Consider the following 72,089-nt stretch of genomic DNA (forward strand, 5'->3'; position numbering starts at 1 on the left):
TATAATGATGACCCTGATGAAGAAATTCGTATGTTTAGTGGGCATGGTAAGTATTACTGTACTTAATCGACAATATTACTTTTAAATATGATTTGTATTTCTAATCTAGCCTAATAAAAAATGCAGGTTTTGAATTTCAGTCGTATTTAGAAAATAATAATGCCCAAAGTTGCATTCAGGCAGATCCATATGATCATATATATCAAAATTTACCCACTGATTATCATCTTCTAGATCCATTTCCTGACTGTAGGCATTGCAATGCAAAAAGGTTCCAGTATGAGAAACCAACGTTTTGTTGCATGGGTGGAAAAGTTAAAATAGTAACTCCACCAGTCCCTGATGAATTACGTCGACTGTACAACAGCCAAGATCCAGATGCGAAGTATTTCCGGGATAACATACGTTACTTCAATTCTCACTTCTCCTTTACATCTCTTGGTGTTGTCTTGGATCAACGTTTTTGCAATAACAGATCTGGAGTTTACACATTCCGCGCACAAGGTCAAATTTATCATCGAATTGACCAATTAGTGCCAAAGGATGATGGGCCCAAGCATCTACAACTGTACTTTTATGACACTGATGCAGATTTACAGCAAAGATTTCATCATTCACCTAACCTTGATAAAGATCTCATCAGAAAATTGTTGGGCATACTCTCATCTAATCCTTATGTCCATATCTTTAGAAGTCTCGGCTCCATTCCAAACCTTTGCGAGTATAGGATTGAGCTCAACACAAATATTGCTTTAGACCAGAGAGTATATAATGCTCCGACAGCATCACAGGTGGCAGCAATTTGGGTCGAGGGAAGCGATCCTCGAGGTCATTTTGATAGAAGTATCATGATTTATGGTGTATAAGACCGTCCACAATATATAAAAGCATATCATGGTTGCTATGATCCACTATCATATCCGTTGTTTTTCCCAAACGGAGAGGTCGGATGGAACTTGGATCTGCCCAGATTAAGTCGACATGCTAGGAAAATAATAGACAATCAAGCAAATGGTTTTGATATAGAAGGTAAGTTTCCATCATACATTAATTGGTTACATGCTCAAAGTTTTAGTTTCTAGAACTATTTAATAATCATATATTATTTTGGATTCTATAGGAATGCTAGAGAATAGTTCTGGTTCTTGCATCTCACCAAGAGAATATTATTGTTTCAAGCTGCAAATTAGACCTGGGAAGTTTAACATCTTACTCTTTGGAAGGCGATTGACACAACAATATATAGTTGATATGTACATTAAGATTGAATCAATAAGATTCGCATTCTTGTCAAAGCCATCAACTCAGGTTCTCATCAGAGCAGATTTGTATCAAGGATTGGTCGATAGCATTGTTGCCGGTGAAACACGTGGGTGCATGACAGGTAGGCGCATTGTGCTTCCCCCATCATTTATCGGAGGACCAAGAGATATGCGTCGAAGATATCTGGATGCAATGGCTTTGGTCCAACGGTTTGGGAAACCAGACATATTCCTTACAATGACTTGCAACCCACATTGGGAAGAGATAACTAGAGAACTAGCAGAAGGTCAATCACCACAAGACAGGCCGGACTTGGTAGCACGAGTCTTCAAGGCAAAATTGGAGGATTTAAAGGATCTTTTGTTTAAGAAGAAATTCTTTGGTGAAGTTGCTGCACATGTGCACGTAATTGAATTTCAGAAAAGAGGTCTACTACATGCACATTTTTTAATAATTCTGAAATCAAACTACAAGATAACTAATCCGGACCAATATGATGAGATAATATCAGCTGAAATTCCTGATAATGATAAATATCCTATGCTGCATGATTTAGTTATTAAGCACATGATGCAAGGCCCATGTGGAGTTCTCAACATAAATAATCCTTGCATGGAAAATGGAAGTTGTCGGTATCATTATCCTCGACATTTCGCAGAGACTACACAACAAGGAGAGGACTCTTATCCAATTTATAGGCGCAGGAATGACGGCCGTCGAGTGCGCATCAGGGGTGCAGTTTTGGATAATAGATGGGTTGTCCCATACAATCCCTATTTACTTATTCGATACAATTGCCATATAAATATTGAAGTTTGCTCTAGCGTCAAGGCTGTGAAATATTTATTCAAATACATCTACAAAGGTCATGATCGTGCCTCCATTGTCAACGAAGCCGCAGAAGATGATGCAGTTATTAATGAAATTCGTGAGTATAGAGATGCAAGGTTTATTTCACCTCCGGAAGCAATCTGGAGGATTTACTCTTTCAACCTTAGTGAGATGTATCCATCAGTTATACAGCTACAAGTCCATCTGCCAAATATGCACCTTGTTCACTATAAAGATTCAGAAAAATTAGAGGATGTGGTCTGCAAAGGATCGTCTTCGAGAACAATGCTAACTGAATACTTCAGAATGAACTCTATTGATAGTTATGCCAGGAATTTCTTATACAAGGAATTTCCAGAATTTTTTGTATGGAATAATAGTACCAAGAGCTGGAAACGTCGCAAACAGAGAATACAAGTAGGGAGACTTGTCGTTGCACACCCAGCTGAAGGAGAACGCTATTACTTGAGGATACTGCTAAATCATGTGAGAGGGGCTACATCTTTTGAGGATTTACGGACTGTCGATGGTTTTGTTTTTGCCACTTTTAGAGAGGCCGCAGAAAGAAGGGGTCTGATTGAGGCTGATTGTAGTATTTCTGATTGTCCGAGCGAGGCTGCGACATTTGCAATGCCTTCTGCCTTTAGAAGGCTTTTTGCTACAATATTGGTTTTCTGTGAGGTAAAAAATGTCCGTGAATTATGGGAAAAGCATTTTGAGGCCATGGCTGATGATTTTCAGCAGGGCAGCGCAACTGATAAAGAATCTATAGAGCAGATGGTACTTAGAGATATTAGTGATATCCTATATTCAATGGGGAAGGACATCAGTTGCTTTGATCTTCCAGAAATGCTAGATGGCACTGAGTTGGCTGGCTCTAATTGTAGAGAAGTAATAGAAGAGATGTCTATTAATATTGATCCAGAGCATCTGGACCTTTATGCAACACTAAATTGTGAGCAAAGACTTGCCTTTGATGAGATAATGCATCACGTCCTACAGAAGAAGAGTAAGGTATTCTTTATTGATGGTCCAGGAGGTACAGGAAAGACACATCTCTATAAAGCTTTACTCGCTAAAGTGCGTTCCATGGGGCTAATAGCAATTGCAACTGCAACATCTGGAATTGCAGCGTCCATCATGCCGGGCGGTAGGACAGCACATTCGAGATTTAAAATACCAGTAAATATTCATGATGACAGTTTGTGCAGCTTCAGTAAACAGAGTGGGACTGCAGAGTTGCTTCGGAGAGCGTCCTTGATAATTTGGGACGAAGTAGCCATGACAAAACGTCAAGTTGTGGAGGCACTTGATAGATCCTTGCAAGATATTACTGGTGTTCTATCTCCATTTGGAGGAAAGGTCATAGTGTTAGGAGGAGATTTCAGACAAGTTCTCCCTGTAGTGAGGCGAGGCACAAGAGCACAAATTACAGATGCTACACTAAAAAAATCGTATCTTTGGCGGTGTATAAAACAAATAAAACTATGGCGTAATATGAGAGCACAATCTGATCCATGGTTCTCAGATTTTCTGTTAAGAATTGGTGATGGTACAGAAGAATCAATCGGCCAAGATTATGTGCGCCTACCAGATGAAATTGTTGTACCATACATAGATCCAAAACACTCTGTCAGTAAGTTAATTAATGATATCTTTCCTTCACTTGGCCAGAATGGAATATCACCATCTTATATTAGTACTCGCGCCATTCTCTCCACCAAGAATGAATATGTTGATGAACTAAACGAGAAGCTTATTGATCGCTTTCCTGGGGAAGAACAAATCTACTATAGTTTTGATTCAGCAGTGGATGATCCACATAACTACTACCCACCTGAATTTCTAAACTCACTCACACCTAATGGCCTGCCTCCACATGTCCTTCGACTGAAGATTAATTGTCATGTGATTTTACTTCGCAATCTAGATCCTTTTAACGGATTGTGCAATGGAACAAGACTTATTATCAGAGCATTTCAAGAGAACGCTATTGATACAGAAATAATTGGCGGGCAACATGCTGGGAAAAGAGTATTCCTTCCACGAATTCCTCTATATCCTTCAGAAGATGATGTACTCCCCTTCAAGTTTAAAAGAAAGCAATTTCCAATTCGACTCAGCTTTGCAATGACAATCAACAAAGCTCAAGGTCAAACTATTTCAAATGTTGGCATCTATCTTCCAGAGCCGGTGTTCTCTCATGGTCAACTCTATGTTGCTTTATCAAGAGGGATGTCAAGACAAACAACAAGAATACTTGCAAAGCCAAATAAGGAAATTGATCCATCGGGAAAAAGCACCAAAAATATCGTCTACAAAGATGTCTTGATGTAATTTACATACAGGTATTGGTGTATTAGTCATTGTTACTTCTAATACTGCAAGTTTCTTTATGTTTACAAGCATAAAAATTACACATGTGCATCCATGCTTGATTCCATGACATTAGAAACATGCAATCTTGTGCGTGTGAATGTAACATAAGGTGCTACCTGCAAGCATAGAATTGTCTCTGTTCCTCTTGCATTTTTTTGTCCAAGTGCATCCTTGTGGTATAATATTTTTTTCCCTTACAAATGTAATTACTGGGCAGGTTTGCAAAGCACCAAGTCCATGCGGATGCCTATTCTAGAAGAATGTCAAGAGCTGATCATGTCTACAATGGTGCAGTAGCAAATGGTTTTTGAAGGAAATGTCTCTGAAAATTGGGGAATGGAAATGTCTCTGAAAATTGGGGAATGTCAGCTGTCTAGGGAAATCTGTTTTGCGAAGAAGTTTAGCCTAATCAAAACTGAAACTTTTATGTTGCAATTTGTAAATATGTTGTTACACATTAGAGTATATTTTTTATGCTGTTCTGTAAAATCTGATAAGAAGGACAAAGCTTGAGCTTTGAAGTAGATGATATATGTACAAGTACCAAACACAAAGAGCACATATTTTTCCTCTGTTTTTTCTTTTTGTTTGAAGACAAGTGTGTCAAACTATGAATTTCAGGAAACTCAAAAAAAAAATCCTTGGGTGTTCCTACATTGATGGTTTGCTATGTTAAAGGCCAACCTCAGGAAGCCGTCTATCCGGTCTTAAAAAGAATATACTCCATCCAATACGAATTAACTGACGCAACCTATATACAATGTAAGTAAGACATTGCATAGAAGTCATGTCAATTAATTCGGATTGGAGCGAGTAACTATTTATTCCCTTTGTCCTATATTAGTTGTTGTTGATACATCCGTTGTAGCGATAACTAAAATATGCGACAGAGGGAGTATTTTACTTATTTTGAGTTGCAAAGTTCACTTGGTGATGTTGGTCTACATTCATAAAGCTACACGTGCAAAGCACGTGCCATTTACTAGTATAGTACTAATGTACTAGTCTTTTGGCTTGCAGGAAGAACTGCAAGAGCTAACAGAGAGATTGTGCCAACAGTGAACAATGGCACAGTCAGAAGGCCCTCTCCAGTGAATACCAGCAATGGCCAGAGTTCAGGGGGGAACAGCACTGCACAAGGAAACCTCCCGGTGGGAACTGAACTGGCGGCTATGAATTCGAGTGGACCAACCCAGCAGGAAGACAAGTCATCTGTGCTTGCGTTGGCGATCAGCACCTGATCGCTAGGTACATGTTTTCCTACCTGGCATCGTTCTCTATTCTGATTGATGCGTTTTACATATCTCAGATATCGTGTCTTCCCGTTGGCAGGCAAGCAGGAGAGCTAAGGCTGAATTGGGCACCGGATCAGAAGAGATACTATCATGAAGAGAAAGCTGTTATCCCTTATTTTTCTTATTAGAGTAGTAGCAGCGACAAACGTAATGTGTTTTTGCTCCAATGTGACTCCCCTTCGATCTGAATATTGAACTTCAACTGTAATTTCTTCTGTGAACCATTTGCAGTGTGAATTTGTTATAAAGCCTGCTATGATCTCCACTGTAATTTCCTTGTTTTACGGAATAGTCTGCCTGCTATGATTTTTTGTGACGCTTTTTTTCCAACTATGCCCATACCCTTGAGCTACGCTCCTTGCAGTAAGAGCGTCTCCAACGTTGACCCATCAATTGCCCGCCGGATGTGATTTGCCATCGAATGCGGCATCCAATCCGGACCGGTTTAGGTGTTGATTTTTCCATAAACCAGAGGCAAACAAAGGGGGATTTGCGGGCGTTCGGACTGTTGCCATGCACACTTTCGACAAATTGGTCTCACCCAAAACCCTCTCCTTCTCTCGCGCCCTTTCCTTTGTGAAGCGGTTGCCGCGCATTCAAGATGCTCCATAGTGCTAGGGCCGCATTCATGCCGGCCTAGAGTGGACGCGACCCCTCATTGATGCCGACATTGAAGCGGCGCATCGGCTGAGAGCGTCGCGTCCTGGTGTCTGCGCCTGTTCAATGTTGAAGAAACGTTATTAGATGGGATGGGATGTATATCTACCACATTAGAACGGGTTGCCCGTCCGTCCGCCTGCTATCATTAAAGAGGCACGTTGGTCGAGAAACCAACTCATGCGTTCGCATTGACACACCCCGCTGCTTGGCCTGGCGGGCATCCGCAATTTAAATGAAGTCATGCTTGGCACAAACCGCACCACAACACGTCCGCTTCACATCCTCCTTTGTACCCCACATCCGCTATGACCGCGGGCTCTAGTGCGTTGTGGGTGAGCCTCTCGACGGAGCAGAAGCACGAGTTGGCTGCCCTTGCGACTGACTACCAGGCCGTCATGCCAGGTGGATAAGATCCAATCATACATGCATACATTTCAAAGTGAATTGGAACAAACCGGACATTTTTCATACAAACCAAGTGATTTCCATTTAAACTGGACCAAATCCATTAGATTTTTGACATATTTCAACTAAACAAAAGCCGACGAGACTTTTTTTAATCTAGTCTAAATGATCGCCAGTCATGGCGGCGTTCGTGTCCCACGTCGTGTCTTCCCCATGTCATGCAAGTTGATCGGCCGTGACCCCCTGGAAGTGAAGCTGCGGGAGAGTGCCCACGTCCCATGTACTACTCTTCTTCGTTGGAGTTGCCGTGCAGACGGGTGGCCTCGTGGTAGTTGCAGCAAGGCACAAACAACTGTGGTGGCGCGACCGACGCAAAGCTGATGAAGTCCGCAGTCGTCTGTGCCTCCTCTTCATCCGCCTCTTTGCCGAGCTCTGTAAACAGGGCGTCTCTCTCCACCACAGGTTTTGGAAGTCTAACTTGAAGACTTACCACGAGTGATTGGACGAGGTTTAAGTGAGCTTAGCTCAAGAGGAATACAGTGAAGACTGCGTGTCTTCGGAGTTCATCTCAGCCGCCTCAACCAGACATACAGTTGATACAACAACTAGAACTGGTCTACCAAATCGTTGTGTCTTCACCGAGTCTACCTAGTTTCAAATTCTTCACCCCTTAACTTTATGTTATTCCGCTGCTGAAGAATATGTGATCTACCTTCTGAAGAATTTGAACTGAAGACTTTCATTATGCTATCTTTTATTCTTCAGTTCATCTTCCTCATGCTTGAATGCGTGTTTGATTACATGTTCTTCACTTACATGTATTCCATGTGCATGCTATGTGTTTCTGTGATGACTTGGTTCCGCTCGCGTTTCTATTTCTTCACTCTGGTCTTCATCAAATTATTCAGACTCGGAGTAAACCTGCGCTTTCAAGGGTGGCTACATGTCTGCTTTGTATGGGTTGTAGAGAACTGACTTAAACAACTATGGTCAAGTTATCCATGAAGTTCTCAATTTCACAACATTTGGCTTCGTCGTACTGAAATGTTGATCCTGCTGCCTGCCCCCCAACACGCAGATTATGTAACTCACATCTAAGTGTTGTATTGAAACTTGCCCAATGTACCGTGTCCGTTTTAAACATGTTATATGCAAAAGCAAAGGTATATATACAGTGCTTGTGGTTATAGTTTCTATTACATGTCTCCTTAATGGTGCTATACCACGCTTTTTGATTTTGGTGTGCATAAGTATATATATTTTGTATTACTAGGTGTGCATTAAGTATATGTTCTGTACTGGGCTGCATTTTCTTCTCTAGCTTGCACTCGGTCTGTTTTCCGTATAAAGGAGCGGCTTAGATACGGTGAAGAGTAGATCAGAACAATCAAACCATGTCCTGATTCAGACCTTGTATGTGCATATGCAACTCATTATTGTTGATTGGAAATTGTTGTCTTATTTTGTTGTCCACAACGGCAGTGGCTTGAGGAAAGGCCTTTCCAAAACTGAACTGACAAATAGTACAAGCCTCTGTTCCCAAATGACAATTCTGAGGTATTCCTTGTGCACTTTCTAGGAATAGGAGCAATATCATTATATCAATAACATACTCATCTAAAGGGTTGTACTTCCTCCGTTCGGAATTACTTGTCTTGAAAATGGATGTATCTAGAACTAAAATACATCTAGATACATCCATTTGTACGACAAGTAATTCCAAACGAAGGGAGTATGTGCCTTGGTCTTCTAGGAAAATGTAACAATGGTCAATGATCCTGCTGCCCTAGGCGACAAGGCGGATGGTACCACAAGGTATGTGCTCTACTCGCCCCCCGTGTGTAGTGATTCATCCATCGGCACCGCTGTACTCCCTCCGTCCTTTAAAGAGTGTATTTCCAATTTTGTTGGAGAGTCAAACTATCTCAAAGTTTGACAGAGTTTGCGGAAAAAATATCAATATTTGTGAAACCAAATAGGTATATAATAAAAATATATCTTATCATGAATCTCATACTACTAATTTGATGGCATAAATGTTGATGTATTGTGGTATAAATATGGTCAAGCATAAAATTATTTGACCTTCCAACAAAGTTGGAAGTACATTATTCAAGGACGGAGGGAGTATGTGGTTTGACTCTTTTGCCTGTCTGAAGTAAACTGAAGGACGTGCCGTTGGCTGATGAGGTGATCCCCACCAAAGCCAAGAAGGCCAGGCGCAACTAAAACCGGCCGGGTGGACGATGCGGAGGCCAGTTTTTATAATTATATATACAGAGTTTAGATCGTTTTGTCGCCGCGGTCAGTCTCATACTGACGTGTAAAAATTTAAGAAAAATGGTACCAATTCGCGTGCACGGTCTGAACTCTGAAGTGTGGTACCTCAGTGCAAATAACTCCCACGGCGCAGATCCAGCTCCAGGGAGTTCTGTCCACAACGGCAACGGGACGCTCCCGGCAGAGAAGGGGTTCAGCAGGCAGCGGCACGAGCGGTCTGCCAGGACGACGGCGAGCCAGTCGCCGAAGGAACCATGCCAGCGTGCGGCGCGGGCGTCCTCGGGCAGGGGGCTCGACGCGTTGGATGGTGCCATCATCCAGGCTGACGCACTGGATCAGGATGGCGAGCCACGGCGCCGGCGGGTGTGGCTGGCGGTTCTAGGCGGAGCGCCACTCACGGCAGACAGTAGAGAACATCACCGAGCATGCCCTTCGGGAGGTCCGCCCACGAGCCGCGCCTCCGTCGACGTCGCTTGTTGCCCACCAAGCCCACGGACACGACCGTGTCGCCGTCATTGTTGGCGACGCCGCTGCTGCGCCTGCACTCATCACCGTCTCCGCCGCCGTCTCCCCGCATGACGTTGCCGAGAAGCTCCCGGACCTCAGACAGCCGGCCGAGACGGCGAGCCGTGCGCAGACCTCGGCGCCGGAGCTCTGGAGCAGCAGCAGGGCGAACAGACCCACGGCGATGGCCAAGGAAGCGAACGGACGGCGGCGCCTGTGGTGGAACGTACTGCCCCTTATTTCCCGAGGCGCCGCTGCCTGCGCCGTCGACAGAGACCACGCTGCATACGCTCGTCGAAGGAGCTGTGCCGGGAGAATGCCGCCGATTACGTCATCACTCACCAAGGAAGCCAGTCCGGGCGAGTCGCGCCGCGCCGTCGTTGAAGCAACGTGGGCGCCGGCGCTAAGGTGGCTACCGCCATCGTCGCCGAGCTCAGCGGCGGAGACCGGTGCTCGGGCGCGGCCGTTGCAGTGTGGTTGAGCAAGGCCGACGCGCTCCTCATCTATGCGCTGACGGCAACCTGGCATTCCCGGCCACGGTGGACGCTGCTGGGCGGCGCGCAGAAGCTGGTGGTGCGGATCCGTGACAACCGGTGGTGGCGGCCCGTGCTGGCTCACGGTGGAGTATGTGGTGCGCTTCTCTGTCGCCGCCGTCCCGCTCCCTTTCTGACCTCGGCACCGTCCACCCGGCCGGCGAAGACAACACGCTCCCCACCTCAGCGCTGCTCCTGCGCACCGCTCTGTACTCGGCTCGCACGCCTCGCGCTCCCTCTCTGACCTCCGCATCGTCCACCCGTCCGGCGAAGACAAGTAGACAACACGCTCTCCGCCTCCGTGCCGCTCCTCGCACGCTTCAACAGCCGACGTGATCCCGGCCGGCCGGCGAACCCACGGCCTTGTCGACAGGGGCGACTGATCCTCGGCGTCGTCATGTTCCGCCTCGGCCGCTGTAACCTGCAGAGTGCAGGGCATGGTCGACGACGCTGGCTACCCGCGTCATCCACGTACTCTTAATCCTCTTCGGGAGAAGAGGAGAAGGGCGGCAAGGCCATCGAGTTCCTGGACCTGCTCCGCCAGCACCAGCAGGTGAACTACTTCACACACCAGAGTTGCTTCTTCATTATAGAAGAGGAAAGAAAGCATTAAATTCAGGTACCAATCTTTTACAACAGAGGCTATTGCAGTACGATTTGGGATGAATCTAGCACGTACAATAGGGTGTAGCAAAATCGAGATCAACTCAGTTAGTATGGAAATGATAGAAGCTCTTTATCTAAAGAGTTAAAGAGAGCGGCGACAGAGAGCTCGAGCGTGCGCGCTCCCGCTAGGTGGACCAATAGCGCAAGACCGCATGGGTGGGCCTCTTGACCGGACCGTATACATTCATGGGGAGAATATCACGTACTCCCACCACTAGGGTGCTCCCAGTGCTCCAAACTCGGTAGCACATTTTTAAATGTTCAAAAAATTCTGAAAAGAAGCTAACACATTGACACAACATCAATGTATGTTGTCAAAAAAATTTAAAATGAATATTCAAAACATTGCTCGAGATACAAAAATGACAAAATCGACATCAATGTGATAATGGGCTAAATCTAAAGCCCAACATATGTTGTGTACTATTTACTGTCGAATTTGTCATTTATGTTTCTCAAGCTATGTTTCGAATTTTAATTTCAAATTTTGTGACAGCATACATTGATGTTGTGTCGATGTGCTGGAATTTTTTCAGAATTTTTTGAACATGTAAAAATGTGAGCACCGGGAGCACCCTAGGGGTTGGGAGTACCGGATATTCTCCCCGCATGTAGTCTTACTGTCGATACATACAGCCAGATCGCGTATGTTGCGCGGTAACGGACGGGGAGTGAAAATGTGCCGTCGGTACATTTAATGGATCGCGGTACGTGACGTACTCGGACAACAGTTCGGTCCAGAAAACGGCGTAGACATAGCGGTGGAAAAATAAATGCGTTGCGGGCCCAGCAGAAGCCAAGATCCCCATCTCCCACCCCGCTCCCTCATTACGACTGCTCTGCGGCACCATCAGCAGAGAGCAGAGTCCGCGGCGGCGGAAGAGAACAGCAATGGGCTGGAGTTCCTAACAGATCCTGTCGACAGGTATGGTTGCTACTTCATCTTCGTTGAATCATTTGAAAGGACCAACTAATGGATGGCCGGGTCTTCTCACAGGTTCCCTGGCCGGATCTTGAAACCAACGATTTAACTCCGGCCGGTGAGGCAGGTACTTGCCTCACACAGTCGGCTGCTGAATCAAGCATGGGAGAAAGAAGACCCTCAAGGCCCCGGTTGGACTAGAAGGTACCCTTTCTTGGTTTTGATCCTGCTTAACTCTGAACATATTCATGTAAGCCATATTTGGGAAAAAAAAAGAACTCCGAAAGTCTGAAGCACAAGGTGTATTTGCATACTGCTCGCGTGTCAGCTCTGAATTCTTCTGATTTGCATACTGCTCGCGTGTCAGCGCTGAATTCTTCAGCAAAAATCAAAAAATATATACATATAACATCAATTCATAGTTGCCCATGCTCATCTCTGAATGTATTACGGTTATAAATGTCTGAAAATTTTATATCTCCAGATGTAAATCTCTGCTTTACATTTTGGTTGCTTATCAAGCCTGATGTCTTTTACAGTCGGTTGTATTTCATTCTTAATAACTTCAGAAATCTGAAAGTAAACCCGCACCTCCATGTTGCTTGTGTATGAACAATGAAATCCTGATGAGAAAATGAGCAAAACGTAAGTTTGTCTTGGATCGTCATAAACACTGAAAATAGTGTGGTAAGCCATGTCTGAATAATTGAAATCTTCAACATTAAAGCAGTGCTACTATATTGGTTGCTTGTGACCATTGCATTCTTCAGTACAAATCAGGCACCCATTTTCAGTCAAATAATGATATCCGTTAAATAATGATGCAGGATTCGTATTGGGCGAGCCCCTATTGAGCGCACACCATGCGCTGGAAGAGAATGTGCCCTTGAAAAAACAGAGGATACGTGCCTCAAAAGAAAAGGAGAGAACCGAAATGCTCGATCTGCGGGGTGGGAGGTCATTAGAAGAACACCTGCAACAATCCTAAGATTGTGGTACATGTTGCCGAGCAAACAACTCATGATCCTGCTATCGATCAGTGATAAATCTATGCAAGCACGAAAGCATGTCAAGTAGCACCCAGTTTGTTACTGTATCCTGGTTGATCAATGCCACTTTCCTGATGTGTATTGTGTATATCAGCTTAGTAATCTGTACTTGTCTTAACCATGGCAACCCATGATGCGTGTATGCAAGCATCGCAAGTGCATCTGAATTTTACCTTCTGCTTTGTATCGGGCATGCTCACTTGCATTTGCCTGGCCTAAAAATTGTACTGTGTTTGCCTGATACCCTTGCTTAAATGGGTGTACTGTTGAAAGATAGGTTTCATGCTGCTGTCACATTTCCTTCCTATTAATCTTACATGTGCTAATCAATAAAAAAACAGCTGCTAACCCTTAGAAGGTACTGCTGAGAAACACACACTCATGAGTCCTCTGTTCATGACATGGGTCTACTGTGAGCCACCATCAAGTCTGCTACTACTTGAAGTGAGCCAATCTTTGCCACCTGCTCACAGTCTCCAGGCATATCTGCTTGCTGCCGCTAGCCTCCGGATCACTCCATCAGGCTGCCATGGGCGGGATATAGCACTGTACCCATGTAGTTTGATTTTTGAATGCTTTTGCAGCGCCTGCCCAGCATTGCCTCCTGCAGCTGCCCAGCTTCATTTGGTGCTGCGATTTGCTGCTGGCCTGGATCGATTTGCGCCAGCGGAGGTGTCCTCGGTTCAAGCGAAGCCAGGTGCTCTGCGTAGGCTTCCTGCCACCTGCAGAAATCGCATTCCTCCTCGTCCCGGCTGCCATCGACTGGGGAAGCGCTCGCCGGTGAACTGACCGCGGCAGGCGACGTATGTCACCACTACCCTGCCGCAATCCGGGCAGGGGACTACAGGCAGGGCGACCGGCGGCAAGGGAATACAGGCAGGGCGATCAGATCTGCACCTTGGTTGGCGTTCGCCATGAGCTGTAGCTTGGGTTCTTCAGTCAAATTTGGAGAATCGAGTGAGCAGGTATGTGCGGGGTAGCTAAAAACGACAGGCGCCGGTGGACCGAACAAGCGCCGCTTCCCACCATGTGTAACGGTGCCGCCGGTCGTAAACGGAAGGGGCGATGACCCGCCGTGAGAAACAAACGGCCGTCCGAGACCAAGTTCGGTATATTCGATGTAGACGTACAGATACCCTGCAAGCCCTACAATACCACGTACGGCCCACATCCCAAAAACGAGTCCATGGGTAGCGATACAGGGAGCGTGCGCGCCCGTCCGCGCCTACCAATTTCCGTTAAATTCAGTCCATACTAATTTGAGATGTCAACCACACATTTAAAGAACAGGGAGCAACTACAATAGAAGATGGACTTGCGGTGCAAAAATAGAAAAAATAGTCCTGAGCCATCAGATCATAGATGGATGGCACAGGTTCTTGGGGAGGGATCTCAGGTCATTTAAATGGACATTTTATGAAAACCCCCCTAGTGGCAGTTATATATAATAGAACTTTGCAGTAACCACCTCAAGTACCTCATCTCCCTCTCCAATTGTTACCGAGGAGGGGATCACATTTGGAGGAGAAGGATGTCTGATGCAAATTAACTAGAACCAAGGGGCCATTTTGCTAATTGTCTGTGCAGATCGCTCCGCCATAATCTCTACTGTCTATCTTCAATCGGAAGGTGCAGATTGATTTTTCTATTCTTTCACCTCAAGCACAGTTGAACTACTTTAGCTTGCCGAGGATGGCGGCGGTCTAGACCCGGGCTAGTTAATTTGCATCGGACATCCTTCTCCTCCAAATGTGATCCCCTCCTCGGTAACAGACCTCCAACCAACCCCTCTCGCCGATCTACTTTAGCTTGCCGAGGATGGCGGCGGTCTAGATCCGGTGCCCAGGTAGTGAATAAGCCCCGTTAGCTGCTGTTCTATCTCCTTTCAGACGGCTCCTACCATCTCTTCGTCGGCGGCCGGGCTGCCCCGGAAGACCTCACCTTGTGCTGGGCTGCGACGTCGGGGGAGCAAGGTCGCCCCGGTACTGTGCTTGGACGTCCATAGGACTACCTCGTCCCATCCTTTGTCCTGCCTAGGCCCACCATTCTCCACCTCGCTCCCCCACCCCCGCGCGCCTAGCTCCGCCATCTGCCATTCTGCCGACGCGGAGACGCCGGAGAAGATAACTTAGACTTGTCTGGGGAAATCGTTTTGTTTATAATCCATCATTCCATTTATGCTAATTTTGTGCGGAGTCTGTCATCTATAAGTATATTATCACCATGAATTGCCTGAGTATACATTTGGAATTGCATATAGCCCAATGCATCTGCACATTCTACGGAAATTCTCAGTCGTGTATTTAACAGATGGGAACACTGTCAAGGTGAAGGGTGTTACTCATGTTTCCATTACTAATATACTCTGAATAAATGTACCCTGAATTTTTTTTATTTATTGCTATGTGCAATCCACTTTGATACCCTCTTACATTAGTTATCTTACACTACTTTATCAAAGATCCATCTGCTAAGAGCCGACTTAACCTGAAACTAGTTCTGTCAGTACAAGAAGTTAATTTCAACCCAGAATACTGAACTTTTAGAGGTAAGAATGTTGTATTTGCGTATTAATGAGAGTGTAGTGATTTCAAATGCCCACTGACCATGATGTTCCTCATGCTCCATTAGAAATGGCTAAGTCTTAAAGCATATCCTCTAGCTACAGAAAAAAAATGTTTGTTGACGAATTTAATTCAAAGTATACTGCATAGATATTCAGAAATTTACTCGAAATCACAGGAAACCGTTTGACTTTGCTGCCGGACCTCATTATTAAGGGGGATAAAGCAACATGAAGGATTAAAGTTCATAAGTTGGAGAGCGCATCATAGTATAGATTAGGGGAAACTGAAATACTGTTTTCATCAGGAAACAGAACATGTAGAAATGAGCTGAATCTAGGACAGAAAACTAACAAGATAATGTGCTAACCCGCTGAAAACTTTTCACAGAAGAAAATCTAAAGATGACCATTCTTGAGCATAATGTACCATGAAGAATAGATGCAGCAACACAAAGAATGAAGCATCCGTTTTGTAATGCTTCAGAGTATTTTCTCTGAAACATGTTACCAACTTCTGGGACAAGGAACATTCAGTTCTAGCTACAACTTCTGTGACACTGCACTTTTTTCATTTTGAAGTAACCTCTTCCAAGTTATTGTAGCTACAATCTGAAGCGTCTACCAAATAAGTTGAGGAGGTTGAATCCTTGTATGGTATGGTATGCTTTACGCAGAAATGCAGCTTGTACGTTTAGTTATGCTATTAAATATTTTCCATATTTTTCTATTTCTTGCCCAGTGATGTAAACTATAAAAGTGTCCTCATATTTGTAGATGGATGATGATGTGACAACTGGAAGCATAAGGACTAGAGATGGAGAGAAGAAGTGTTTAGAAAAGATAATTTTAATTGTTCCCTTGGAATCGCAAGAATTTATCTGCAAGAAAATTTTAATTATTTTGTTAAGCATCCACCAACACATACATGTGCTTAACTGAATCGTGTTTGTTTGATGTGATTTCTCCCAGCACATGAAGCTTGATGAGCAAGAAGCAGCAGAACTGGAGGGAAAAGCTAGAGCCTCAACCAAGTAAAGCTGATGCAATTGTTAATAGCAATGCTTGTTGAGCTATGATTATATTAGTCATTTATAGTTAAGAGTTAGTCTTGCCGGTCAAGTAGTAAAAATGATTCTCTTATGTTTCACTTGATATGTATGCGAGTCTCTTGTTCTAGTTTGACATGTATTTTAGTTATGCTTGAAGTGTATCTCATAATTGTTACAGATATTGGTATAATTTTTAGCGACAAACATGTACAAACTTCCATGCATAATTAGTGATGTTGTACAATCCACTAATGCAATGAAATATACATGAATTTCATGCAATACATGTGTGCAAAGATTTTATAAGACTAAGAGGTTGGGGGCATCATCGATGTGACGATGTAAATGGTCGCTGGAGAGAACAATTGGAGAGGGAGATGAGGTACTTGAGGTGGTTACTGCAAAGTTCTATTATATATAACTGCCACTAGGGGGGTTTTCATAAAATGTCCATTTAAGTGGCCTGAGATCCCTCCCCAAGAACCTGTGCCATCCATCTATGATCTGATGGCTCAGGACTATTTTTTCTATTTTTGCACGGCAAGTCCATCTTCTATTGTAGTTGCTCCCAAGTTAACTTGATGTACGGTAGTAAAAAACAATAACGTGCACCACATCGTCGACAACAACAACAACAACAACAACAATAGTGTAGAAGTATATATTCGATCTCTCTTACAAGTTACAATTCCTTCATGCTCATATCCTATTACATCACCAAACTTCTTATTGTCATTTCAACTACAACAAGGACCTTGCATAATTTACTTCCTGATTCATCTAGGCTCAGGTCGAAGTAGTAAGTCTACTAATCCGAGCGCCCCTTCCGGAGACTCGATGTCAAGTTCATCGGCCAACTCCCCAGCCTCCTTGGGATCCCAAAAATCTCTCCTGCCCGCCCATTCCCACCACACCAATACTTTACTAATCTCTGACCACTTAACCAAATAATCTGTCACCTTCTCAGTCAAGTATGTTTCTCCCCTCCCCCATTGCAGAATATATGCGTCGCGTACGGGACGGAATCGTAAGGATTCCGGTCCCATGAGTATAATTTGGGCCATTGCTATTTTTAGGTCGCCGACGGGGGTTGAAGTTGAAGTAGGGTCGTAGGACGAGAGGAGCGACTCTTTGCCAAGTGGAACGCCAACTAGAAACTTATGGGAAGGTATGTTCTTTCCGTCGGGTCCTTTGTGTACTCCCATGAGGTTTCTATAGCTTGGGCCAAAGGGAAGTGGATAAAACGGCTCGACAAATATGGCATCGTACCCTTTTGACGTATGGAGCTTGTTCGTCAAATTATTGTAGGCGAGGAAGTAGAGGTTGTCGTTGGCGAACCATAACGTAACCTTGTCGTTCCCTCGCCCCTTCAGTGTGGGTTTGATCCAGGTGGCCGGCGGCACCGTCTCCTTGTCTTCAGGCTCCCGCTGCGGAGCCATGACATCGCAAAGGCCGCCGACTTTCATGCGGAACCCTTCTTCGACAGTTTCGATCACATGGTTGTGCCATGTATCGAGCAGCTCCGTGTGCTCTTGAGTCCGAACGTCATGCTCCCATGCTCTCTCCTCCCCATGCGCGGTTCTGGCAAATAAGACAACTATTGCCACGAAAACGGCCTCTGCGGAAAGACAAGGAACTCATTAGATTGACAGTCGAGTGAAACATGCATGAAGGAAAATTGTTGTGGATCCTTACTTGTTTTAGCACCGCCAATTGCTCCTCCGTTTGTGCCAGCTACTGGAGACATGCTCACGGCTGAAACTTGAGAATTTTATTTGGTTGGACTCAAGCTCAACTGATGGTCTTTGTCACTGCTGTAGGGTTGATACTGCCGATATATATAGGTTTCAATTGCAAGGAAACACAATCTTTGTGCTCGCGCGGGGGAAGTTAGTTCAAAGACCAGAGAAGAATATCATCACCTTGGCGCTGCGGTCTGCACTTGGGCTTTAAAAAAGTTTGTTTACTTTCTTTGTTTTCTGCAAGAACCCAACACACACAAGTAGTGCGTCTTCGGAATTTAACCACCTAAACCATTAATCTTTGTTGATGAGAGCCAACAATACAGATTTCAGAACATTGCGCCAATTTTATTTTCTTCATTGTCGTGCAAATAAACTAGATTTTTTTCATTACAAAGGGTAAATTTAATAGCTTTGTTCTGATAGTGTTCCTTTTAATATATTTTTGCGTTACTTACTCCTCTTGTTTTTATGTGTGTTTTCATTTTGCTTTTCCACTTTTTTCTTTCTATTTTTCATTTTTTCCTCACTTTTCTGATTTAGGGATGTTTTTTTCATTTTACCATTTTTTCGAGTAACACCTCAAGTGGGGCACACGGTTCGTACATTTCATAAAAAAGAAGCGAGTTGTGTTGTTAATCTTCCCTAATAATAAGGACGTGGCTAGGGAGCGCTGCTGCGCTTGTTGGTTGTTTTGAGCGCACCACTATATAAAGTAAGTGCATGTCATTGTGGCCAGCTGTCTACGCTAGAATAGGAAAGAAAACTATTCGGCCACATCCCCTAGCGCACATGGCTACTGATGGAATCAGTCTAGATCTTGTCCACACGTGCATATATTTGGGATTCAAAAAGTCTTAAAAGCCGTAATTTTTGATTCAAGCATCGAAATCTAATTCCATTTTCACCATTAGGCACTAGTAGAAAAGGGGACAAAGGTCCAGGCCGGGTCAGCCCATTAGTCCTGGTTCAGTCTAGAACCGGGACCAATAGGGGCATTGGACCCGGTTCGTGAGCCCAAGGGGCCGGCCGGGCCACGTGGGCCATTGGTCCCGGTTCGTCTGGACCTTTTGGTCCCGGTTGGTGGGACGAACCGAGACCAATGGGCCTGGCTCCTGGCCCACCACCATTGGTCCCGGTTGGTGGCCTGAACTGGGACCAAAGGCCCCCCTTTGGTCTCGGTTCATGCCACGAACCGGGACCAATGAGGTGCCTATATATACCCTCGCCCGCGAGCAGAGCACTCTAGCAGTGCTCTGTTTTTCTTTGGTCGGCGAGGGGAGTGCTTTGTGGTGCTCTAGCTCACCTCCTATGCACATGAGGTGATCGATGAAATGCCCGAGCCACACTAGTTAAGCTTTCTCCTCTCGAAGCTCGACCTCAAAGCTCCATTTTCCTCGAGATTTGTCTAGATTTAGCGGTCCGTCACGCCCCACCCCCGTCTTCACCGCCGTCGATCACCCGCGCCGATCTCATCACTGACACCACCGTGGTGAGCCTATTGTTCTTATCTTCTTTCTGAAAGAAAAAATATTCTTACTTGTATGTTTAGATAGATACTTGTATCATTTTCTTACTTTTATTATTGCATCTTATATAGTGCGATGGTTTTGGTATCTGCCCCCGTCGGCCCTCGTCGTGTCTATGATTCGGATGTGGTATATATATTATCTTTGTAACTATTGGTTCATTTATTGTTTATGAAAATTATGCCGACCAACGTGACATAGATTTTATTTATCTAGAATGTATGTGAACCGGAAATTCCAACCGACCCTATTGTCGAGAGGTTAAATTTAGTTGAAGAAGAAAACAATTTCTTAAAGGAAAAAATAAAAAAAATTGAGGAGGAGAAGATGATATTGGAGTTGCATGTTGCGGATGTCGTCGATGATCACAAGATCAAGATGGATGTAATGCGCTTGAAGATTAGAAAGATTAGAAAATATGCCATTCATACCGAGGCTTGGTATCATTATGCCGTTGGATAAATTGTTACCTTGGTTGCGATTATGATCGCCTTTGTTTTCGCATTTAAATGTTTTACATAGTTTCAATGTATGGTTTAATTAATTAGATGCTCTGGAAAGCTATATGTTGTTAGATGAGAACTATGTATGTACTTTGGTTTTAATGTGATGATGAACTTCTATTAATTTGGACACTTAATTATATATAATGCACGCAGATGAACCGGCAATGGATGTACGGTGACAGACACACCTCCGAGTACATTAAGGGCGTGCATGGGTTTCTCGATGCGGCTGAGGCAAACAAGCAGAATGGTTTTATGTGTTGTCCATGCACTAAATGTGGGAATACGATGTCTTACTCTAACCAGAAAATCCTTCACACCCACCTACTTTACAAGGGTTTCATGCCACACTATAATGTTTGGACGAGGCACGGAGAAATAGGGGTTATGATGGAAGACGACGAAGAAGAAGAGTATGATGACAACTATGTGCCCCCTGAATACCGTGATGCTGCAATGGGGGGAGCTGGTGAAGATCAAGAGGAACCAGACGATGTGCCCAATGATGCTGCAACGGGTGAAGCTGCTGAAGATCAAGAGGAACCAGACGATGTGCCCGATGATGATGATCTCCGCCGGGTCATTGTTGATGCAAGGACGCAATGCGAAAGTCAAAAGGAGAAGCTGAAGTTCGATCGCATGTTAGAGGATCACAAAAAAGGGTTGTACCCCAATTGCGAAGATGGCAACACAAAGCTCGGTACCGTACAGGAATTGCTGCAGTGGAAGGCAGCGAATGCTGTGCCTGACAAAGGATTTGAGAAGCTACTGAAAATATTGAAGAAAAAGCTTCCAAAGGATAACGAATTGCCCGACAGTACATACGCGGCAAAGAAGGTCGTATGCCCTCTAGGATTGGAGGTGGAGAAGATACATGCATGCCCTAATGACTGCATCCTATACCGCGGTGCATACAAGGATCTGAACACATGCCCGGTATGCGGTGCATTGCGGTATAAGATCAGACGAGATGACCCTGGTGATGTTCACGGCGAGCCCCACAGGAAGAGGGTTCCTGCGAAGGTGATGTGGTATGCTCCTATAATACCACGGTTGAAACGTCTATTTAGAAACGGAAAGCATGCCAAGTCGATGCGATGGCACAGTGAGGACCGTAAGAAAGACGGGAAGTTGAGAGCACCCGCTGACGGGTCGCAGTGGAGAAAAGTCGAGAGAAAGTACTGGGATGAGTTTGCAAAGGACCCAAGGAATGTATGGTTTGCTTTAAGCGCGGATGGCATTAATCCTTTCGGGGAGCAGAGCAGCAATCACAACACCTGGCCTGTGACTCTATGTATGTATAACCTTCCTCCTTGGATGTGCATGAAGCGGAAGTTCATTATGATGCCAGTTCTCATCCAAGGCCCTAAGCAACCCGGCAACGACATTGATGTGTACCTAAGGCCATTAGTTGAAGAACTTTTACAGCTGTGGAATGGAAACGGTGTACACACGTGGGATGAGCACAGACAAGAGGAATTTAACCTAAAGGCGTTGCTGTTCGTGACCATCAACGATTGGCCCGCTCTCAGTAACCTTTCAGGACAGACAAACAAAGGATACCACGCATGCACACACTGTTTAGATGACACTGAAAGTATATACCTGGACAAATGCAGGAAGAATGTGTACCTGGGCCATCGTCGATTTCTTCCGACCAACCATCAATGTCGAAAGAAAGGCAAGCATTTCAAAGGCGAGGAAGATCACCGGAAGAAGCCCGCCATGCGTACCGGTGATCACGTACTTGCTATGGTCAATGATTTACACGTAATCTTTGGAAAGGGTCCCGGCGCACTAGCTGTTCCGAATGACGCTGAGGGACACGCACCCATGTGGAAGAAGAAATCTATATTTTGGGACCTACCCTACTGGAAAGACCTAGAGGTCCGCTCTTCAATCGACGCGATGCACGTGACGAAGAACCTTTGCGTGAACCTGCTAGGCTTCTTGGGCGTGTATGGAAAGACAAAAGATACACCTGAGGCACGGGAGACCTGCAACGTTTGCACGAAAAAGACGGCATGCCTCCGAAGCAGTATGAAGGTCCCGCCAGCTACGCTCTTACGAAAGAAGAGAAAGAAATCTTCTTTGAATGCCTTCTCAGTATGAAGGTCCCGACTGGCTTCTCGTCGAATATAAAGGGAATAATAAATATGCCAGAGAAAAAATTCCAGAACCTAAAGTCTCATGACTGCCACGTTATTATGACGCAACTGCTTCCGGTTGCATTGAGGGGGCTTCTATCGGAAAACGTCCGATTAGCCATTGTGAAGCTATGTGCATTCCTCAATGCAATCTCTCAGAAGGTGATCGATCCAGAAATCGTACCAAGGCTAAGGAGTGATGTGGCGCAATGTCTTGTCAGTTTCGAGCTGGTGTTCCCACCATCCTTCTTCAATATCATGACGCATGTCCTAGTTCATCTAGTCGACGAGATTGTCATTCTGGGGCCCATATTTCTACACAATATGTTCCCCTTTGAGAGGTTCATGGGAGTCCTAAAGAAATATGTCCGTAATCGCGCTAGGCCAGAAGGAAGCATCTCCATGGGCCATCAAACAGAGGATGTCATCGGGTTTTGTGTTGACTTCATTCCTGGCCTTAAGAAGATAGGTCTCCTTAAATCGCGGTATGAGGGGAGACTGACTGGAAAAGGCACTCTTGGAAGTGACTCAATAATATGCAGGGACGGATATTCTTGGTCTCAAGCACACTACACAGTTCTACAGAACTCTACCTTGGTGACCCTGTATGTCGATGAACACAAGAACAGTCTGCGCTCCAAACACCTGGAGCAGTGCGACGACTGGATTACATGTGAACACATTAGGACTTTCAACAGTTGGTTGGAAGCACGTCTCAGAGGTGACAACACTGTTTGTGATGAGTTGTACTTGTTGTCCAGGGGACCATCTTTGACTGTATTGATTTACAAAGGATACGAGATAAATGGGAATACATTTTACACGATTGACCAAGATCAAAAGAGCACCAACCAAAACAGCGGTGTCCGCTTTGATGCAACAACCGAGAAGGGAAAGGACACATATTATGGTTACATAGTGGACATATGGGAACTTGACTACGGACAAGATTTTAAGGTCCCTTTATTTAAGTGCAAATGGGTCAATCTGTCAGGAGGCGGGGTACATGTAGACCCACAGTACGGAATGACAACAGTGGATCTGAAAAATCTTGGGTACACTGACGAACCGTTCGTCCTAGCCAATGATGTGGCACATGTTATCTATGTGAAGGACATGTCTACCAGACCGAGAAAAAGAAAAGATAAGGAAACGAATACATCATACGATGAGCCAAAGCGCCACATAGTTCTTTCAGGAAAAAGGGACATCCTGGGAGTGGAGGGCAAGACAGACATGTCTGAAGATTATGAAAAGTTTCATGAAATTCCTCCCTTCAATGTCAAGGCTGACCCAAGCATCCTGATAAACGATGAAGATTATCCATGGTTACGGCGCAATAAGCAAATGACACAAGCGAAGAAAAAGTGAAGACTTTCTCCCGCAACTATTATGATGATACCATGCCAAATTTGTAACAGACGAGTATGCTATGCCAACTTTTTCAGAGTTCATTTGAAAACTATGAATTTAGGTCAAATTTTCTCTATAGGTGCATCTATGTTCATTTTTTTAGTAAAGTTAATCACAAACTTGTGATTCACACAAATTTCAAAGAATTCAAATTTTAACTATTCAAATTTGGAAACTAATGGCACTAACAGAAAGTTTATAATTTTTCTAAAACTAATGGCACTAACAGAAAGTTTATAATTTTGCTGACCTAAAAGCAAAAAGAATTAAAAAATAAAGCAAAAAAAAATAATAATACAGAAAACAAAACAAAAAAACTGGAAAAAAATAAAAATAGCAACAATAAGTATTTTGTTGTAAGTAGAAAAAAAATAAAATAAATAAAGCAACAAAGAAAACAAAAAAACTAAAAAAGTGTTTTCAAATTTGAAAACTAATGGCACTAACAGAAAGTTTATAATTTTTCTAAAACTAAAAGCAAAAAGAATTAAAAAAATAAAGCAAAAAACAAAAGAAAATAAATAATGCAGAAAACAAAACAAAAAAACTGGAAAAAATAGGGCTCGCCCCTGGCCCATGACCATTAGTCCCGGTTTGTGCCAAAAACCGAGACTAAAGGGTTGGCCCTCGTTCCACCCAGAGTTTAGTCCCATCTCGCCAACCGAAGGGCGCCCACACCGGTTTATAAGCCCGTCCCTCTCTGCGTTGTTGAGCTCCTCTCAAAGTGAAAATAGATGCCCCTATACAGGAAATTTGACCTAAATTCATAATGAATTTCTCTGAAATTCATAGAAATTGATTATGAATTTAGGTTCAATTTTCTCTATAGGTGCATCTATGTTCATTTTTTAGTAAAGTTAATCACAAACTTGTGATTCACACAAATTTTAAAAAATTCAAATTTAAACTATTCAAATTTTAAAACTAATGGCACTAACAGAAAGTTTATAATTTTTGTGACCTAAAAGAAAAAAGAAATCACTAAAAAACTATAAGTATTTAGTTCTAAGTAGAAATGAAAAAATAAATAGCAAAAAATGCCTATAATATTTGTTATGACTAACTAAAATTACCAAATTGAGTATAATGATAAAACACAGTAATATTAAATAGCAGGAAAAAGAATGACTCAAAAATCAATTTTTATAGTAAAGTTATTCATAAACTAGTGATTCACACAAATTTTAAAAAATTCAAATTTAAACTATTCAAATTTTAAAACTAATGGCACTAACAGAAAGTTTATAATTTTTGTGACCTAAAATAAAAAAGAAATCACTACAAAACTATAAGTATTTAGTTCTAAGTAGAAATGAAAAAATAAATAGCAAAAAAGAAAAAAAATGCCACCTACTGGGCCACCACGGCCTGAATACGACTAGAAACCCAACCATGGGCCAGGATTCAGGCCCGCAGCAGGCCCAGTAGGCCCATAGGCAGTGAAGTGACAGATTAGGCCCGAAAGCCTGCAGTTGAGAGGAGCTCGAGAGGGTGGGCGCAACAGCGCTTATAAACCACTCCCAAGCCCTCTCAACTAGCGAGGTGGGACTAAACTTTTGGGCGCGGGGCATCACAAGCCATTGGTCCCGGTTGGTGGGACGAACCGGGACCAAAGGGTGGCATAGGTCCCGGTTCGTGGCACAAACCGGGACCAATGCCCCCCTTTAGTCCCAGTTGGTGCCACCGACCGGGACCAAAGGCCGCCGCTTCCCGCCTTTTGGGCTGCTGAAAAGAGGCCTTTGGTCCCGGTTGCTCGCACAAACCGGGACTAAAGGGGGCATTGGTCCCGGTTTGTGCCACGAACCGGGACCAATGGCTTTGCTATATAAGCAAAGACTTAGGAAATTTTCACATTTCCCTCGCAGTTGCCCCCGACGACGCCGAGCACATCGACGCCGCCCGCCGCCCCCGCCGTCGCCGTCGCCCGCACCCGTCGTCGCCATCCCCCGGGCCCTCGCCGGCCGTCGCCCGCGCCCGCGCCCTCGCCGCGTGCTGCCATCCCCTGCCCCGACGCGCGCCGCCCCTGCCCCGTTGCCGTCGCCGTGCCGCCGTCCCCTACCCCGACGCGTCGCCGCCTCTGTGAGCACCGCGCTTCTGCCGCCACAGCCGCCACCGTGCAATTTTTTTAATTATATACATGCTATTTTTACATTTTCATATATATATGTATGTATGTATGTATTTTTTAGATATATGTATTTTTATGTATGTTCATATATGTATGTATGTATTTTTTACATGTTTTTTGTATGTATGTATGTATTTTTTCAATTGTAATGATGTTTTAAAAATACATATATGCAAAAGTTAGATTTTTAATTAGAAAAGTTTTATCTATATATGTTCTCTAATTTAGTACATTTTAGGTTAGTTTTATATATTTAGGAAGAAGGAATAGAAGGAAGAAGAAGGAAGAAAAGGTTTTATATATGCAAAAGTTACATTTTTAGAAAAGTTTTATATATCTAGCTAAAGGAAGAAGAAGAAAAAGAATGAGAGGAAAAAAGAAAATAAGAAGATGAAGAAAGGAGAAGAAGAGGAGAAAGAAGAGGAAAAAAGAAGAAAAAGAAGAGGAGAAGAAGAAAGGAATAGAGGAGAAGAAGATTTCTATTTTTTCTTCTTCTCCTCTTTTTTTTCTTCTTTTTTTTTCTTCGATCTTCTCCTCTATTCCTTTCTTCTTCTCCTCTATTCCCTCTCTCGATAACTTCAACACGAGGGGGGGGGGTCGATATACCCCTCGGATAACTTCGACATGAGGGGCGGTCGATATATATACCCCCTCTCGACTGTGATAACTTATACCGCGGGAGCACCCCCCGACCCTCTCGCTCGACCAAAACTCTCGAGGACACCCAAACCCTAGAAAAAAATGATGTCGGTCTCCTACCCCCTCCCGCCGCGCCCCTACCCGACAAACTCTCTCGAGGCCACCCCAAACCCTTGAAGCATTGTCGAGGCCACCCCAAACCCTAGAGAAGCAACGTCGAGGCCACTAATTAATATATATGATTCCTTACTATGATTAGCTAGCTAGTTCTACGTTTGCCACTAATATATCCATCTGTCATGTTTGAATAATAATTGCCATGTTGTAAATATTTGTAGAAACTATGGACACCACCCGAGACGAAGAAAAAGAAGCGTTGTTGAGGGACATAATCGCACAAGGAAGTGATGCCGTCTCGTTGTTTCTCAACGACACCGATGGTCTGGAAGGAGAGGGTGAAGAAGCTGGCTCCGGTGACCTAATGCCGGTGCAAGAAGGAGAACGTGAGGACGGCTCCGGTGACCCAATGCCGGTGCAAGAAGGAGACCGTGATGACGGCTCCGGTGACCGAACCGAGTCCGGCCAGGTATATATATTAGTTAAGCCTGTGCTGACTAGCTAATTGATGCATTCATTGTTTTGGTATGTACACATATTAATTAAGTCTTTGTTCTTTTTTCTAGCCCTCCGGATCGAGCACAACTGAGGTAAACAGACGAGGCCCGAAGAAAAAATTGAGCTCGGATGAAAGGTTTGAGATCATAGCAATCACGCCCGACGGCCAACCGATTGAACCCATCCGAACAAAGAACGCATTTGTTGCTCAGTGCGGGGTTCTGGTTAGGGACAAGATCCCGATCAGCATCCAGCAATGGTTAAAGCCGGCTACAGAAGACCCTGAGGTGTCTTACGTCAATGATATGCAGAAAAATGATCTTTGGACTAAGCTGAAGTCAAATTTCACCCTACCTCCAGAGGATGATCCGGAGAAGCCAGTTAAAGAGCAATTAATCAAGTCTTTTGCTCTTAAGAGGATGGCAGGCCTATTCAGGAGGTGGAAGAAAGAGCTGAATAGGTTTGTCGATAAAAAAGAGACACCAAAATTCAAGGGCAGATATGAGAAGATCAGAGATCACTGGCCCACATTTGTGGCCCACAAGACATCGGAAAAGAGTAAGAAGATGTCGGAGACAAACAAGAAAAATGCTGCGAAGAAGATGCTTCACCATCGCACGGGGTCAGGTGGCTACCTCGTAGCCCGGCCTAAGTGGGCCAAGGCTGAGAATGATCTGGTTGAAAAAGGGATCGAACCAGAGACAATGAACTGGCCAGACCGTTGCCAGACTTGGTTCTTCGGGGCTGGCGGAACCTTGGACCCTGTAACAGGGAAGTGCATTTGGACGGACGAGCAACTTGACATACCCTTGAAGAAGCTTCGGTACTGTATCGAAGCAGCGCAGCAAGGGACATTCCTTCCAGACAGAGAGAAGGACGAGCTCACAATTGCCCTCGGGAATCCTTAGCACCCTGGGCGGACACGAGGCACGCCAGGCTCCATTCCGTGGAAGGATGGGTTTCCGGACGCAGGCGGTTACAAATGCCAGGAGAGGAGGAAGAAAGTGCAGCAGTCCGAACTGCAGGCGCTTAAAGCAAGGGTACTCGGGATAGAGGAACGAGAAGCAAATCGCAGAAAACGAACTGCCGAAGCTTCCCCCGAAGCTACCCCGCTATCTCAGTGGAGAAGCAGCGTGGCTTCCACCGAGCTGCTTCAGCCGGAGCATGTCTTGACGGCTCCTGCCAGCTATCCCGTGGATGCTATCACGGAGTCTCAAAATTGCCACCTTATGACGCAATGAATTAATATGAAGGTCAAGGCGGCTGTTGGCTCTGTTTATCCTTCTGAACCCGGCGCAACTTTTCACTGCCGGCCGATTCCAAAAGGATATGCTAGGGTGATGGTGGATGAAATAACGGAGGGATTTGAGGAGCTCCCGCTTGACCACCCTACCGGTGAAGGGGAGACTCGGCTGGGTTCTGCTCTGAAGACTCCATGCCTATGGCGGAAGGATCTCATCAACGAAAGAATTCCTTATTTAACACTATCTTAAAGTTGAATTCCCTATTTAACACTGCCAAAATATTTCTTCCCTATCTATCATCGACTCTAAATTTCATTCCCAATATAACACTTTCGTCAATTTTTTGAGCTAACAGTGTTAAATGGTGCTTGAAATGACAATACTACCCTTGGCACTAGTATATCACCAAAATTTTCATTCTATTTTCCCCGATGCCTCTGCTAGTTTTAGAACGCTAAAAGAAATCATCGAAGGGCTGCACATGTACGTGCAAAAGCTAGCTGCTTCATTGATTTTGCTGCGGAATAGTGCACGCACGTCTAGCCGTATGTGACGCACGTACATGTGAAAAGCTAGCTTGCTGGATCAATCAACTCTGCTCTCTCGGTGAAACGAACGCAAACACGACGTGCTGCCACTGGCTCCAGCAGGTGCGGCACAGTCTGCTAACTCCAACTTGCATACAGATTACAGAACACTTCTCGTCGTCGTGCCCACGTACCACCAGAGCCTGGCCTATCAGCCTATCAGGTAAGTTCAGGAAAATTAGTTTTAGCACAGCCTTTTGGCCACACCGACTCATGTTCCCACCTTTAAATATGACACGGAAATATAGGGGCAGATTGGCTAGATGTTTGAGGGCAAAATTGTCATTTAATACATCACTTAACACCGTTAGCTCAAATATTGTACGTAAGTGTTATATTGGGAACAAAATTTAGAGTTGATGTCATAGAGGGAAGAAATATTTTTCCAGTGTTAAATAGGGCATCCAATTTTAAGACAGTGTTAAATAAGGAATTATCTCCTCATCAACCTTTAGAATTGGACGCCTCCACCTCCTCCTCCTCCGGCGAGTCAGGGCACGCCGCCTCCTCCACTGCCTCCTCCTCCAGCGAGTGATGATCAGGGCACTCGGCCGGCTCCTTCTCCGGCACGTGGCGGCACTCCGCCTCATTCTGCGCCTGCGCCTGCGCGCCCGAGCAGCCAGCCTCCTCCTTCTCCGCCTCATCAGCAAGGGCGGAAGAGACCCGCCACCGCTCCAGCAGCTGCTCCGGCGCGTCATAGTCCTTCTCCTCCGTCTTGTAAGCAAGTAAAGAAGACAACCGCTCGGTCTGCTTGGCTGGCGTCTAGCAGTATAGCCAGAGGCGGGAGGACATACAGATTCGGTCCTTCTCTGAAGACTCCAGAAAAGTTACCATACGAGAGGACCCCGGAGGAGAACGCAAAGATCACGCGAACCGAAGTGGATGACTGGTTTCAAGGGTTGAAAGCAAAGAGACATCCACCTCCGGAGGAGAAGGTAGATCCGGTGAAAGTGAAGCGCACTCTGGCTGCCCTGGCAAAACCACCCAAGTCTCCGCCGAAAGGCAACTATGAGCGCATTATTGCAAAGACATGGGCCGAAGCGGAGCGGTCGGGAAGTACAGTCAGTGATCAAAGGATGAAAGAACGACGAGAAGCTGGGAAACAAATTGCCTAGCTCGGCGAACAAGGGAATCAATCGTGCCCCCCGCTCAAGGTGCCTAGCGACATCCTCGATCTGAGGATGGTGCCCGGTTATAGCAATCTTGAAGATTACCTGCCCGACGATGTACATTATGATCCCATGGACGTGCAGATACACAGATACGAGTACGGGAAGCCTCTCGTCAAAGATGAAAAATCTCTAACAATGATGATGCGAAGATTGCATGATTGGTACTTGAAAATCTGCAGAGAGTCTGGGGGGAGGAGTACTTTGTATGTGAGAGTTAAACCGGAGCATGACCTCATTGGAATTGAACTGTTGCCTATTCCATTTGAGGAGTTCTATCAGTTTTTCAATCAATTGGCCCTCGATAAAGCAACGGTCACCTGCTACTGTTTGTAAGTACTACTACTTCTGTCATTAAGTCTCTCTATATAGCTCAGCTCTTTCATTGCATGTATTTATAATTATCCTCACCATATTATGCAGATTGAAGATCGCCGAATTGAAGAAAAGACAAATCGGTGATATTGGGTTCGTTAACACATATCTCATAGATGCAACTGAGGTTGAACATCGTGCTGCAGATACTGAGGCCAACTTGCTACGATCATTCAAAATAAATGAAAACAAAGATATAATACTCTTTCCTTATAACTTCAAGTGAGTGTTACTGTCTTGTGCATATTCGGTTTCCCTTATATTTTAGTCCAGGTTATAGTAATGTAATTGATGAGTTATGCATGCGTGCGCAGGTACCACTATATTCTCCTAGAGATTAGGCTTGAGCAGGGAGTAGTAACTATCTTGGACTCTAAACGAAAAGATCCCCAGGAGTATGCGGACATGACTGAAATCCTCAAGAAGTAAGTTAAATCGATCATTATCCACCATATCAGCAACTTTGTTCATTTCATGATATCAAGTAATTGTTTCCTTTGTCTGGCAGGGTTTGGAGAAAATTCACTAGAAAAGCTCCGGGACTGACGAAGGAGCTGCAATTTAGACACCCGAAAGTAAGTACTATAGTAGCATGTTCCGCGCATCTCCTAGTGATTCAAGCGCTAGTTTCATCAATACCATTTGGCATTCTTGCTTATCAGTTTGATTGACCTATATTTCTTGTAAAGTGGTTGTGGTAGGAACAAGGGAATGATCTCTATGGATACTTCGTCTGCGAGTCCATCCGCCACACGACCTGTGAGCGGGGCGGGTACTCTGACGAACAATATGAAGTGCGTAAATAACAATATTCACAATTTTATTTTATTACCATCATTTGTGTTGAGTTTCATTCATTCATATATATATGTATTGACCCCCTTCTTCAAATTAGATGTTTCGGATGCGGAATGAACTCCTAGCACCAGATCGCATCCGAGCAAAATAAGAGGAATTGGCGGCATTCTTTCTTGACCACGTGATCGCTGAAGACGGAGAATACTATGTGGACCATGTGTCCGTAATTTAGGAGATTATATTTGTAAGAGATAATTATTGTATATATGTAGCCGGTAGTGTCGGATAGATATACGAGAACTTGTTGTTCGACCAATCTCTCAGAGAAGGAGAGGTGGTCGATATCACTTCTCTCTGTATGCATATATGTTCATGACGATCTTCTGTTTCCTTCGTTTGCTTACTAGCTAGCTAGCGTGTCTAGTCCTCTCTATACGTATGTATAGTACGTAGCATCGACCAAGCACGAACATAAGAGAGGACACTTCTCTCTATTAATTAGCTATCTAACACAATATATGAAATACCTAAATTAACCCCCAAAACCCCCAACCCCCCCTTTCAAAAAAACAAAAAACCCAGCCACAGAAATGCTGACGCGTGGAGGTCTATTGGTCCCAGTTGGTGCCACCAACCGGGACCAAAGGCCCTCCTGCCTGGGCTCACCACGCAGGCCACGTGGAGGCCCATCTGTCCCGGTTCTGGTTTGAACCGGGACTAAAGGGTCAGGGCATTAGTAACGACCCTTTAGTCCCGGTTCAGGAACCGGGACAAAAGGCCCTTACGAACCGGGACAATAGGCCCATTTTCTACTAGTGAGGTTTCTCACGACGAGTTCTTCAAAACTAGATCGCATATGGGTAGGTTTTCGTAAAAAAAAATCGAGAGCAACTTTAGGTGCAATGGAGGCAACTATAGTGCTATAGAGAAGCAACTTCTTATTTTTGGCCTAATAGGACTGCCTATTAGGTTGGTTTCTATAAGAATGATAAAAATCACACAAAACATAAGGCATCTTTAGTGGTACATACAAAACAACTTCACTGCACTATGTGTACCTGTGAATTTTGCTAGTATTATCTCAACTTTCCTATCATGATTGCTCAGTTGCCTATTGTGCTAGTCAGTTGCCTATGGTTGATGTTCAATTTCTTATAAACACTATAAATTGTCTATCATTGATGCCCAGTTGCCTGCTATTGGTAATTAGTTGCCTACAATTGCTGCTCAATTGCCTAACTTTACAAAAGAAGTTGCCTACAAATATTGTGAAGTATTTTACCATTGTTTTTCTAAGTTGCCTACAAACACTTTGAAGTGGCCTAGATTAATCATCATGTTGCCTACCATAACTAGCATTAGCAGACATGAAAAGCATCAACGGTAGATGATTTCGTAGTATTATAGGAAATTTTGAAACAACGACATACGAGCATGACCAATAGGAAATTTAGAAGTACCGATGAGGAAGTGAGGAGAATGTTACATAAAATTAATTAGGACATAAAACACAATGAAGTTGCCGGTTTTTAGCACTAAAGTTGCCTCTGGTAGAAGGAAAGTTACATATGAATGTGATGTGATGTTATATACCCACTGGTACGCGTCAGTGCTATACAAACGGTTTTTAACCTCTTTCCGCGACAGCATTTGGAACCGTCGCCTAGTGAGTGACGGCGATAGGGGGGTCCTTCCGACACGACCCAGAAACCGTCGGGGATAGGGAGCCTGGATGCATACAGTTGTCCCTATATAACCATTTCTGATATCTCGAATATCTCAAACGCTTCATCCTTGCTGCTTGTTTGTGCTCGCATTGCCATCGCAGTCGGAGTTTTGTGGTTTTACCTAAAACCAGGCAGATTCCAGGCACGGGAGTTTTGCAGGCAGATTTCAGGCACGGGAGTTTTACGAAGGCTGGCACATCACACACAGTTCATGATTATAAATCATGTACGATAGGTAGACAATCACACACATTTAGTTTTCCCGCACCGTATGTGATAGTGTCTGACATCGCAAACGGCAACAGTGTGCATTGTTACACACGTTTCCTCTCCGTGAACCGTGTCGGATTATGATGTATATCGCACACGCTGTGCTTTATTAACTGTGTGCGCCGTAATGACCTGCACACCATAATTTCGCCCTAATTTAATTGCTGCTATTTAAAATTATACCTAATTTAAACTTGAAACTAGGCTATAGCTTTATTCATATCCATCAGATTCAAACAAACAATGCATTATTCGATTCACAGGTACATATGTTTAAGAATTACATAAGCACCAAATAAAGAATGATGAACCAATGTTCTATACTTGTACTATTACAGATGGTAAAGAAAGAGGCGATAGACATTCCGGTTGCTGAACAAGGTGAAGCGGAATATCCCTATTATGCTCTCCTGGATGCAGAAGGCATGCAGGACTCTAGTCCAACCCCTTGTGATGGCCGGCCGCCAATCATGTAGTTTGAGAGGTAATCTTGAGTAAACTGCTTCAGGATCCACTGCAAAAGAATTTTTTTCCAGACATTGTCATCTAACACAACTCATTTCGGGCAGTAAAAAAAAAGGCTACAGGGTTCTTACTTATCATTCTGCAGTTCACTGTTGTCTTGCATACAGTGTAAACAAATAGTTCGATTGACGTCTTTTGACCCATTTTAATAACAATCTTTATCAATTTCCTCACCTAATGCTGGTTCATGAATATCTCATGCCCCATATGCAGAAAGGGTCGAAGTGTGGATCTTTGGCAATGATATATATACCTAAAAGCACCAAGTTAATATTAGAAGCTAAACAAAAATTGAAAAATGATGTAGTACAACATTCCCTCCATCCCATTATATAAGATTGTATTACATGTATATCTAGACATCATCAGAACATTAAGGTAACACTCTTCCTTGTTGCTATGTAGCCTGGGATTGCATATTTAGTCGTTCAGTATAATGCATGTTGCTATGTAGCCTCAGATATATTAAATATGACCCTAGTTAACCTACTGATAAATGGGTTACAGATATATTCAGTGAAATGTCCGATTCAACGATTAATCCCTTATCAGCCCCAGGCTATATGGTACCAGCTACCGATATCCTGAACAGTGAGTACATATAAGCAATGCGATGAAACTAACCTCGATGGAAAACAACACTGTTCTCAATATTGTCCTGTATGAGTACATATAAAGGCATGTTAAACACAACAGGCTAAACATCAACGAAATATATCCATGGTAGACAACATAATCTACAAATGATAGCTTCAGTGTGCAGGCTTAAGCACGCTAGTTAAGCAAAACAAGAAGTGGAAAGGTGTGTTAACTGCATCAGGTATAACATTTAAAAACAGACAAATAGTCATTCAAACTGGTATTGTGCAGGTCTAAAGTACACTAGTTATTGTTAAAAAAACAAAAAGACATGTTGACTGCAATATCCTTAACAACAACCAAATATCGTAATTTATAGTGGTATTGTTGAAACTGTTATTGATGAAATTGAACTACACGACAAATATTTGCACATAAACAAATCATAAGGCCATCTCTAGCCGATCCTTTAAAAGTTAAAGGACTAAAACCCTTATATATATATACTCGAGCAATTTTTGGCCTTTTATAGTCGATCCCCTAAACTTAACGTTGTAAGCTTCAATTTGATCAAGTTCAAAGCAGGTTCAACCAAAAGTAGCATGCATTCAAACATAAACATAGATAGTTTTGCCTAACTGAACATAAAACATAAATTTAAATTAGGCTAAACTACTTTCGGTCCACTACAACGGGAACCCCCCTTTAGCAATGCATCGTTGCGTTGCCTAATGTCCATACATGTGTTGCTAAGGTCTACACCAACGGATTAGTATCCGTTGCCATTGGTGGCGTTGGAAGGGTCTACAACAACACATATAGTTGCGTTGGTAATCGGCATGTAAAAGCGTTGCACGATAGCAACATATATATCTACACCAAAACAACACTTTGTATACATTGTTGATTACCCTACACAAACCAATTTTCACATTGCAAACCAGTGCAGCACTTCCATGCATCTGTCCATAGTTTGAACAATTACTGGCATTTTATATCTTACAAACAACAGAGTAAGGAGCAGCAATCCACTAAACAGAAAGATTTTATATATTTAATCAAATCGGTTTGCATTACATGGAACACAATCTGATAAAGATACTACATTATCTCCTATTTATTAACCATGAAACTGACATTGTATAACGTAAATGTAAAATTATCTTGTAGTAGCCCCATTTTCCACCTTTCTATCAACAACTTAGCCATGCATCATCTTCGTCTTCATCGTCCTTCATGCTGGATGACAAGCTTCTCTATGAACTTCCTGCGAATGCCTTCTATGACATTGTTATAGGATGAATTACCGCCACCCTGCCCATGGTTCAGTACTAGAACTGACTGGCAATGCGCCACTGCAACAGATTAAATAAACAAAATGAAAATTCAGCATGAGGAGATGGAAGCCGCATGTAATGCTTAAATATTCTGGGATTGATCATTTATCGAAGGAAAGCTCACATCAGTTCAGTGTATTGTAAATGACCAAGAAAAATTCTTGTCGTTCCTTATTCCTAGCAGATGCTTGATTTAATTATAACAAGAATGTATAACTGTGAACTAGGCATGCCACTCTGTTATGCACTCTTAAATTTTTCCCCTCAATCTTTTTCTTTTCTTTTGCCATATGTCGCAAGCCAAAAATACATTAGGACCATATATCTAATATATAGAAATGCATGTCATAATGAACATGGTCCCTCTTAGTACAAAAAGAGAATTCTCATCCTAAGATCAAAGATTACTCACGTTAAGGCATCTAGATGACAGTATACAAAAAAATTGTAAATTGTATACTGCAATTGGGTAATTGCAACTTTAACATAGCCACACACACTGTTATTTTTTTGTCCAGCCAACTAAATAAAGAAGAGTAACTTCAATTAACCTCAGAAAAAGAATACTTGAACTAAGATAATGGAAACTGATAACTTACATTCAGGTGTGCATTTCGTTCCACAAAGCTGCTGCAGACCAACAAAAATCCCTTTGGAAACATCTTATATGCGTAGTTGGGAATATAGTTAGTGGAGATAATTTAACAAACTTGGTTTCTGTGTATTTTGTCACCAGTTCCTCAAGGAAAGTCTAAAGCAACCCATATTCTGGTATCCTGTGATAAGTTCAGCAGAAGTGTTAGATAATGAACAGCTCAAGGTAGAATTTCTATCTAAAGTGTTTCCTGTATTATAAGCACCTTTCAAAAAAGGTTAAATCGGAAATGCAAAATGGAGCTTGACTCCAGGTAGCTCTTTATCTGAAACATCCATGTGCAAAAAGATTGGTGAAATCACCATATTTGAGGGGCTAGTGTTTATCTTGTGTGGCATTGTTGCTTTTCATCTCTTAACTTTCTATCTAGAAATCTTTACGAGTAATCTATATTTTGTGTGATATTTGTTTCTACCTTTCAATGAACTTTTTCATCTAAGTTTACAGTTCAACATCGAACTCACTACCTATAGGACAATACTCTGAGCAGTAAAAATAAATAGTTCATAATTTTTGACGTGACGAATTTCGTTTTAAGAACTATATATATCAGGAAATAACCAATCTTTTTTTTGCAGGGGAGGAAATAACTAATCTGGTGTTCTTGTAAATCTTAAACTATGGCCTGCTATCTTACTTATATTAACATTGTAACTGTTCGCACTGTTCACATTACATTTATGTTCTATATGATTTAGATAAAAAAAATAAGCTAACCATCCCCCACAACAAAAAAAAGTAGCCATATTTTCATATATAATGAAGGGAATTATAAAGTTTTGCCTGCCGCTTGAGCAGACTATTCTTTATTTATTACCAAAAACTGGTCCAGAGTCTAAAATAGATGCCATACAGTATAAGAAATAAGGTCAGGGTTGCAACATATTGGGTTTCAGTCAAAAAAACATATTGGGTTCTATACAGATCAGTCTAAACGGACTAACTTGACTCATCCTCATATCCCGACAAACTGTTCTCAGATGGAGTATATTGAAGCATGTACATTAGCATATTGAAGTATGGTTTGAAAGAACATGGAAACGCATTAACACTACTATGTAGTGAACGCTCCACGAAAGTTTCAAGCACAACATACCTTGCATTGATGCATTGGCGGGAATTAAAGCATTACTCTGGTCCTCTGCAAGAGCACGTGTTTGACAGCAAGCTAGAGGCCAACACCTGTAACTACACTGGACTAATCGTACTCAGCCCTTCCTTTAACCTAGCACCAAGTGTTTCCTCCCCACCCACGTGTGCCTCGCCCTCGATTGTACTCACCCCCGGTACAACGGCCACCCTTTCCCCTCTAGGCGAATTGCTTCCAGCAGACAACACGCCACCAGCGATCTAATATTCTGATACTAGCACTTTAAATCATCCGCCTCTCCCCTTGAAAACACCGCGGGCAGATCATTACCTGAAAGATATATCCATCTCATCGGTTATGTTTTCTAGGGGACTAATGAAAAACGCCAAGCCACAAAAAAAATAATCATACATTGAAATTAATTAACAAGGGAAAACGGTGTGAGCTGTACATATAATGAACATTGCTGTATATATATTATATAATAAGATGCCTAGACATGAACGATGCATACACACCTTGTTTCGCATTGTCATGGTTTCAATTAGAGTCATACAATGGTGGCAGCACTACATGAGAAGGATAGAGGTACACAAGTAAGCGCTCAGTGGTACAATCTCAAAGGCAGGAAGGAAAAGAGACAAACCGTGTGATGTTAGGCATCCTATGATTTACGGAGTGTAGTGACATTGATGCCGGTGCAAGCCAGCGCCCGCGGCGGTGGATCAGGATGAGCAGTCAAGGTAGCGTGGATTGTCATCACGATGGCCGGCAAAGAATCCGCCCTGGCCTGCCACAAAAAGAACCAAATAGTGTAAGAGAAGAGCGGGTCAGAGGAGGAGTGGCTTGCTGAACAGTGAGCGGCGTCGAAGTCGAGATTGCTGAGGCGGAGCACCACCACCAAGGCCGAGCCGGGAGCGGCGCGTGCGGAGACGTGGCGCGGGGCAGTAGGTCGACAAACCAGAGGAGGCGCGGGGCAGCAGATTGACAAAACAGAGGAGGCGCGGGGCGTTGGCGACCTGTGGTAACTAGGGTTGCTGCGGGCCGCATGTAGGGGCGCAGAGGAAGTCGCCATGGCGAGGGATCGGGGAAGGGTAGTGAGGGGTAGCTGCTCCTGTAAGCGGCGGCGCAGCAGGCGCCGGAGCTAGGCAGAATCACTGGTGGTGGCGGCGGCGTTGTGGTCACGGAGAGAAGAGATTTGGCTTGGCCGCGTACTCCTTGGATGGAGGAGGCAGAGGTATTATGTAGATTTTTTTTTTCTGTGGATAATGTGAAGGTGGGTACGGGGAGGTTAGCAAATCATGGGAGGTGGGAGGTGGGACGTTGACCCAAACAACACATAGGTATGTTTCGTTGGTAGACATGCGTTGTTATAGGGTTTTTTTTGTTGTAGTGGTCGAAGTAGAGGTCGAGCCAATCCTTCCTTGTCATGTACGGTGTGCCGCGAGCCGGGTCCGGGCCGGTGCCGTCGTCGGGGTTGTTGGGGAAGGCACTTCTCCACTCGTCGACGTCGATCTCCTCGTCCTCGGGGCCCACCTCGACGCCCTCCGCGCCGCCGTCGGTGCCGCCTTCGACCTCGTCATCGGAGGAGAGCGCGATAACCTCGCCCCCCTCCGCGCCGCCTTCCTCGCCGCCTTCGACCTCGTCGTCGGAGGAGAGCGTGATAACCTCGCCGCCCTCCGCGCTGGCAAAGATCGCCCGCTCTATCTCCACGAGCTCTGGGTGTTGCCGACGGAGCTCTTGCATGTAGGCCTTGTCGACGGCCTCGGCCTCAGGGAGCTCCCACACCTCACGGTCCTCCCGCGCCATAGCCGAGCTCACCTCCCCTGGCTCCGGCAGAACGAGGTCGACCGGACGTGTGCCGAAGGGGAAATTGAGCCTAGCCACCGCGCCGTGGTAGCGGACCTGCCAGCGATCGTACTCCATGGCCGCGAGCTTGGACGTGTGGAAGCTACTGAACCACTGGCGGATGTGGGTCTCCCGATCTGTAATCTCGGTGACCCACATCCCCACCGCCGCTGCCGGACCCCGAGGTAGGACCTCGTCGGCTGCCGGGTCTGAGGTAGGATGGGGAAGTCCTTGAACCAGCATAGGGGCGCAGCGGCGGGCGGATCGGGGGACCGGCGACGGTGGATCGAGCTCGCGGAGGACGACGGGGACACCTCGGCGGCCACCTCGCCAGCGTCGGGCGAGAAGGCCGCGATAAACCTCTTTTTGGCCATTGGCTCCTCGAGCTCCCCGGCACATAGGCAGAGGTTGAGGATGGAGGCGCCAGTGATGGCGGCGACCTACCAATGGTTTTGTGGGTGGTGTGTGTCTGTTTGAGTGGAGGTTTTGGGGAGTGTGTGGAGGGGGCGGGAGGGGGGCAAGGTGGTGTTTGAGGAAATACATCGGCAACTGAAAATTTTACTAAGCGGGAGTAACAAGGCGGGGTACTGAAAATTTGGATCAAGGGCGAGCAGATATTTTTGAGATTGCGAGGGATGCAGAGGCGGGAGTAAAATGCCAGGGCTACTGAAAATTTGAATCAAGGGACTGAAGCAGAGCGGGAGTAACAGACATCACACACGGTCCGCACATACTAATCGTGTGCTATCAAACATTAAAACCTTCCAGGCGGTAGATATTTTCGAGATTACGATGCAGTAATATTTTTGAGATTGCGAGGGATACAGAGGCAGGAGTATTTGGGGAGCGAGCTAGTATGCTTGACTCGCCGGCTGTGGACAGTAGCCGACACACCTTCTCGCGTAAGCCATAGGCGTACTATACACCGACGGTGCTCCAGGATACTTTGTACTACATCTCACACGGTTGGTGATAATAAACTGTGTGAGATCTACTAGATTTTTCATCTTGATTTGAATTACATAATGGGGTCACAGCGGCAATGGACGGTGTTTAAATTGCTAGACCTTTTATGTGCAGTGAACATGCAACTATATGTGTGTCGTAAAAGTATTGGAATTATTCAGGGTTCGTTTGGACATTTTATAAATTAAACTAGTTTTCTAGCCATTTCAGGTGCACAATTCAAAATTAAACTACATGCACATGTTATGGTGCATATAAATTGGTTGAAAAATCAAATCTGTGTCCTTGGGTGCATGCTTAGGTCCAATGCAAGAAATGGGAATAAATTTCAAACACCAGACCACTTTTGATTGCCGGCAAAACGTTGCGATACCTGGTTTTTAAATTCTAGTAAATCCAAAACTCATCTGAAATTCATGAAACTTGTCATGGTACCATGGAGTGGCATCAACATGCCGTGGTAAAAAATTTGTCCCATTTGGGGCAGGTTTCGGTCTAAACTTCTCACAAACCAGAGCTTCTCATAACAAGCCTGATGGTTTCAGTACGAAACGTGCCACCTTTGGGGACGAAACAATATCTGTTGCCTGTTATTACTTTCCAAAATTTTCTAGTGTCAACATAGAACAACAGGAGTGTTGTGTTAAGTTTTTGAATTTTTTGGGGTTTGTTTGGACATTTTTATATGTTAACTGGGTTTTCTAGGAATTTTATGTGCATAATTCAAATTTGAAATACATGCACATGCTCCAGGGCATATAAATTGGTTGAAAAAATCAAATCTTTATCCTTGGGTGCATGCTTAGGTCCAATGCAAGAAATGGGAATGAATTTCAAACACCAGGGCGCTGTTGATTCCCGGCAAAACGTTGAGATACTAGGTTTTTAAATTCTAGTAAATCCAAAACTCGTCTGAAATTCATGAAACTTGGCATGGTATCATGGAGCAGCATCAACATGCCGTGGTAAATTTTTATCCCATTTGGGGCAGGTTTGTGTATAAGCTTCTCACAAACCAGAGCTTCTCACAACAAGCCTGATGGTTTCGGTAGGGAACATGCCACCTTTGGGGATGAAACGATATCCGTTGCCTCTTATTGTTTTCCAAATTTTTTTAGTGCCAACATAGAACAACAGGAGTGTTGTGTTAAGTTTTGGAATTTTTCGGGGTTTGTTTGGACATTTTTATACATTAACTGGGTTTCTAGGCATTTTATATGCATAATTCAAATTTGAAATACATGCACATTCTCCCATGCATATAAATTGGTTGAAAAATCAAATCCGTGTCCTTGGGTGCATGCTTAGGTCCCATGCAAGAAATGGGAATGAATTTCAAACACCAGGGCACTGTTGATTGCTGGCAAAACATTGAGACATATACCTGGTTTTTAATTTTTAGTAAATCCAAAACTCGTCTGAAATTCATGAAACTTGGCATGGTATCATGGAGCGGCACCCGACATGCCGTGGTAAATTTTTTGTCCCATTTGGGGCAGGTTTGGGTATAAGCTTCTCACAACAAGCCTGATGGTTTCATTAGGGAACGTGCCACCTTTGGGGACGAAACAATATCCGTTGCCTCTTATTGATTTCCAAAATTTTCTAGTATCAATATAGAACAACAGGAGTGTTGTGTTAAGTTTTGGAACTTTTCAGGGTTTGTTTGGACATTTTTATACATTAACTGGGTTTTCTAGGTATTTTATGTGCATAATTGAAATTTGAAATACATGCACATGCTCCATTGCATATAAATTGGTTGAAAGATCAAATCTGTGTCCTTGGGTGCATGCTTAGGTCCCATGCAAGAAATGGGAATGAATTTCAAACACCAGGGCACTGTTGATTGCCGGCAAAATGTTGTGATACCTGGTTTTTAAATTCTAGTAAATCCAAAACTCGTCTGAAATTCATGAAACTTGGCATGCTATCATGGAATGGCACCCGATGATGTCTACTATGCAACCTTCTTCTTGTAGATGTTGTTGGGCGTCCAAGTGTAGAGGTTTGTAGGACAATAGCAAATTTCCCTCAAGTGGATGACCTAAGGTTTATCAATCCGTGGGAGGTGTAGGATGAAGATGGTCTCTCTCAAACAACCCTGCAACCAAATAACAAAGATTCTCTTGTGTCCCCAACACACCCAATACAATGGTATATTGTATTGGGTGTGTTGGGGACACAAGAGATGGTGATACAAGTGCAATATGGATAGTAGATATAGGTTTTTGTAATCTGAAAATATAAAAACAGCAAGGTAAAAAGTGGTAACAGTGAGCGTAAACAGGATTGCAATGCTAGGAAACAAGGCCTAGGGTTCATACTTTCACTAGTGCAAGTTATCTCAACAGTAATAACATAACTGGATCATATAACTATCCCTCAACATGCAACAAAGAGTCACTCCAAAGTTACTAATAGCGGAGAACAAACGAAGAGATTGTTGTAGGGTACGAAACCACCTCAAAGTTATTCTTTATGATCGATCTATTCAAGAGTCCATAGTAAATAACACGAAGCTATTCTTTCCATTCGATCTATCATAGAGTTCGTACTAGAATTACACCTTAAGACACAAATCAACCAGAACCCTAATGTCACCTAGATACTCCAATCACACAATCTCAGATTCATCTATTCAAACCAACACAAAGTACTTCAAAGAGTGCCCCAAAGTTTCTACCGGAGAGTCAAGACGAAAACGTGGGCCAACCCCTATGCATAGGTTCATGGGCGGAACCCGCAAGTTGATCACCAAAACATACATCAAGTGGATCACGTGATATCCCATTGTCACCACAGATAAGCACGGCAAGACATACATCAAGTGTTCTCAGATCCTTAAAGACTCAAATCCGATAAGATAACTTCAAAGGGAAAACTCAATCCATTACAAGAGAGTAGAGGGGGAGAAACATCATAAGATCCAACTATAATAGCAAAGCTCGCGATACATCAAGATCGTACCACCTCAAGAACACGAGAGAGAGAGAGAGACCAAACACATAGCTACTGGTACATACCCTCAGCCCCGAGGGTGAACTACTCCCTCCTCGTCATGGAGAGCGCCGGGATGATGAAGATGGCCACCGGTGAGGGATCCCCCCTCCGGCAGGGTGCCGGAACAGGGTCCCGATTGGTTTTTGGTGGCTATAAAGGCTTGCGGCGGCGGAACTCCCGATCTATTCTCCTCCCCGATGTTTTTAGGGTATATGGATATATATAGGCGAAAGAAGTCGGTCAGGGGAGCCACGGGGGGCCCACGAGGGTGGAGGGCGCGCTCAGGGGGTGGGCGCGCCCCCCTGCCTCGTGCCTTCCTCGTTGCTTCCCTTACATACACTCCAAGTCCCCTGGATTGCTTCCGTTCCAAAAATAACTCTCCCAAAGGTTTCATTCCGTTTGGACCCCGTTTGATATTCCTTTTCTTCGAAACACTGAAACAAGGGAAAAAACAGGAACTAGCACTGGGCTCTGGGTTAATAGGTTAGTCCAAAAAATAATATAGAAGTGTTTAATAAAGCCCATAAACATCCAAAATAGATAATATAATAGCATGGAACAATAAAAAATTATGAATAAGTTGGAGACGTATCAGCATCCCCAAGCTTAATCCCTGCTCGCCCTCGAGTATGTAAATGATGATAAAAACAGAATTTTTGATGTGGAATGCTACCTAACATATTTATCTTAATTGTGGCATGAATATTTTGATCCATAAGATTCAAAACAAAAGTTTAATATTGACATGAAAACAATAATACTTCAAGCATACTAACAAAGCAATCATGTCTTCTCAAAATCACATGGCTAAAGAAAGCTATCCCTACAAAATCATATAGTCTGGCTATGCTCTATCTTCATCACATAAAGTATTTAAATCATGCACAACCCCGGTTTTAGCCAAGCAATTGTTTCATACTTTAGTATTCTCAAACTTTTTCAACTTTCACGCAATACATGAGCGTGAGCCATGGACATAGCACTATAGGTGGAATAGAATGGTGGTTGTGGATAAGACAAAAAGGAGGAAGATAGTCTCACATCAACTAGGCGTATCAACATGCTATGGAGATGCCCATCAATAGATATCAATGTGAGTGAGTAGGGATTGCCATGCAACGGATGCACTAGAGCTATAAGTGTATGAAAGCTCAAAAAGAAACTAAGTGGGTGTGCATCTAACTTGCTTGCTCACGAAGACCTAGGGCATTTTGAGGAAGCCCATCATTGGAATATACAAGCCAAGTTCTATAATGAAAAATTCCCACTAGTATATGAAAGTGATAACATAGGAGATTCTCTATCATGAAGATCATGGTGCTACTTTGAAGCACAAGTCTGGTAAAAGGATAGTAGCATTGCCCCTTCTCTCTTTTTCTCTCATTATTTTTTTATTTGGGCCTTTTTTTCATGGCCTTTTTTTTCCTTTTTTTTTTTTTTCGTCCGGAGTCTCATCCCGACTTGTGGGGGAATCATAGTCTCCATCATCCTTTCCTCACTGGGAAAATGCTCTAATAATGAAGATCATCACACTTTTATTTACTTACAACTCAAGAATTACAACTCGATACTTAGAACAAGATATGACTCTATATGAATGCCTCCGGCGGTGTACCGGGATGTGCAATGAATCATGAGTGACATGTATGAAAGAATTATGAACGGTGGCTTTGCCACAAATACTATGTCAACTACATGATCATGCTAAGCAATATGACAATGATGGATCGTGTCATAATAAACGGAACGGTGGAAAGTTGCATGGCAATATATCTCGGAATGGCTATGGAAATGCCATAATAGGTAGGTATGGTGGCTGTTTTGAGGAAGGTATATGGTGGGTGTAATGCACCGGCGGAAGTTGCGCGGTACTAGAGAGGCTAGCAATGGTGGAAGGGTGAGAGTGAGTATAATCCATGGACTCAACATTAGTCATAAAGAACTCACATACTTATTGAAAAAATCTACAAGTCATCAAAACAAAGTACTACACGCATGCTCCTAGGGGAAGGGTTGGTAGGAGTTAACCATCGCGCGATCCCGACCTCCACACATAAGGAATACAATCAATAAATATATCATGCTCCAACTTCATCACATAACGGTTCACCATACGTGCATGCTACGGGGATCACAAACTTTAACACAAGTATCTCTCAAATTCACAACTACTCCACTAGCATGACTCTAATATTACCATCCTCATATCTCAAAATAACCATCAAGTATCAAACTTCTCATAGTATTCAATGCATGTTATATGAAAGTTTTTATTATATCCCTCTTGGATGCCTATCATATTAGGACTAAATTCATAACCAAAGCAAATTACCATGCTGTTTAAGACTCTCAAAATAATATAAGTGAATCATGAGAGTTCATCTATTTCTTCAAAATAAAACCACCGCCGTGCTCTAAAAGGATATAAGTGAAGCACTAGAGCCAATGACAAACTACTCCAAAAGGTATAAGTGAAGATCAATGAGTAGTTGAATAATTATGTAGCTATGTGAAGACTCTTTCTCATTTAAGAATTTCATATCTTGAGATATTTTATTCAAACAACAAGCAAAACAAAACAAAATGACATGACGCTCCAAGCAAAACACATATCATGTGGTGAATAAAAATATAGCTCCAAGTAAAGTTACCGATGAACGAAGACGAAAGAGGGGATGCCATCCGGGGCATCCCCAAGCTTAGGCTCTTGGTTGTCCTTGAATATTACCTTGGGGTGCCTTGGGCATCCCCAAGCTTAGGCTCTTGCCACTCCTTATTCCATAGTCCATCAAATCTTTACCCAAAACTTGAAAACTTCACAACACAAAACTCAATCGAAAACTCGTAAGCTCCGTTAGTATAAGAAAATAAATCACCACTTAAGTACTGTTGTTAACTCATTCTAAATTCATATTGGTGTAATATCTACTGTACTCCAACTTTTCTATGGTTCATACCCTCCGATACTACTCATAGATTCATCAAAATAAGCAAACAACACATAGAAAACAGAATCTGTCAAAAACAGAATAGTCTGTAGTAATCTGTATCAAACGTATACTTATGGAACGTAAAAAATTCTACCAAATTAGGAAGTCCTAAGAATTTGTTTATTAATCTTCTTCAAAAATAACCAACTGCAAAGCACGTTTCTGTGATTTATTAAAACTAATCTCGTGTGCGCAAAAGTTTCTTTTTTCAGCAAGATAAAATTAACTATCACCGTAGGTTATCCTAAAGGTCTTACTTGGCACTTTATTGAAACAAAATCTATAAAACATGATTACTACAGTAGCATAATCATGTGAACACACAAAAACAGTAAATGTAAATATTGGGTTGTCTCCCAACAAGCGCTTTTCTTTAATGCCTTTCTAGCTAGGTATGATGATGACAATGATGCTCACATAAAAGATAAGAATTGAAATATAATGGGAGCATCATGAAGAATATGACTAGCACATTTAAGCCTAACCCACTTCCTATGCATAGGGATTTGGTGATCAAACAACTTATGGGAACAATAATCAACTAGCATAGGAAGACAAAACAAGCATAACTTCAAAACTTTAAGCACATAGAGAGGAAACTTGATGTTATTGCAATTCCTACAAGCATATGTTCCTCCCTCATAATAATTTTCAGTAGCATCATGAATGAATTCAACAATATAACCATCACCTAAAGTATTCATTTCATGATCTACAAGCATAGAAAATTTATTACTCTCCACATAAGCAAATTTCTTCTCATTCGGAATAGTGGGAGTATCATAAGAGACTCGAATACTATAAATTTTTTCCACATTAAAAGAGTAATGTTAAGAAAAAGGGTAATCATAATCATGATAAGTTTTATAAATATAATCATCGCTACTCTTTATAGCATAGGTGTCATCACAATAATCATCATAAATAGGAGACATGCTATCATCATAATAAATTTGCTCATCAAAACTTGGGAGGCTAAAAATATCATCTTCATTAGACATAGCATCCCCAATCTTGGGACAAACATTAATTGCAGCAAATATATTCTCAAACATGTCATTCTCATCAAACATAGCATCCCCAAGCTTGGGCCTTTTCATATCATAAGCATAATCACTCTCATTGTTAACTGTATGGATAACACCAATAGTATAGCAATTATCATCATCACGATGAGTAATAGGAGCAACATCATTTGAGAGGGATACCTTTCTACCTTTACTTCTCCTCTTTTCTTTTTCTTCTTCACATCATGTGTGGGTTTAACTCTCCCTTTTGAGCTCCTTATTGATGAGATTGGTTGAATAGAAGGCTCCTCCTCGCCACCTGATTCATCATAAGAAATAATAGGAGGATATTGGGAAGCCTCTTCGCTTTTATTAGTATTCTCTTCATCTTATATTAGTTTACTTGTCTTTATGTAATTGGCAATATAAGGATTTTCAATGCAATTCACCGCAAAATACATGTAAATTTCCTCTAGATCAAATTCAAGAAGTTTATCACGGGCAAATACTGGAAGATAGTTAGTTATACGTTTCATTTCTTCATAACCCATAAGCAAACTAAGTTCATTATGATGTGCAAGGGAAATCAAGTCATCACAATTTTTGGAAACGATTAGATCATGAAACAATTTGCATCGGATAGTTAAATGACCACGTTGATTTCAAAGTTCACAAGTGCGGCTAAGAAAATTTATATTTTCAGCACAAACATCTAGCCTTTCTTGCAACAATTTAGTTTCTAAATGCTTATGCCTCTTGCAATATCTATCTTCTCTATTTGGTCTGTACTTGCAAACCCAATGCACTCGACAAAAATTGACATGTTTATAAGAGACATTTTCATCATAACTAGTGCAATCATCATTAGTACTATGCATATTCAAAGAGTTCATACTAACAACTTTGTAATCATGCTCATCATTCAAAGATTTAGTGCCAAACATTTTAATGCATTCTTCTTCTAACACTTTGGCACACTTTTCCTTTCCATCATACTCACGAAAGATATTAAAAAGATGAAGAGAATTAGACAAACTTAATTCCATTTTTTTGTAGTTTTCTTTTATAAACTAAACTAGCGATCAAACAAGAAACTAAAAGATTCGATTGCAAGATCTAAAGATATACCTTCAAGCACTCACCTCCCCGGCAACGGTGCCAGAAAAGAGCTTGATGTCTACTACACAACCTTCTTCTTGTAGACGTTGTTGGGCCTCCAAGTGCAGAGGTTTGTAGGACAGTAGCAAATTTCCCTCAAGTGGATGACCTAAGGTTTATCAATCCGTGGGAGGTGTAGGATGAAGATGGTCTCTCTCAAACAACCCTGCAACCAAATAACAAAGAGTCTTTTGTGTCCCCAACACACCCAATACAATGGTAAATTGTATAGGTGCACTAGTTCGGCAAAGAGATGGTGATACAAGTGCAATATGGATAGTAGATATAGGTTTTTGTAATCTGAAAAATATAAAAACAGCAAGGTATCAAGTGGTAAAAGTGAGCGTAAACGGTATTGCAATGCTAGGAAACAAGGCCTAGGGTTCATACTTTCACTAGTGTAAGTTCTCTCAATAATAATAACATAACTGGATCATATAACTATCCCTCAACATGCAACAAAGAGTCAATCCAAAGTCACTAATAGCAGAGAACAAACGAAGAGATTATTGTAGGGTACGAAACCACCTCAAAGTTATTCTTTCTGATCGATCTATTCAAGAGTCCATAGTAAATAACACGAAGCTATTCTTTCCGTTCGATCTATCATAGAGTTCATACAAGAATAACACCTTAAGACACAAATCAACCAAAACCCTAATGTCACCTAGATACTCCAATGTCACCTCAAGTATCCGTGGGCATGATTATACGATATGCATCACACAATCTCAGATTCATCTATTCAAACCAACACAAAGTACTTCAAAGAGTGCCCCAAAGTTTCTACCGGAGAGTCAAGACGAAAACGTGTGCCAACCCCTATGCATAGGTTCATGGGCGGAACCCGCAAGTTGATCACCAAAACATACATCAAGTGGATCACGTGATATGCCATTGTCACCATAGATAAGCACGACAAGACATACATCAAGTGTGCTTAAATCCTTAAAGACTCAAATCGGATAAGATAACTTCAAAGGGAAAACTCAATCCATTACAAGAGAGTAGAGGGGGAGAAACATCATAAGATCCAACTATAATAGCAAAGCTCGCGATATATCAAGATCGTACCACCTCAAGAACACGAGAGAGAGAGAGAGAGATCAAACACATAGCTACTGGTACATACCCTCAGCCCCGAGGGTGAACTACTCCCTCCTCATCATGGAGAGCGCCGGGATTATGAAGATGGCCACCGGTGAGGGATCACCCCTCCGGCAGGATGCCGGAACAGGGTCCCGATTGGTTTTTGGTGGCTATAGAGGCTTGCGGCGGCGGAACTCCCGATCTATTCTCCTCCCCGATGTTTTTAGGGTATATGGATATATATAGGCAAAATAAGTCGGTCAGGGGAGCCACGAGGGGCGCACGAGGGTGGAGGGCGCGCCCAGGGGGGTGGGCGCGCCCCCTGCCTCGTGCCTTCCTCGTTGCTTCCCTTACGTACACTCCAAGTCCCACTACTAGGAAAACGGCTATAGATGAAATGGACACTAATGGCGCACCACGTGTGTGGTGCGCCATTAGAATATAGCAATGGCGCACCAAATACAGGTGCGCCATTAGTAACACCTGGTGTGCGGTGCGCCATTAGAAGTTTTGAAAAAAAAATAAATTTTTTTTTTGTTACTAATGGCGCACCGTGGGTGTGGTGCGCCATTACTAGTTGACATAGTAATGGCGCACCACACCCATGGTGCGCCATTAGAAGTTTTGAAAAAAGAAGTAAAAAAATAAATTTTTTTTGTTAGTAATGGCGCACCAGTGGACAGTGCGCTATTACTAGTTTTTAACTAGTTATGGCGCACTGTCCACTGGTGCGCCATTACTAAGTTTTTTTCAAAAAAAAATTCAAAAAAAATTTCAATTTTTTTATATTTTTTTTCAAAACTAGTAATGGCGCACCGTGGGTGTGGTGCGCCATTACTAGTTTAACTACTAATGGCGCACCACCCCACGATGCGCCATTACTAGTTTGCCCGGCTTCCACCGAATGCACCCCCCATGGACCGCCTTTTCAGTTAAAAAAAATAAAAAAATGATAAAAATGTCAAAAAATAAAAGAAAATAAGTTTGCCATGTGATATGTGGTCTAGTTGTTGGGAAAATTTACAAATATAAATTTCGACTTTATTTGCAAAATCTCTCTGGAAATTTGTAAAATGGGCATAACTTTTGCATACGAACTCGGATTAAAAAGTTTTATATATGAAAAATCATCTACTCGAAAAGTTACATCAGAATTTAAAAATCACCACTTAAGTACTGTTGTGAACTCATTCTAAATTCATATTGATGTAATATCTACTGTATTCCAACTTTTCTATGGTTCATACCCTCCGATACTACTCATAGATTCATCAAAATAAGCAAACAACACATAGAAAACAGAATCTGTCAAAAACAGAACAGTCTGTAGTAATCTGTATCAAACGTATACTTATGGAACCTAAAAAATTCTACCAAATTAGGAAGTCCTAAGAATTTGTTTATTAATCTTCTTCAAAAATAACCAACTGCAAAGCACGTTTCTGTGATTTATTAAAACTAATCTCGTGCACGCAAAAGTTTCTGTTTTTCAGCAAGATCAAATTAACTATCACCGTAGGTTATCCCAAAGGTCTTACTTGGCACTTTATTGAACCCCGTTAAACATTTTCAAAATCCCCAAAAACCTAACACAAAAAAGTTACGGGGCTTTCAAGATCTAGAGGCAAAAAAATTCAAAAAAAAGGTTTTGAATTTTTTTTTTCAAAAAATGATACGTAATATGACCGGGAAGTTTGAAATATTTTTCAAAATTTCATCATAGTCATGAACATGAACAAAGTCCTAGATATCAGCAAGGTATAATAGGATTGATATGCTAGATATATCAACCAGTGCCTGTGAAGTGAGCTGTTGCTGGGGTTGGGAGATGAAGACATAATGACCTGAGATTAAGAAAAAACGAAAAAAATGAATTTTTTTTAAAAAAATAAAAAAAATCTGAAAAAAAATTAAAAAAATTGTTACTAATGGCGCATCAGTAGTGCGCCATTAGAATACCAGATTCTAATGGCGCACCACAGGTGCGCCATTAGAAAAAAATTCTAATGGCGTGATGCTAGTGGCGCACCAGTAGTGCGCCATTAGTAGCGAAAATAGGTGCGCCACTAGCAGCCCTTTTTCTAGTAGTGTCCCCTGGATTGCTTCCGTTCCAAAAATAACTCTCCCAAAGGTTTCATTCCGTTTGGACTCCGTTTGATATTCCTTTTCTTCAAAACACTGAAACAAGGGAAAAACAGGAACTGGCACTGGGCTCTGGGTTAATAGGTTAGTCCCAAAAATAATATAAAAGTGTTTAATAAAGCCCATAAACATCCAAAACAGATAATATAATAGCATGGAACAATCAAAAATTATAGATACGTTGGAGACGTATCACCCGACATGCTGTGGTATTTTTCATATCCATTTTGAGAGAAGGCGCACTCGAATAACAACCAACGAAGGCATTTTGAAAAAATAGCTGCCACTTTAATATCTCAAATGTTAGTATAATTCAAATCGTGTGCGTTCTGTTAACCATGCACGTGACCCCACGTGCCTTGGCATTATTGGCTATGGGAGGTGCCGCGCGGACAGCTGCTTGACTGAACGGGAGGCGTGCGAGCGCAGTCCGGTGCGCAGGCTCACCGGGAAGCGTGCAAGCTATTCAACGCAGGATCTGTGCATCTCTTCAACGCAAATGGTTCACATTGCGGTATGCACATTAAAGTCAGACTTCGGCGCTAAGCCAAGAGACACTGCGATTTGTCAAAATATGCAGCTAAAAATCAATAGCACTATATAATTTTTGCAACTAAAATTCAGTAATTAAGCATAGATTTCATTCATAGATTAAGCAGTCGGTCTCATCGGGAAGCGAGATTGCCTTGGACCACCGCCCGCCTCGCTCCCACAGTTTTCTCTAATCGATACATGGGCATCCCGATGTAATGCTTGAATTTGGGCGTGCTCTGCCAGCAGTTGGGCGTGCGCACGATCACGTCGGGGGCCCATATGCATGCGGTTGCGCCGCGCGCGTTGCCACGCGATGTAGTTACATGCGGCACGATGGAGTTACGCGCTGCAAATTAGAACAGCCACCAGGGCCTTCCGATATTCCTTGCCATCCGGCTTCCCCTTTAATTCCCGCGGCCATTATAACCTTAGTGTCGATCGCGCCCTACAACACAACAAGCACACCCACGACGACACATAGAGAGGGGATGTCTAGCGGCGCTCCAATGGAGTTCGGCGAGCATAAAGTGGAGACCCACGCGAGGGAGACAAATCTCTCATTGGTGTAAACCATCGACCCGGCTGTGGTGGATGACTACATCAATAGCATTGAGCAGTTGCTTGCTCGAGACAACTACAAGGTGGTCGGCATCGACCTCCAGTACACCACCGGTCATCCCGGCATAGATCAGAAGGTTGTCGTCGCCCAGTTGTGCGTGCGCCATCATGTCCTCATCTACCACTACTGCATGGCCACAGAGCCTTGCAACTGTTTCAACAGGTTTGTCAACAACACCGACTACAAGTTTGCCATGGTGGAAACCACCGATGATCTAAAAGCGCTCAGGGTTACGGGCTTGGCCTGCGAGAACCTTGTCGAAATGCGTGAGCACTACAGGGTCTGGGGCATCATGAAGGACTCCCTGGTTGAACTCGCCTCGGCCATCATCGACCCCTACTATGAAAGATGAAGCAGGATGCCCAAAGAACAAGTCCCGTATTCTAGCGCAGGGCCTGGATGCGGCAACTGGATGAACCTCACCTCAGGTTCGCAGCCAAGAGCGTGTACACATGCTACGAGATGCACAGGCAGATCGTTGACATGAGGAAGTGCCTCGTTACCCAAATCGACGAGCTCGGATCGAGCCACAAGCAGAGCAAGCGTCACAAGAAGTAGATGATGATCAGATGATCGTTTATGCTAGTTAATCATGCATTTAATATATAGTTTACTTTATTGGTGTGTGGAAATGTCATGTGTGTAGTAGCCACCTATGTAATTATGCATGTAATAGTTTACTTTGGTGTGTGCAAATGCCATGGTTGTAGTAGCCACCTATGTAAGTGGATGTTTAATTTGGTTATGCAATGCAACCATGTCCTTATAAGTGTGTATGTGTATATATATATGTTGTTGTTCTGTATGCAATCCCATCACACAACACACACGTCATATTAGCAACAACCGTCTGTGTTATTATCGGTCTTCGCACAAATTTCTGATTACAGACCTGTTTGCCGCATATCACACACATCTTGTTATATTAAATTCTCTTGTCTCAATACAAACAGTTCATCCGAGGGAACCGCATGCCATATATCGCATAAACCTTGATCTGGCTGACCATTTCTTTTGTGTTGCCTAATCACAAACAGTTCATTTGAGCGAACCGTATGCTGTATATCACACACACCTTCATCTGGCTGCCCGTTTCTTTTGTTCCTCCTCATCGCAAACAGTTAACTGAACTGAACCGTATGCCCTGCATCACTCACGCAACTAAAATCTGAACCGTGTTTGATGCATCCGTCATCGCAAATGTTTTGCACCTTTTTTGACAGTTTTTTACACCACTGTTTGTGATTATTGCATCACACACTGTTTCGTCGAAGGGTCTCTGATCGTAGTGTCGCGTTAGCAGCATCCTGCAGTAGTGACCCCTGTTTCGAAGTTGTTCTCTATTATTAGCTAGTTGTTTATTGTTGCTAATTAGTCAATTTTAGTTGACTAAAGTTGCTTCTCTTTAGCACTAAAGTTGCCTCATCTAGTATTAAAGTTGCTTCTGGAAAAAAAATCAAACACATCCATGAGGGGTTTAGTTTGAAGAGATGGTCGCGACCTGGCTAGCCAACTCATGTGTTTTTTCCATCATTATATCTACATATTTCAATGATTTTTGCAAGAAACTAACGCGAAAATTATGGACAAATTACGTAGGTTTTTGGGAAATTATCCGGTTCGCCCCCCTATGAAACTTCTCATCACCCCTATGCAAAAATTCTCGCCTGCCTCCACTTATGTGAGAACCAACACCCACGCGCTTAGTATCGTTGGCGGGCAGACTCTCCCAAGAAAGGAAAGCGCAAGGCTCTCATACCATCCAATCCCACATAGTTTCAGAATTTATAATCATGATAGACAACTTACACGGCACAAAATCTTTTCGACATTATAGGCAACTTAGGTCCCTTGATGGACAACATTCATAGTGTTTTAGACAATTGTGGATACCCATAGACAACTTCATAACGATGTAGGCAACTGATATGTCTTCGTCGTATCTATAATTTTTGATTGTTTCATGCCAATATTCTACAAATTTCATATACTTTTGGCAATTTTTATATAATATTTTTGGGACTAACATATTGATCTAGTGCCTAGTGCAAGTTCCTGTTTGTTGCATGTTTTTTGTTTCGCAGAATATCTATATCAAACGGAGTCCAAACACGATAAAAACTTACGGAGAATTTTTTTGGAATATATGTGATTTTCCGGAAAAAGAATCAACGCGAGACGATGCCCGAGGGACCCACAAGCCCTAGGGGCACGCCCCTACCCTTGGCACGCCTGGGAGGCTTGTGGCCACCCCGTAAGGCGATTGGTGCCCTTGTTCGTCCACAAGAAAGATAATATCCGGATGAAAATTGTGTTAAAATTTTAGCCCAATTGGAGTTACGGATCTCCGGGAATTTAAGAAACGGTGAAAGGCCAAAATTTGAAAAAGGCTGAACGGAAGGAAACACAGAGAGAGAGAGAGATCCAATCTCGTAGGGGCTCCCGCCCCTCCGCCGCCATGGAGGCCATGGACCAGAGGGGAAACCCTCCCATCTAGGGGGAGGTCAAGGAAGAATAAGAAGGAGGGGGGCCCTCTCCTCCTCTCTCCTGGTGGCACCGGAACGCCGCCGAGGCCATCATCGTGACGATGTTCTACACCAACAACTTCGCCGCCGTCATCACCAACTCTCCCCCCTCTATGCAGCGGTGTAACACCTCTTCTCCCCGTTGTAATCTCTACTTAAACATGGTGCTCAATGCTATATATTATTTCCCAATGATGTATGGCTATCCTATGATGTTTGAGTAGATCTGTTTTGTCCTATGGGTTGATTGATGATCGTGATTGGTTTGAGTTGTATGTTTTATTATGGTGCTTTTCTATGGTGCCCGCCATATCGCGCAAGCGTGAGGGATCCCCGTTGTAGGGTTTGCAATATGCTCATGATTCACTTATGGTGGGTGGCATGAGTGATAGAAGCACAGACCCGAGTAAGTAGGTTGTTTGTGTATGGGAATAAAGAGACTTGATACCTTATAATGCTATGGTTGGGTTTTACCTTAATGATCTTTAGTAGTTCAGATGCTTGCTAGAGTTCCAATCATAAGTGCATATGATCCAAGTAGAGAAAGTATGTTAGCTTATGCCTCTCCCTCATATAAAATTGCAATAATGATTACCGGTCTAGTTATCGATTGCCTAGGGACAAATAACTTTCTTGTGACAAAAAGCTCTCTACTAAAACTAACTTAGTTGTTTCTTTATCTAAATAGCTCCTATCTTTTATTTACTTGCTCTTTATTATCTTGCAAACCTATCCCTTTACACCTACAAAGTACTTCTAGTTTCATACTTGTTCTAGGTAAAGCGAACGTTAAGCATTCGTAGAGTTGTATCGATGGTCGATAGAACTTGAGGGAATATTTGTTCTACCTTTAGCTCCTCATTGGGTTCAACACTCTTACTTATCGAGAAAGGCTACAGCTGATCCCTATACTTGTGGGTTATCAAGACCTTTTTCTGGCGCCGTTGCCGGGGAGCACTAGCGTGGGGTGAATATTCTCGTGTGTGCTTGTTTGCTTTATCACTAAGTAGTTTTTTATTTTGTGCTCCTATTTTTTATCTTTAGTTATGGGTAGGAAACTTAAAATACCAAAAAAAATTAGTTGTACCTACTAAACCAATGGTTGAAGAACCACCCAAAATCTATCATACTCCTAAAGCTTTTTACTTGGATCATCTTCGATCCCTATATGCTCGTGCTGAATAGCCAACTAGCTTAGTTGAGGGAAAATCATTAGATGAGCATGCTTATTTTGTGCGACACCACTTATCTCAAAAAGGGAAACTTTTATGGCATCATATTAAAACTTTGCAATGCTATGCTTGGAATTTATGTGAATATATGATTTTACTTGTTGTTCTGAAGACCCTAAAAAACACCTTCCCTATCAATGTTAGTTTAGTGATAATGGATTATTATCTTCTTATGCTAAAAGTGTTTATAATTACTATGATATTGAACAAATTGAAGAATTTGTTGCTTTTAAGGGTGCTTATAAAATTGCTTCTTTGATTGAAAAGTATGATGTTACTCTTTACAAATCTAATTTTTTTGCCATACTTAAATATTGCTATGAAAACTATTCTTCTAATGCTTATGTTAGAGAATATATTGAGGAATCCTCCGCTGTCCAAGAAGAAATTAATATTTTGCAGGAGTCTATGGAAGAAGAAACTGCTGAAATTGTGAGCTCATTAGATGAAAAGGATGATGAGGAGAGCGAAGAACAAAAGGAGGGAGAGCAGATTAGCTACCCGTGCCCACCTTCTAATGAGAGTAACTCTTCAACTCATACATTGTTTAATTTCCCTTCGTGCTTACCGAAGGAGGAATGCTATGATGATTGCTATGATCCCTTGGACTCATTTGAAATATCCCTTTTTGATGAGATTGATGCTTGCTATGCTTGTGGCCATGATGCCAATATGAATTATGCTTATGGAGATGAACTTGCTATAGTCCCTTATGTTAAACATGAAATTGTTGCTATTGCACTCACACATGATAATCCTATTATCTTTTGGAATTCTCCCAACTACACTATATCGGAGAAGTTTGCGCTTATTAAGGATTATATTGATGGGTTACGTTTTACTACTACACATGACGAGTTTGATATGAAGGAAATATGCCCTAGAGGCAATAATAAAGTTGTTATTTTATATTTCCTTATTCATGATAAATGTTTATTATTCATGCTAGAATTGTATTAAACGGAAACTTGATACATGTGTGGATACATAGACAAAACACCATGCCCCTAGTAAGCCTCTACTAGACTAGCTCGTTAATCAAAGATGGTTAAGTTTCCTAACCATGGACATGTGTTGTCATTTGATGAACGTGATCACATCATTAGGAGAATGATGTGATGGACAAGACCCATCAGTTAGCTTAGCATATTGATCGTTCAGTTTTATTGCTATTGCTTTCTTCATGTCAAATACATATTCCTCCGACTATGAGATTATAAAGATGTTGTACAGGTATCTCCGAACGTGTTTGTTGGGTTGGCATAGATCGAGATTAGGATTTGTCACTCCGAGTATCGGAGAGGTATCTCTGGGCCCTCTCGGTAATACACATCATAAGAAGCCTTGCAAGCAATGTGACTAATGAGTTAGTTGCGTGATGATGTATTACGGAACGAGTAAGGAGACTTGCCGGTAACGAGATTGAATTAGGTATGAAGATAGCGACTATCCAATCTCGAGCAAGTAACATACCAATGGACAAAGGGAATAATGTATGTTGTCATAACGGTTCGACCGATAAAGATCTTCGTAGAATATGTAGGAGACAATATGAGCATCCAGGTTCCGCTATTGGTTATTGACCGGAGAGGTGTCTCAGTCATGTCTACATAGTTCTTGAACCCGTAGGGTTTGCATGCTTAACGTTCGATGACGATTTGTATTATATGAGTTATGTGATTTGGTGACCGAATATTGTTCGGAGTCCCAGATGAGATCACAGACATGAAGAGGAGTCTCGAAATGGTCTAGAGGTAAAGATTGATATATAGGACGATATTATTCGGACACCGGAAGTGTTCCGGAGGGTATTAGGTATTTATCGGACTACCGGGGGGGGGGGGGGGGTACTGGAACCCACGGGGGGAATAATGGGCCTTATGGGCCATAAGAGGGGAGCACACCAGCCCACTAGGGGGGCGCCCCCCTTTAGGAAGGAGGCCGAATAGGAGAAGGAAGTGGGGGGTTCGGCCCCTGAGGGAGTCCTAGATTAGGGGGTATCCGGACAGCCGGACTATAACCTTTGGTCGTACTGTTGGACTATGAAGATACAAGATTGAAGACTTCGTCTCGTGTCCGGATGAGACTCTCCTTGGCGTGGAAGGCAAGCTTGGCAAATACAGATGTGTAGATCTCCTCCCATTGTAACCGACTCTGTGTAACCCTAGCCCCCTCCGGTGTCTATATAAACCGGAGGGTTTAGTCCGTAGGACAACAATCACAACAATCATACCATAGGCTAGCTTCTAGGGTTTAGCCTCTCCGATCTCGTGGTAGATCAACTCTTGTACTACCCATATCATCAATATTAATCAAGCAGGAGTAGGGTTTTACCTCCATCGAGAGGACCCGAACCTAGGTAAAAATACCGTGTCCCTTGTCTCCTGTTACCATCCGCCTAGACACACAGTTCGGGACCCCCTACCCGAGATCAGCCGGTTTTGACACGGACATTGGTTCTTTCATTGAGAGTTCCTCTGTGTCGTCACCATTAGGCTTGATGGCTCCTCCGATCATCGTTAGCGATGCAGTCCAGAGTAAGACTTTTCTCCCCGGATAGATTTTTGTATTCGGCGGCTTTGCACTGCGGGCCAATTCGCTTGGCCATCTGGAGCAGACTGAAAGCTACGCCCCTGGCCACCAGATTAGGTTTGGAAGCTTGAACTACACGGCCGATATCCACGGAGACTTGATCTTCGACGGATTCGAGCCCCTGCCGAGTGCGCCGCACTGTCACGATGGGCATGATTTAGCTCTGCCGCCGGGCAATGTTCAGGAAGTCGCACCTGCAACCGCTCTGACCTTCAATTCGGAGCCGATCGCGCCATCCATGGACGGGTGGTTGGACCCCGCCATGGAGGCCGTGGCCTCTACGGCGATTGAGCCGGATACCCTTCGCGAGGCCCGTGACTCCTCTCCGGACTCCGAGCTGCCCGCGCCCCTGCCAATCGAATCTGATTGGGCGCCGGTCATGGAGTTTACCGCCGCGGATATCTTTCAGCACTCGCCCTTCGGCTACATACTGAATTCACTAAGGTCTCTCTCTTTGTCAGGAGAGTCCTGGCCGGATTATGACCGGCAGGATTGGGATGCGGACGACGAAGAAATTCGACGCCCACCCACCACCCACTTCATAGCCACTGTCGAAGATTTGACCGACATGCTCGATTTCGACTTCGAAGACATCGACGGTATGGACGACGATGCAGGAGACGAACAGGAACCACTTCCTGCAGAGCACTGGACAACCACCTCATCTCACGATGTATACACGGTGGACACACCTAAAGGAAGCGACGACGAGGAACGGAGGGATACAGCGAACGATCGTTCCCTCGAAAAGCAGGCAAAACGGTGGCGTAAGCGCCGCTCCAAACCCCGCCTCGATAGAAATAGCGGTCATACAGACCTAGCGATAGAGCATGGTGAGCCGGCAGACGACGAACATGGCATCGAACAACCGTCCGACTAGGGCAACACGGATAATAAATCCAAACAACCCATCCCTGGCGAAGATAACAGTCCGGACGACCTCACGCCGGATAAACATCTGGAGCAGAAGAACCTCCATAAAAGGCTCGTCGCTACTGCGCGTAGCCTGAAAAAACAGAAGCGGAAGCTCAAGACTGCGGAAGATGCACTTAGAATCACATGGAGTAAAGTGCTCAACACCGCAGACAAATACGGCAGCAATCGCCACACAAAGAGCTACCCAAAGCAAAAGCTACTGCCTGAATTTGATGAGGAGGCCTTAGAGCCCCCCTAGTCAAAAAACAAATCAGCCATCCGGTTGGATAGACGACCTCATAGGGCGGCAAACGACACTGCACACAAGTCAACACACGACCCACAAGAGGACTCGCATCAAAAGGACGGCCCAGTCAGATCTATCTACGGGCCAAGAAAGCGTGCTCAAACACGCAATATAATACAACAAAACTCCGAACACCATGGTACACCCAAATACAGGGGTGCCGCTCACCCCCTATGTTTTACCGATGAGGTGCTGGACCATGAATTTCCAGAGGGATTCAAACCCGTAAAGATAGAGGCATACGATGGAACGACAGACCCTGGGGTCTGGATTGAGGACTACATCCTCTACATTCACATGGCTCGAGGAGATGATCTCCACGCCATCAAGTACCTAACCCTCAAGCTCAAAGGGCCAGCAAGGCATTGGCTCAAAAGCCTCCCCGAAAACACCATTGGAAGTTGGGAAGAGCTCGAGGACGCCTTTCGGGCAAATTTTCAAGGGACCTATGTCCGACCACCAGATGCAGGCGACTTAAGTGATATAACTCAGCAGCCCGGAGAGTCAGCTCGAAAACTATGGAACATGTTTCTTACTAAAAAGAACCAAATAGTCGACTGTCCGGACGCCGAAGCCTTAGCAGCTTTCAGACACAGCGTTCGAGACGAATGGCTCGCCAGGCACCTCGGCAAGGAAAAGCCAAGAACAATGGCCGCATTAACAAGCCTTATGACCCGCTTTTGCGCGGGCGAGGACAGCTGGCTGGCAAGATGCAGCACCAGCGACCCAAGTACATCCGAAGTCAGGGATGGAAACGGGAAGCCACGATGCAGCAAAGACCAGCGCCGGATTAAGGAAAACAGCCCGAAGAGCACGGCACTTAACGCCGGATTCAAAAGCTCTCGGCGGGGTCAGCTAAAGCTGCCTCTCAAAGACAACAGAGACGAACTGTCCAGTCTTAACAAAATTCTGGACAAGATATGTCAAATCCACAGCACCCCTGACAAACCTGCAAATCATACCCACAGAGAATGCTGGGTCTTCAAGCAATCCGGCAAACTCAACGCCGAACACAAGGGCCTAGATACACCAAGCGAAGACGATGACGAACCCCGCAAATAAAGCACTGGGGAACAGAAGAAATTCCCACGAGAAGTCAAAACAGTAAACATGTTACACGTGACAAAGGGGAGAAATAACGTGGTGCCCATCGAGATACATGCCCAACGGCCTATCACAACGGAGTTCCGCCACTGGTCGTCCAGACCGATCACCTTCGAACATCGGGATTACTCTGCAAGTATCTGGCATGCAGGATGGGCTGCCTTGGTGTTAGACCCGATAATTAACGGATACCGCTTCACACGAGTCCTGATGGACGGCGGCAGTAGTCTAAACCTGATATATCAGGACACAGTCCGCAAAATGGGGATGGACCCAACAAAAATTAGCCATAGCAATACTTCCTTTAAAGGAGTAACGCCAGGCCCAGAAGCCCATTGCACGGGCTCCCTCCTACTAGAGGTTATATTCGGCTTCACTGATAACTTCCGTAGCGAAAAACTAACCTTTCACATCGCTCCGTTCAAAAGTGGTTATCAAGCGCTACTGGGACGCGAAGCTTTCGCTCGCTTTAACGCAATACCGCATTACGCGTCTCTCATGCTTAAGATGCCCGGTCCACGTGGCATCATTTCAGTCAAGGGAAGTATTGAGCGCTCCTTGCGCGCGGAAGACTGTGCGGCTGCCTTGGCAGCCACACATTAAACGGCCTCACCAACCAGCATCTTACAGGTCGTAAAGACCACGGACACGGCTAGACGAGTCCGGCATAATTGATAAGGGTTTAATGGCAATACAAGGGCTCCGCGCATATAAACAAGCAACAATACGGCTCAATTTTACCCATCTTGAATTATACTTTGTTTATTTAGTATAGACAAACGTTTTGCACGATTACCTTTTCAACTAAGTTCCTCTCTTTTACAGATGACCACCGTGCTACACCCGTCCAGGATACGGCACAACGGAGACACAGGCGCAGACGTGCAGCAGGGACCCACTCCAAGGATTCTTTTTAGATTAAGACCCTGCGTAAACCTTTTTTACTGTCTCATGTTGATACACATCCCCCGGATTCTCAGCACAACTGAGAAGGAGGCTGACGTCTTGGCATGTGGCCACGTCAGAATACTGCACGTACCTGGACACCAGGGGCTTCTTACAAAGGGCACTGTTCAGCCCGTTTAAAATTACAAAGACCGAATACCTTAGTGAGTGTTCGGCGTCGCGAGTTCGGCCTGGATCATGTCTTTGGTCAAATGTTGGGTTTGCCTGGCTCCTGTGTTTTGCTGCCTTACGTTCCGCTCTATCGGCTAAGGCGGCACCAGGAGAACTACTGCGATTGTGCCCCGGTTCGGCTAGGCGAGCACCTCAGTAGAGAAAGCCGAAAACTGACTGTCATGATGTAGCGTGAGACTGGTCAACCACTCGATGACCTAGCGGAATCTTTGGGATTCCTCCGCCTTAACGAAGGGCCGTTTCCCGGCTAGGCATATACGCGCCCCGAATTCGGAGGAGCGCGGAGCCACCAGGGGCTATATAGTAGCCCCACTGTCAAACTCCTATGGTTAAGTGAAAGTGATAAAGCATTATAGTCAGATTGCCTAGTTCGCTGCGCTATCACCTCCTTAATGGACCAAGACGTTGGATCAAGTGTGAATATGCGTCTTTTGCGAACACCCCCGCATTATATGCGTGGGGGTTGAAGCCGACGACTGTCATCTTTCAGGTTATATACACATATACATAAACGGCCGCACAGGAGGTATTACAATTCTTGCAGGCACAAGTATAAAATAGCCTTTACATTTCAGTAAAACATTGTTTTCAATGGGAATACATGTCATTAGAACATAATATCCTTCGAGCACTGCGCCTTTATTCAGCGAGCGCCCTCAAGAACTTCTTGAAAATAGTGCTCGGCAGGCACTCGGCTTTCGTCCGAATCTTGGGCTGCAACGACGGTGGCCTCCATCTCTGCCCAGTATGTCTTCACACGGGCAAGGGCCATCCGCGCACCCTCTACGCACGCTGACCTCTTCATCGCGTTGATATGTGGCACGGCACCAATGAACTGCTGCACCAAGCTAAAATAACTGTTCGGCTTTGGTCTTTCCGGCCACAGATGATCCACGACATACCTCATGGCAAGTCCGGATAGCCTATTCAGCTCAGCCCATTCGGCCAGCCAATCCGTCAATGGAAGCGGACGCTCTGGATTGTTAAATTGTGACCAAAACAACTTTTCCACCTCGTGATCCTTTTGATCTCGGAAGTGTTCAGCCGCATCAGTAGCACTCGCCGCTAAATCCATATATGCGTCCGCAGAAATCCAAAGCCAGTCTAACGGTGCATATTTGGGATCTCTGAACTTCATCCGCAGCATAAAGGACTTCCTAGCCGCGATATCTCTGGCTTGACGCAGCTCCTCCTTCATCACTCTCATCGCAGAGCGGGTATCCTTGGCCTCCGTCGTGGCCTTCTCCAGGTCTGCCCTCTTCGCTTGATCTTCCTTTTCAAGAAGCTTGCAACGGTCAGCAGCGTTCTTCAATTCCATAGCCATCTTGGCCATTTTCTCCTTGCTTTGGCAGTGAGCAGCCTGTTCGGCTTTCAGCTCCTCGATTTCCTTTAGGGCAGCCGCATCGCTTTTTCTGGCTTGTTACTTGGTTCAGGCAAGTTCTGCCCGCAGGTTCTCCACAGCCGCAGCTCCATCTGCATTAAACACACATGTTATAGATACTGGCATCATGCTCCTCTTACCATGTGTAATGGAAAAATCACATACCTTGCGCCTCGTCAAGCCGCTTATTGACAAGCACAATGTCGGCATCTGCCACGTCCAGTTGCCGCTTTAACTTGGCAAATTCAACAGTCTGGCTGGCCACAGGACACTTCGCCACCTACATACGCAGGCGGCAAAATTATACATGGGACTACGATCCTCCGCTTGCTGTCGCCTACGAAAGCACCCAGAGTCTCAGGGGCTACTATCTATACAGGATGCATCTTAAGATATGCGGTACTTTCAAAAAGGTGCACCACTTCACGTACCTCAAAACCCGTCAGTAGACTCATGACAGCTTCATGCAACCCGCTTTCCGCGGACGAAATCCTTTCAACTACCGTACCCATTAATGTACGGTGCTCCTCTGAGATAACTGCTCGCTCTAGCAGATCCCTTAGTACATCTGACCGCGCACCAGGTGGTGCCGGACTCTTTTGATTGTTCTCTTCAAAAGCTGGATACTGAGGGCTTCGGGCGGCCACGTGACTACCTTCTGGCCGCGCCGAATTAGGAGAAGCCCTCCGCGACGACACTTCGGGGTCGCCCGCCCCATGAGGCGGTATGGCAGGGGGAGGCGTTCCGCTCTCCATCATCTCCGGAAGAAGACTCCCTGAAGACGAGCTCTGCTGAGAAGGGCTAAGATCCGAGCACAAATAGATCGCCTTCTGTGCAGAGAGCTAAGTCTACATATATGTCATCTTGTCCACATTAGTTTACACGTCTGATGTCAATATACATGTAGAAGTTACTGCAACACACATAACAACATACAAACCTGTGAACAACAATCTTTTAGTGCAAAATTTGAGAGCTGTTGATTGAAAGCTCCCTTCAGCTAAGATGCAAGAATCAAAACTAACGAAATAGTGGGACTGCACTAAGATGAGGTAGGAAATAGGACAGAATAAAATTACTACAAAATAGCAGAGTACGTTGTAGCCTGTACAACTAAACACTATCATGTTTTATGCTCCAGCGTAAATGGAATGTGAGGTTATTTGGCCAGCCTATCTAACACCACTGGTACTACTATTGAGTTTTGCCATATAAAAAATTGATTTGACCAAACAGTGCTTACTTTTTTCAAGAATATCGGTCAGGGTTGATTTCTAGGCAAGTGAACAATTCAACAAACACTTATAGTGCATTGCCTACATGAAGGAAGTAAGGAGACGAATGAGAACAGGATTGAGACATGAGATGAACAAATGAAGGAGGCCACTTTGGTTTATATAATGACAAAACTGTCAGTGCTATGGGATTGAGGGCATCACCTCCTTTGACGTGGTGGACGGCTGGACGCTGAAGATGCTGGATGGAGCGACTGCTTGCAGGGCGGTGTGCCGGCGGAATACGCGGTGGAACTTCGGGGTGAAGGATGAGACCGGCGTGGATGTGGCTTCCTGATAGCGAGGATGACGTCGGGAGGAGCACGATTTCATGATCGAGAGGACGACGGACACCGACGGGGCTCCAACTACCGAGCTTGTCGATGGAGGAAAACGGGAGTCGGCTGCGGGCGGAGCTAGCGGGGCAGGGCAGCGCTTGAGGCTTAGGCTGCCACCACTCGGGGTGTGGGAATGGGCGGCGCGCCGGGTGGTGTCGCCGGCGCAGATTGGAATCATGAATTTTTTTCTTTTTTTGAGGGGAATTGGAATCAGGAGGTTGGATAAATGGGGGAGGTGGGGATATGGCGTGCGGCGTGGAAAAATACCCGGGTTTGAGAGACGCGGGAAGCGTTGCGCGGTAAAGAAAATAAATTTGTAAGACCAACTTGAAAATAGTTTGGGACATCAAATTGTTTTTTAGGTCCGTGAACGGTAATTTTGATTAAGCAAGATAGTTCGGGAGCGCTAATTAACCACATATATAGATTGTGTTAAAAAAACAATGGACAGTATTTTTTGAGGTGTTCCGTCTATTGGCTCAATATCTATTCTTCATTATTTTTGCAAACATATCAAACCTTTTTTCAGAAAAAACTTCCGATTTATTCATCATCTATCAAGGTAGTACAAAGAACACTACAAGTAAAAAAAATTATATCCAGATCCAGATCCGTAGACTACCTAGCGACAACTACAAGCAATGGAGTGAGCTGATGGCGCGCCGCGTTTTCGCCTCTTGCTCAATGGAGCCGGGCAAAACTTGTTGTAGTAGACAGCTAGGAAGTCTTTGGGTTAAGACCCAATAGGACTAGCACACTACAACAACAACAACCACTCATAAAGATAAACGTAGAACGGGAAGATGTAATATGAAGACACACGAATATAGGCGAACGAAGACCGATCCAAGTGAATTCATAAAAGACAAACACTGACTGAATCCCACGAGATCCGCCGAAGACACACCTCCACACGCTCTCCGATGATGCTAGACGCACCGCCAGAACGGGGGTAGGCGGGTAGAACCTTATTCCAACTTCAGGGAGTTGTCCCCATATCGTCTTCCTCGGGAGGGCACAAACCCTAAACATACGCAAAAAATACCTAGAAAATAGAGCAAGTCCTCCTGTCGGCAAGCGCCGAGATCCACCATGCCTCCATAGCTCTAAGGTCACATAGGACGAAGCCAATCTATGGCGGCACACATGGGGAGCGTGAAATCTCATATATATGGGCCTCGGTGCACGACGCACGAGCCGAAGGGTAACTTTATTGGGTAATATATGTATCCAAGTAATATCCCCAAAGTTTAATAAGTATAAAGGCAGTGAAAGATTGAAGAGGCGGAGTGCGACTCGCAACAATAAGGGTGGCATTCTTGAGCTATGGGTGTGACTTAGGCTGGACGAAGCGATCGTGCTTTTTGGCCCGCATGTGGCTCCCTCTGGACCGGACCATTTGGTCCTACCCGCGGTTCCTATTTAATGTGACGATCGACGGTTGTGGACCAAACATACAACCCCCCTTGGTCACTACGTGTATTTGGCCCGACCAAAATAGCGCACGTTCCCTGTTTTTTCTTTTGCTTTTTTGTTTTTGTTTCATTTTTATTTTATTTTTCATTTATTTTTCTTTTCCTTTTTCCGTGTTTGTTTTTCTTTCCTTTTTTTCATTATTCATTTTTTCCTTTTTCATTATGCCAACATCCTTTTCAACTTGAGAACAATTTTCGAACTTTTGTGAATCTTTTTTGATTTCGCAAACATTTTCAATTACATGAACATTTTTTTAATTCTTGAACATTTTTCGAATTCAGGAGCGTTTTATGAAATCCCGAACATTTTTCAAATCCGTGAACATTTTATGAATTGATTGACATTTTTAAAATTCATGAACTATTTTTGTAATCAACAACTTTTTCCAAAACCCTGGTCATTTTTTCGAATATGAGATTCATGAACAATTCTCAAACCAAAAAAAACAAAAGAAACATAAAAAAAATGAAAGAATGAAAAATGAAAAACAAATACAGGAGCGCCCAGCCCTTACATGGGATGACCTGAAGTGCACGAGGGCACAGGAGTGCGCAATTGGTGGCTATTGGTTGACGGGTGCCCCTATTTGGCAAGCTAGGCGCCCGAACTCACGGAAGCGTGCACACCAAACCCACCCCCTCGCACCCTGTTTGGCCGGGCCATGCACGGGGAGGGATGCTCCCTTTTTCGTTTTCATGTTTACCTTTCCTTTTTTTTATATTTTATTTTTTTATTCTATGTTAAAATAATTCAGGATTACAAAAGGGTTCTAAAATATCAAAAAAACTGTGAATGGTGAATTGTCAAAAACAGTTTTTGATTTAAAAAATATTTGCGATTTTACAAGAATGAACATTTTAATATTTTAATGATCTTTTTTATGTGCATTTTTTATAATGATTAAGATTTTTTCTATTTAATAAAGATATTTTAAAATAGATGAACATTTTTGAACTTAATGAACAAAATTTGCATTCAAGAAAAAAGTAAAATAATGGAAGAACAAAATTTAATTTTATGAGAAGTATTTGAAACAATGAACAAAAATAAAATTTGATGAACATTTGTTTAGTTCGATGAACACATTTTTAAATTTAATGAACATTTTGAAATTGAATGAATATAAAATTGAATTTGTTGAACTTTTTATGAATTGTTGAACATTTTTTTACATTGACAAACGTTTTGTTGAATCAATGAACAAAAAACTGTTTGCAAATTTGGAAAGAGAATCGTGAAAAAATGAGAAAGTAAAGAAGAAAAAAGAGAAAAGAAAAGGTAAAAGGAAATAACAGAAAAAAGGAAAAAAAGAACAGAAAGAAAAACAAAGGAAAAAAGGAAAATGGGACGGCCCGTATGAACGCTCAGTGCGCAAGGGGGGTTGGCGCCAGCTCGTTCGCAACAACCTTCGCGGAATATCCTATTTGACGCGCACTGCGTCGAATTGCTGGCGCTTCACACAGGCGAGCGTCCGAGGAGCAACGCGATGGGCTGGCCCAGTTTTGCGTAGACTGTGCTCATAAAGAAGAAGAAAAATCGTTTATTAAATTTGTTCATAAATTAAAAAAATGTTTGGAATTTTCATAAAATGTTGCGAATGCTTTTGCTAAAAAAGTTCACAACTGTTCAAAAAAAAATCGGGCTTTTAAAAAAAATGTTGCCTCTTTCGAAAATTGTTGGCAAATTGTAAAAAATGTTTATGTTTTCATTTTTTTCCAGAGTTTCAAAAAATGTCCTAGTTTCATAAATTGTTAACAAGTTGGAGAAAATGTTCGTGTTTTAAAATTTTATTCAGGAGTTTCAAAGCATGTCCGCGTCTCCAAATTTCATTCTGGAATGTGGAAAAATGATCCCGTTTCAAGAAATCTTCATGATTTTCAAACAAAAAGGTTCCTGTTTTTAAAAAATGTTATAGTTTTTTAAAAAATTGTTTACAAATTGGGAAAGTGTTTGAGTTTTGTACAAGATTCCATTTTTTGAAAACAAATGCTTTTAAATTTCTTAAAATAATTCGGACCCGCGCAGCCTGTTGGTTCTTTATTGTTGACGCTACCATATGCTCTTATACGACTGCTAGTTCAACTGGTAGTAGCAGGTCATGTATAGCACTTGATCTCTTCGTTGAATCCCTGTGATAGCGATTTTTTTTTGCACCACAGTGCTCGTTCGATGTCGGTCTCGATCTTCATGGGCTGGCCTAGTCGTTGAGTCGCCTATGCAAAACGACAGCTCTTTGCCGCAGAGAGCAGCCTATAGGAGGTGTCAACCAGTGCGCCGTACAAGATCCCCGTCGGCTGACCTACACGCATAAAAGGGTTTCCCTTTCTAGCCCACTAGCACAATTAGCCGATCTACATCGTCTTATTAGGCCCAACAGAACATCGTCCAGTTTGGTGTTTGACCGAGTCTTCTCGATCAAACCAAGAAAAGGTCCAAACCCACGCCACAACCACTCTAGGCTAGGGTTTGGTGTTTAGAAGTTTTATTCAAAGTTTAGTACAACTCATTTTAATAGTTGTTCGACTTAAAAACATGATTATTCAAAGATTTCTAAAGTATTTTTCTGTTTTTTTGCAGGGAAAATATTTCTTAAGTCTAAGATAAGAATAGAGTCGCACACTAAAACGTCTCACAAATCGTCTCTAAGTTAATTAAAATTAAATGCTTATTTTCTTAAATGCTAATTATAAGAAAAAGCTTGCGGCGCTCCATAAACGTCTTAAGAAGCGTCTTTAGGTCGCTAGTGTGCATGGGCGTAGAGACGAATAAAATAGCATCCCAGAAAAAGCGACCATACGTGGTGTTTTTGTTGTAGTGTGCTCTGCTTAAATTCGGCCGACCGGAGCCTCCCCTCCACCTCTACTCCTCCCTAGTAGGCCACCCAGACCCTGGAGACTCTTCCCCAACCCTCCATTTGTCGCCGGAGTGTCCGTGGCCATGGGTCCAAGTTCGCCCGAAGCCACCGTCCGTTGGCGCCCGTGTTGTCCTCGCCCTGGTCCACCCCGCCGTCCGTGGATGGGCCCTGGAGATGCGCCGGAGTCTGCCGAGCTCATCCATGGGCGGAGCCTCGCCGGAGGTGCCCTGTAGCTCCGGCGGCCGTCGCCGGAGCGCTCGGCCTCCTCTGTTCTACAGGCGCGCGTCGGGGAAGAAGAAGGAGCCAGGGGAGGGAGATGGATAAGGCGGGCCCCACCTGGCAGCCACTCGGGCGTTGACCCGCCTGGTCCAGCTGGATAAGTGATGGGCCCCACAGCCTGTGGGACCCGCACATCAGCGACCCATGCCCGGCCCCGCCACTATCCACGTGGTTAAGTGGAAACGCATTTCGCGGAGTACGTCTTCTTCCCAACGAAAGAGTATTCTTCCTTTCTTTTATCTAAAGTACGTTTTCCCTTCTGGAAAGCGTATTCCTCTCTACTGCAGTTGAAAAGGCGTTTTCTTTTACAGAAAACGTATTCAACCCGAAGGCGCTTTCTTTTTTTCTGTCCAGGCCTAGATTTTGAAGTTTTTCATTACAGATGGGTCCCGGGCAGAAAACACTTCATATCTTTTTAACCACAACTCCAAATGAGGTGATTCCAAAGCCCACGTCTTTGTTTCGTCGAGCCCGTTCTGTTGGTTTCATTTTCACTATGGTTTGACACTGTGAAAATGACCTTTTTGCCCTTGCACGTAAACAGCCCCTCCGAGAGAGAACTGTTTCCGGCAAATCTTTCCGCGGCTTCACCGCACTTCTCCCCGGAGTATTCTTCACCCCCAGGCAAGCCACAATACCCACTTGCATGATAGTCATGCAGTAGCCATGGTTTTCAACTTGAATATTTAGTAAATGATTGCTTGTTTAAAATATGGTTATAGTTGTTTCGGAAATCTTCTGGGTTAGTGCTTGCTTGTTTGCTATGTTGTTATGCACCTGGTTATCATGCCCTGCTAGTTGCTAGTATTACTTTCATATTGCCATGCTTGATAGTAGTACATGTTGGGTTGGTCATGTTCTACGGTGCATGACTAACGTCGGTTACCGAGTACTGTAATATGTGTTGTTTCCTTGTTGTTAGTTGGTTAAGTGTTACTTGGTAATGTTATTAATGAGTTCTTGCATGTTATTTATGGTTGATGCTAGTGGTCATGTTATGTTATACTATGAGTAGTGTTGCACCTGTAATATTTATGCTCGTCATTATGCCAAGTTCAGTTGGAGATTATTTCACAGTCGATATGATGGACAGTTATGTTGCATCCCGTGCTTATGTTGATATCATGTTCATGCATTGTAATTGCATCATGTTATTTTATCATGGCTCAGCATTTTGCATTCAAGTTTAACCGGATTTAATTGAACTTGAACAACTGTTGGCTGAGTCATGGTGCCGCCAGATCGAAACTGACTAGTGCAACCACGATTACCTTATGGGGGGTCCTAACTGGGTCTATTGTCGTGCATCTCGCCGGTGCCTCCCACGAGGGAAGGTTATGGGCGTGCTTACCCTGATCAGGTAGGCGGACATAACCTTGTGTGCCCGTTGTTTTTATTTTTATGGATCCAGTCCCCGAGTGGGAGTGTCCCCGAGTGGGAGTTTGACCACGACGGTGGTCGGGGTGTCTTTGGTAGACACGGGGCCACCCAGGACTAGCCCAGTTGGGAGTTGGTCGGAGTGGCCGGGAGAGTGTCATGACAATAGATCGGTTTTGTCGGAACGCCGTTGGTCCACCCGAATGGGAGTGCGAGGCCATGGGTTCCGTGGTGTGGGTATAGTGTACTAACCTCTGCAGAGTGTATATTAAATCTATCGATAGCCGCGCCCACGGATAAGGGCCCAGTTCATGTCGGTCCCACCGTGAGTTAATAGTATTAATAATAACTTGATTAATGACAACCCCGGTTCAGTGATGAGATAAGTTGGTTGTGATCGCCGTAAGGATCACGGGCCAAATATTGGTCGTGGTTGTGATCGCCGTAAGGATCACGGTTTGAGAC

The 72,089-nt window shown here is 43.7% G+C and overlaps 1 protein-coding gene and 2 long non-coding RNA genes across 4 annotated transcripts; 1 reads left to right on the top strand and 2 right to left on the bottom strand.

Annotated features, from left to right (window-relative positions):
- Positions 1-11,606: 11,606 nt before the first annotated feature.
- On the top strand, positions 11,607-12,914 carry LOC125537287. The gene is made up of 3 exons (XR_007295762.1): positions 11,607-11,741; positions 11,814-11,942; positions 12,566-12,914. It is a non-coding gene; the product is annotated as an uncharacterized LOC125537287 (long non-coding RNA).
- Positions 12,915-17,178: 4,264 nt separating this feature from the next.
- Positions 17,179-25,738, bottom strand: LOC125533031. Its single transcript, XM_048696836.1, has 2 exons — positions 25,609-25,738; positions 17,179-18,020 (listed from the first exon to the last, which is right to left on the bottom strand). The coding sequence occupies exons 1-2, from the start codon at positions 25,736-25,738 to the stop codon at positions 17,179-17,181; spliced, it is 972 nt and encodes a 323-aa protein (XP_048552793.1).
- A 9,726-nt stretch (positions 25,739-35,464) lies between these two features.
- On the bottom strand, positions 35,465-38,711 carry LOC125537291. Of its 2 annotated transcripts, XR_007295767.1 has the most exons (5): positions 38,376-38,711; positions 38,124-38,267; positions 37,484-37,807; positions 36,332-36,508; positions 35,465-35,750 (listed from the first exon to the last, which is right to left on the bottom strand). It is a non-coding gene; the product is annotated as an uncharacterized LOC125537291 (long non-coding RNA). The 2 variants fall into 2 exon arrangements; XR_007295766.1 differs by lacking the exons at positions 35,465-35,750; positions 36,332-36,508 and having other exon boundaries at positions 37,346-37,807.
- Between the last annotated feature and the right edge of the window lie 33,378 nt (positions 38,712-72,089).

The sequence above is a fragment of the Triticum urartu genome, chromosome 1 (assembly GCF_003073215.2).
Source record: "Triticum urartu cultivar G1812 chromosome 1, Tu2.1, whole genome shotgun sequence".
Lineage (NCBI taxonomy): Eukaryota > Viridiplantae > Streptophyta > Magnoliopsida > Poales > Poaceae > Triticum > Triticum urartu.

Coding starts and splice junctions, on each gene's coding strand:
- LOC125533031 (XM_048696836.1), bottom strand. CDS start 25,738: ATGGCAGCACGCGGCGAGGGCGCGGGCGCGGGCGACGGCCGGCGAGGG. Junction 18,021..25,608: donor TGTGCTCGGCGTCGTCGGGG/GCAACTGCGAGG, acceptor GTCTTTCCGCAG/AGGCCGTTTTCGTGGCAATA.